General features: G+C 38.2%; 1 long non-coding RNA gene across 1 annotated transcript; it reads right to left on the reverse strand.

Moving 5' to 3' along the window:
* Nucleotides 1-11,558: 11,558 nt before the first annotated feature.
* Nucleotides 11,559-40,596, reverse strand: LOC147001564 (uncharacterized). Its single transcript, XR_015044875.1, has 3 exons — nucleotides 40,534-40,596; nucleotides 12,468-12,609; nucleotides 11,559-11,911 (listed from the first exon to the last, which is right to left on the reverse strand). It is a non-coding gene; the product is annotated as an uncharacterized LOC147001564 (long non-coding RNA).
* Between the last annotated feature and the right edge of the window lie 31,493 nt (nucleotides 40,597-72,089).

The raw sequence follows: 72,089 nt of genomic DNA on the forward strand, positions 1-72,089 counted from the left end.
TCTGGGTCTTCAATTCTATTCCATTGGTTAACCTGTCTGTCTCAGTACCAATACCATGCAGTTTGTATCACTGTTGCTCTGTAGTACAGCTTGAGATCAGAGATGATGATTCCCTCAGAAGTTCTTTTATTATTAAGAATTGTTATTGCTTTCCTGTGTTTTTTATTTTCTATATGAAATTGAGAATTGCCCTTTCAATGTCTGTAAAGAACTGTATGGGAATCTTGATGTGAATTATGTTGAATTTGTATATTGCTTTTGATAGGATGACCATTTTTATTATGTTAACCCTACCAATCCATGAGCATTGGAGATCTTTCTATCTTCTGAGGTCTTCTTCGATTTTTTTTTCAGGGATTTAACATTATTGTCATACAGATCTTTCACTTACTTGGTAGAAGTTACATCAAGATATTTTATATTATTTGTGGCTATTGTGCAGGGTGTTGTTTCCCTAATTTCTTTCTCAGCCTGTTTATCGTTTGTATAAAGGAAGGCTACTAATTTGTTTGAGTTAATTTTATATCCAGCTAATTTGCTGAAGTTATTTAAGAGTTGTAGAAGTTCTCTGGTAGATTTTTTGGAGTCTCTTATATATACTATCATATCAGTTGCAATTAGTGATACTTTGATTTCTTCCTTTCTAATTTGTATCCCCCAGATCTCCTTTTGCTGTCTTATGGCTCTAGTTAGAATTTTGAATACATTAAATAGATCTGGAGAGAGTGGGCAACCTTGTCTTATCCCTGATTTTAAAGAGATTGCTTCAAGTTTCTCTCCATTTAATTTGATATTGGCTGATGGGTTGCTGTATATTGCTTTTATTATGTTTAGGTAAGAGTCTTGAATTCCTGATCTTTTCAATACTTTTAACATGAAAAGGTGTTATATTTTGTCAAATGCTTTTCAGCATCTAATGAGATGATCATGTGATTTTTTTCTTTGAGAATGTTTATATAGTGGATTACATTAATAGATTTTTTTTCATATATTGAACCATCACTGCATCCCTGGGAGGAAGCCAGGTGATGGTGAATGATGGTTTTGAATTCTCGAATTCAGTTTGCCAGAATTTTTTTGAGTAGTTTTGTATTGATATTCATTAGTGAAAATGGTCTGAAGTTCTATTTTTGTTGGGTCCTTGTGTGGATTAGGTATTAGAGTAACTGTGGCTTCATTGAATAAATTAGGTAGTGTTCCTTCTGTTTCTATTGTATGGAGTCATTTGAGGAATGTTGGTAGTAGCTCTTTGACAGTCTGGTAGAATTCTACACTAAAGCCATCCTGCCCTGGGCTCTTTTTGGTTGGGATGTTTTTAATGACTTCTGTTCCTGTAGGGGATTTGGGATGGTTTAGACTGGTTACCTGCTCTTGATTTAAGTTTAATCTGTCTAAAAAGTCATCCATTTCATCTAGGTTTTCCAGTTTTGTTGGCTAAAGGCTTTTGTAGTAAGATCTGATGATTTCTTTTTAATTTCTGCAGTTTCTGTTTTTATGTCTCTCTTTCCATTTTTGTTTTTGTTAATTTGACTACTGCTTCTGTATCCTTTAGGTAGTTTGGCTAAGGGTTTATCTATCTTGTTGATTTTCTCATAGCAACAGCTTTTGATTCTGTTGATTCTTTGTATTGTTTTCTTTGTCTCTAATTGGTTGATTTCCCTCCCTGAGCTTGATTATTTCCGGCCATCTCCTCTTCTTGAGAGTGTTCGCTTCTTTTTGTTCTAGGGCTCTCAAGAGTGCTAGTGTAGGATCTCTCTAGTTTCTGTAGGAGGGAACTTAGTGCTATGAGTTTTCCTCTTAGCACTGCTTTCATTGTGTCCCATAAGTTAGGGTATGCTGTGTCTTCATTTTGAAATAGAGAAAATCTTTAATTCCTTTCTTTATTTCTTCCCTGACCAAGTTATCATTGAATAGAGAGTTGTTCAGTTTCCATTGGTATGTGGTCTTTCTGTTGTTTTTGTTGTTATTGAAGTCAAGCCTTGGTCTATAGTGATCTCATAGGACATGTGGGGTTATTTTGATCTTCTTGTATTGGTTGAGGCTTGTTTTGTGACTGATTTATATGGTTAGTTTTAGAGACGTTACTGTGAGGTGCTGAGACGGAGGTATATTCTTTTGTTTAAGGGTGAAATATTCTCTATATATCTGTTAAATCCATTTGGTTCATAGCTTTTATTAGCTTCACTGTGTCTCGGTTTAGTTTCTGTTTCAACAACCTATCTATTGTTGACAGTGAAGTGTTGGAGTCTCCCACTATTATTGTGTGAGGTTCAGTGTGTGTTTTGAGCTTTAGTAAAGTTTCTTTTATGAATGTGGGTGCCCTTGCATTTGGGGAATAGATGTTCAGAATTGAGATATTATGTTGTTGGATTTTTTTTTTTGATGAATATAAAGTGTCCATCCCCATCTCATTTGATAATTTTTGATTGAAAGCCTATTTTATTGGATATTAGAAGGGCAACTTATGCTTGTTTCTTGGAACCCTTTGCTTAGAAAACTTTTTTGGCCAGTCTTTTAATCTGAGATAGTGTCAGTCTTTTGTTTTGAGATGTGTTTCTTGAATGAAGCAAAATGCTGGATCCTGCTTGTATATCCTATCTGTTAGCTCATGTCTTTTTACTGGGGAATTGAGGCCATTGATGTTGAGAGATATTAAAGATATATATGCATGTTAGTTCCTGTTATGTTTGTTCTTTGAGGTAGAATTATGTATATGTGTGTCTCTTATTTTGGATTTGTTGTAAGATGATTATTTTCTTGTTTTTTTTCTTTGGTGCAGATACTCTCCTTGTGTTGGAGTTTTCTTTGTAGAATCATCTGTAGAGCTGGATTAGGAGATATATATTGTTTAAATTTGGTTTTGTCATGAAATATTTTGGTTCCTCCATCTATAATGATTGAGAGTTTTGCTGGATATAATAGGCTGTGTTGAAATTTATGTTCTCTTAGGGTCTGCATGATAACTGTCGAGGATCTTCTGGATTTTGGACTCTGTTGAGAAATCTAGTGTAATTCTGACAGGTCTGCCTTTATATGTTTCTTGGCCTTTTTTTCTTTACAGGTTTTAATATTCTTTTTTGTTCTGAGCATTTAGTGTTTTGATTATTATGTGGCTGGAGGATCCTCTTTTCTAGTCAAATCTATTTAGTGTTCTGTAGCCTTCTTGTACTTTTATGGCCATCTATTTCTTTAGGTTGCGGAAGTTTCCTTCTATGATTTTGTTGAAGATGTTTTCTCACCGTTTGAGTGGGGAATCTTTTTCTTAGACTGCTTTATTCAATTCCTGCTCCTGTTCAACTGTGTTTTCCTGTATTTCTTTAAGTGATTTATGTATATCCTCCTTAAGGTTAAGGATTATCTTCAGGAGATGAGATGTAAGGTCAACATCATGCTTCTCAGGTACATTGGGGTATCTATGGCTTGATGTGCAGGGAGAGCTAGGTTCTGATAGCGTCAAAGTATATTGGCTTCTGTTGCTTATGCTCTTGTGCTTGTCTCTCACTATCTGGTTATCTCTAGCATTAGCTGACCCGTGCATCTCTTTCTAGAGCCTGCCTCCTATGTTCCTGGGTTGCAGCAGATTTCCTGGGGGATCCATGACCCTAGCTGCAGCTGATCTCCTGAGAGCCCTGCAGACTGTGTGATGTTCAGAGGGGGGGCACACAAGATGATCTGCCCCCATGCATGTACAGACTTGAGAGGTGCAATCTTGAGAGATTATTTCTGGATTTCCAGATAATAGAAGCTTAGAAATTATGTAACTATTTGATTAATGGTTTCAATATTTTTGCGGGAACATGTTCCTTTTCCAGAATGTTTAGTAACTTGAACTAGAAAGCTTTAAATCCTAAATATGAAGTCTTTATGATTGACAAGTGCCATCTCATGTGATGCCAGTTTTCCTTTCAATAAAATATGATTTTGCATTTATTACTCACCTTTTACCTCCTTATATCAAAAGTCCTTTCTGCTCTTATAGAACTTCTTTGAATTCTTCTTTATCCTTATGTGTGAGCTGTTATTCAATTATTTCTACAATGTAAGCATTTAAAACAATGCTTTTTGGGTGCTGGAGAGATGACTCAGTGGTTAAGAGCACTTGCTGCTCTTGCAGAGGAGCCAGATTAGTTTCCAGCACCCAGGGACCTGGAACTCTAGTTCTAGTTCATAGCCACCTAGAACTCAAGTTAGAGGGCATCTGATATTATCTCTGGCCTCTATGAACAGTGCACACTTAAGGTGTACATACAGACATACATTCAATCAAAATACACATGCACATACACATACAAGATATATATTTTCTGATAAAAACATATACAAGTTTGGGCGGTTTGGATAGCTTTAGAGTCTGTTTCTACTTTTCTTATATTAATTCAAAATAAGCTTATGTGGCATTGGCCAGGCAGAGTTGATCATGGGTCATTCACTGTAGCTGTCTCCATTTGACTCATAAAGTGATCCACAGGTATGCAATGCTCTTTTGAATAGAGAGCCTCCATTTGACATAAAGAGCCTTGCTTAATCTAAGGCAGGGAGTCTTCTGCCCACCTTTCTTAATTTCAAGGGCAATGTGCCTCTGCTAACCTTTCACTTCCTAATGATCCCTCCATTTGCTGAAAGTTCTCCTCAGCAATTCCCCTGTGAGTTCTACTTGGTGAACTCTGCCTTTTCCACACTGTGCAGCAGCCACCAAAGTTCTGACTATTGCCCTTCTTGCATAGCATTTCAGAAATAAGGATTATTAGTTTGAGACTACTGAAAGTAAGTACTGATGTCTGGATGTGATAAAAAGTGGCAGCAGATAGAACTCAGAGTGGTCAAGAACACTTACTTCCCCTCATCTAAAGATGGGCTCTAGGATGCTCAGGAATGATATCAGTATCAATAGGGTTCTCTTTGGAGTGTTGGGATAGAGTTAATGCCTTGGTTTTTGTTAGCATAAAAAAAGATGCAATGGAATGTGGTTCATTTTAGAGAGATGTTTATTTTTTTAATTTTATTTTATTAGATATTTTCTTTATTTGCATTTCAAGTGCTATCCCGAAAGTTCACTATATCCCCCCCCCCCACCCTGCCCTGCTCCCCTACCCATCCACTCCCACTTCTTGGCCCTGGCGTTGACCTGTATTGGGCATATAAAGTTTGCAAGACCTAGGGGCCTCTCTTCCCAATGATGAGATGTTTATTTTTTTCTTTTAAATCAATTGTAAGACCCATGAACAGGCAATACTTAGAGATATTATCTTATAATTTATTATTAATTTATTTCAAGCAGAATAATAAAGTGAATAGAGAAGGAGCAAAGAGACGATTATGCACAGGTAACAATTTGAGAAATGGTTGCAGCTTCCCATTTTATTCTATTTCCTTGCTTTCTTATGTTAACCCTGTTTTATGAGAAGTCACATCCATGTAATTGCAAATGTGACTGGCTTGCATTTCTAAGTGGTTCCATGGGGCATTTTCTACTTTTCTGTGTCTCGAAAACTTAAACATAGCTGACAAGGTTATCATTTCATAGCTGTTGAAATGGCGCCATTCATCTGCCGTGATGTAATTTTACATACTCAGTCTCAACCGGAGCTGTGCATAACAATTCCATTGATATTCTGTCAAATGTCACAGGCTTTCAAGTTCAGTACCTACACATTTATTGCATTGAAGCTAGAGATTACCTGAAAATCATCTTGTCAGGTACTTCTTCCCATCAGATCAGATGAAGATGTGGAGGTCATAAGAGGGACCCCTGCTGGCTTCATGCATGTGGGAAAATGGTAAAAACGAGTTTGCTCAACACTGGAATAATGATTTCTGAGGACTTACTTTGATGGCTCAGTGCCTAGTACAATTCTGGTTTGAATCTCTCCTAGGACAGGTTATGAAGGAAACAATTTGAATGGAATGTTTTGTGTCTATTCTCCAAGCTGTGGGTAGTAACTGTAATTCTCAGACGACTCTATGAAGTATCATTTAAGTATAAATACCAAAAGACAGAAATGAAAGAGAAAGAGGAGGAAGGGAAGGTGTCTTGTGTTTCTTTGTTACTTTGTTTGTTTTGGTTTTGGCAATAAATTATAGGGCTTAAAATAAGTCTGACAGCAGCTTTGCTGTCAGAATAGAATTTTTAGGTCTGGGCATACTGTTCTCCTTTCTCCTGACTCGAAAGAATAGTAATGACCCTTCTTAACCCTTATAAAGGGAAGTACTAAGGAGACTCACTGGTACCCACTTAAGCTGTCCTCACAGCAGTAATTCTGACACACATTCATTATGAGGAGCAGATGGACGATAGCATCATTCGCATTTTGGATAAATGGAAAGGAGATCACCAATAGTTTTCTCCACTAAGAAGCGCTAAGTCCAATGTTACACGCATACCTGTGGAATAATTATATTGACTCTGTAACAGGCTTTGTGTAAAAGTTAACAACATGTGTGAGTCACAAGAAGTAAAATGTCTCCAAGACTGAGGAAATACCTACCGTGCATTCTCATTGACACTTTTCATGGCTGGTGTTTTTATCTGTTTGTTTGTATTTTTTGATTTTTTTTTTTACTTTTGTTTTGGTTTTACTTAATTTGTCATTTGAAGACCTGTCTGAAAGTGAAAAATAATCACTTCTCCCTACTGCCGGTTAGGAAGTTTCTAAGTTGTTTCCTGTTTGACCTCAGGAACCTATGTAGTGGGTGAAAGTGAAACCTGTTTTCTTAGTTATTTCGATGACATATTCTTATGTGTTTCTGTGAACAAGTACTACAGAACTTGATGCAGAAGCAAGAGCCTCTTTGAATGACAGCATTTCTGTCATTCTAGTGGCACTAGTTATGTGTCTGCAACCTTGAGTCTTTCAGGAAGGGCAGGCCCCATCTCCAAACAGAGAGTGTCCAACAGCCAAATTTGGTCTCTAAAATGATGCTTCTGGTCAGCAGGGATGACCATTGATGACTTTATCTTTTCATTGATGGAAAAGATAAAGATACTTTCTGTTCTACTTAGACACCTCCTGGGTTCTCCAAGGAGCTCACATATAGCACAAACCTCCTCCATTAGCATGCTGATTGAAACAAGACACTTTGTGTAGTTCTAATAATCTAAGTAGACAGTACAGGTCACTACTGCACAGATCAGTCATCAGAAGATCCACAAAAGTGAATCTAATTCTCTTCAAATATATCCAGGCAGAATATACACAAAAAGCACTGTTAATATTCATTCATTTCCTCCAAGGTCATTAATCCAAGAAACAGATGTTCTAAGATTAGCACTCTAAGTGATCAAAGCCTTTTTTGTCCCCTACTAGTTTCCTTTTGCAAAAAATAAATAAATAAATAAATAAATAAATAAATAAATAAATAAATAAGTTTACAAAATAAATAAGAACAGGTAAAGTCAGGGGTTTGTTCTCAGTATCGTGAAAATAAAACAGACAAACAGCAAAACAAAACAAAACAGGTATACTCAGTCTTTGCAGAGTTTAAATTAAGGAGATTAAAAGGTACAAAATAAGTTAAGAAAAGTTACAAAAGTATCCTGTATGTAAATAAGGGTAAAATAAACAGTGATTTGGAGGAGGGTACTGCATTTAGACTTCTGGGCAAGGTGCTGGAATCATAATAAGATGTCATATAGTGTGTAACTTAGACAACTAAGATATGTTTTCAGAGCTCTGGAGGCAAGAACTTGATATTAAGGTGAAGGAAAACTTGTTTCCTTGAGATATCAGTCTCCTGTATACATGGCAGACTTCTTGTCTTCAGGTCCTTCCTGTTTATATGTGTATTGATTCTTTTCAGCTAAAGCCTTCTTATCATCTTTCAATTCAGCTAATTCTTTAATGACCTCATATGTAAAGACAGTCATAGTTCAAAGGCACAGGCAATTAGGAGTCCAGGAGATGTGTGGTGTTGGTAGAGATTCAACTCATACCTGAAGCCATCAACAATAAATCTGCCAGGGTTAGCCAGCACTGCCTTAAGATGAGCTATACTAGAAGCAATAAGGGAATAAACTATAGCACCTTGTACTGTGCTTCAGGAGGGTTTCAGGCTCAAAGAAGGGAAACAATGTAGATTCCCAGGTAGTTCATATTTAGATGCATACTTAGAGATTCAGTTATAATCAGAAATGCACCACATGGGGTAGGGCTAGGATTGAACAACTAATTTAGCCATGAGAAACTCTGCAATCTTTTATTTTATTTTTTTCTCTCTTAAGAATATTTTGAAAGCCCCTGGCAATGATCAAAGAGACAACTTGGTGGTAGTGGTCTCATATCAGTCACAGACAGAGCAGATATCAGTCATTTGTTTATCCTAGCTTGATGCCTAAGATGCCTTAAGCCCAGAATTCATAAAAATTGAATCAAATAAAATCTAGGCAGTACAGTACAGGAGGAAAAATACAGAGACCTGCAAACTGCCATGCCCTTCTGCATTGGGCACAGGCAGACCATAGACACTTGCTGCCTTGCCACTCAACAGGGATGAAAGATGTCACCCAGGGCCTCTTGGGCCTGCCAGTCACGTGCCAAGCCTACAGAAGGAACCACACAGGGTACAAGTCTGTAGTGGTCATATGGGAGAGAATGAGAAGTGAAGTAGCCTGAGCATTATGAAGAGATGGAACCCGACTCAAGAGTGGAAAGTAGTGCCCTGCTGTGAGGGGCTAGTCCTCTTCCCAGTGGCCATAGTGAAGTCCGAGTTGGAGCTACTGCTGAGGACCATGACTGGATTCATGGAAATGCAGTGTTGGGCGTTGGTGTCAATGTCTATAGCTCATATTACCAGTAGAGACCAGGATCTCCAGGGGCTGTGCTTAGCTGGCTCTGCCGTTGACAACTGGACAGCAAGCCCACAACTTGCCCAGGCAGGACAGTAAGGCTGGCCCTGGTTGATGGGGCACAGATGAGTGAGCCTAGAGGGTGGTAACAAGTGAGAGCTGACCCCATCACTGGTCTGATGTAATCATGTAAGTTGGCCCTGTCGATTGCTGGCTGCAGTAGGAGGGAGAGTAGATCATATACCTCACATAGGCAGCACAGTAGTGCTGGCTCTGATTGAGAAGAAAAGAACCAGCTGCAAGGGCAGAACAAGGGAGATATGGCCCTACCACATGTCTGCTGTTAGGTGGTGTGGATGTGGAGGTGATGCCTCTCCCCCACCTCATCACCCATTCCAATCAATAGAACTGGCCCTGGGGTCATAAGAGACAGTGAGCCAGTCCTGCCCCTTGCTTCCTGCAGCACTCAAGAGAGCAGACTCAGAACCTTACATTGGCAGCATAATAGAACTTTTCCTGGGGGGGGGGGGGAGGGGCACAGGTGAGCTGAGCCAGAGCATAGGAGAGCTAGTCCTGCCATGCCTCTGCCATAAAATGATCTGTGCTGAGGAGGAGATGTCCTCTATATTCTTGCCTCTCACCACCTAAGGTACTTGGGATAGCTGATCCAGGGATCATGAGAGCTGATGAGCTGGCCCTGCCCTTGCTAGCTGCTGCAGTAGGGTGAGGGAACTCTGCATCTTGCCTGGGCAGATCAGTAGGTTGAAGAGGTATGGATGAGCCAGCTCTCAGGGTATGAGAATGAGAGAGCTGGACAGCCCCTTGCAGGCTACAGCTATTTGGAGAATGAGCCACCATGCCTTGACCAGTCAACATGCCTTGACTAGTCAGAACCAGTAAGCTGGTTCTGGACGTGTAAGTGTGGGTGAGCTAGCTCTGAGGGCCTGAGAGCGGAAAAGTGGGCCCTGCCTCCTGTAGATGGTGGTATTGGGTGGTCTAGCCAGAGCATTGCTGCTGAGCTTGCCCTAGTGATACAGAAAAGGAATAAATGACTAGCCCAGCTACCACTCAGGCTCAGATTCGGAGCTCTGAATTGACTCACCCCTAAATCTTTATCATCTGTGAAAGGTTGGGATATGTGAAGGGGCTAGTCTTGCCAGTCCAGGGATTCAGAATCTCCAGAACACAGGTCAGCATTCCAGGGAGGATCTGATATGATAGTGATGGTGTCACAGAAGCCAGAGATCTCAGGACAGAGTGATGGTTGGTTGCAGTGAAGCTGCATGGACAGAGGGATAAACTGTGGGACACGCTGTGAGGCTGTGATTACTTTCAGGATTTGGGATTTTTGTTGTTGTTCTTTACTTAGCTGTGCGTGTTTTATTTGGGGGAGACCAAAGTAAAGGAGGGGGGAGAAGAGATGGGAAGAACTGGGACACATGATGTGAAACTCACAAGATACCAATAAAAAATCTAAAGAAAGAGAATGTATTAAGAATGTTAAAGTTTGTATATCCTTGAGTTTTATTTATCTAGTGTATCCCATTGGAAATTAAATTGAGAACTCTTAAACATAATTGACCAACATGCAAAAATAATTAGCCATTATATGTTTCTATGAATGACAAAAAATTAAGACTAAAATAATCACCCATGTTTTCTAAACAAAAAATAGCTGCAGAGACTGTCATTGTTTTGCATTGGATTCTCTTTGATGCCTGATAATTTTATGAGGTGGAATATCTGGTTCTGTGTTTAATCCATGTTTAAAAAAATCACTTTTCTTGAAGCCTCTAGAAAACCTCACTGTATCCTCATGGAAGGATGAGTGTGAACAGGAAGTACTGTCTTAGTAACATAATGAAAATAGTTTTGACCTTACAAGAGCCTAAAAAGCTGAACACAATTTATGAATCAAGATTGATCAGAGAATTTTCTTGTTGGGGGATTCATGGATGAGACTGTGTTCTAACAGGAGTTCCTGTTGACCTCCTTGTGTATGACATGCTTATATTCACCACAATCCAGCAGAGGATTTGTGTCATGGGCTGCTTTGTTGCTTTTAGATCTTTGTTCTGCAAACATCAGTTTAGTTGTGTTTGTTTTGGACATGTGAGTTTGCCTATCTTCTATTTCTTCCTTTTATTAAACATTGATCCTTTACTCATACAGTATAATATGAGTATAGGTTTCCCTCCTTCTAATCCCCCTCACAGTCTTCTACAGCTCCCCTCCCATCCAGAGCCACTCCCTTTTTATCTTTCATTAGGAAAAAAAAAAAAAGCAACAACAATCAAAACAAAAGCAAAAGAGGCTTCTAAGGGAAAACAACAAACATAGTAAATTAAAATATAACATGATAAAACAAAAAAACATTGTTTTGAAGTAGGACAAGACAAGTCAATAGAAAATTGAATGAACCCCGAGTAAGGCACAAGAATCAGAAACCAATTAGTTTACAGATTCAGGAGTCCCCCCAAAAAACCACTAAACTGGAAATTGAAATACATGTGCAGAAGACCTGGTTGTAGATGTGTGCAAGCCCTGTGGGAGATCTTTTCTTCATTCAGCTTTTATTTTGTTTTATATTTTCTTTTCTTTCCTACTCTTTGACAGTTTAATACCCTTCCTTTTGTCACCCTTCCTCTTGCTCTCCTCTCCTTCTGCAACCCAGATGTTCTTCTTCCCCAGGACTCCCTGCCCTATTTTCATGTGTTTCTGCATGTGTGTGACCCACTGAGTGTAAATAGGCTTGCCTGCATGAGCATGGGTGGGAGGCTGTTTATTGGAGCATAGGTAACTTATCAGTGGCTACACCCCATTAAGTGTCAGTAGTCCCTAAGGGAAGGGTTGAGACTTAGGAGCCCTTCCCCCTCCAGGATCAGTCAGTCTTGTGCTGGCTTGTGACGGTAACCACAGCTATACTGAGTTTGCACCCTGTCCTGTCCAGAAGTCACGTTTCACAGCAGTCTTCCCAACCATCATACCCGTAGATTCTTTATGTCTTCTCTTCCATCATGTATCCTGAGCCTTGGTGATTGAGAGGAGGATGTGATACAGGGTCTTGATGACGGCCACAGAGTTTCAGCTTTCATCTACTTCATTGCTGTTTTCTTACTCATTGTTTCTCTGAGAAGCAAAGACAGATAGTGATTGATATTAGGGGTGCATAGGCTCTTTCTTTTTTTAAATTAGGTATTTTCTTTATTTACATTTCAAATGTTATTCGCTTTCCTGGTTTCCCCTCTGAAAACTCCCTATCCCCTTCTCACTCCCCCTGCTCACCAACCTACCAACTCCCATTTCTGGCCCTGGAATTCCCTTATACTAGGGCATAGAACCTTCACAGGACCAAGGGCCTCTCCTCCCACTGATGACCAACTAGGCCATTCTCTGCTACATATGCAGCTGGAGCCATGAGTCCCACCATGTGTACTCCTCAGTTGGTTGGTGATTTAGTCCCTGGGATTAGGGTGCATCTTATAGGTTTTGTTGCCCTTGTGTTCATACTTAGTAACTAACTATGACACAATCAGTCACATGTGCACAAATGGGTATGGCTATGCTTCCCCTAATCTTTATTTACAGAAACTGAAATTTAATATACTTTTCATGTGTTATACAGTGTTCTTCCCAGGCAATGTTTTAATCATTTAAAAATGTGAACGTAAAAATGTGAACATACCTAATTCTAAGGCGACCCAAAATAGACAGAGAGGCAGAATACTTCTTTTAGATAATTGACTCAAAGTCAAAGGGGATGATACGGTTAAATGAGAGCTCAGTAGTCCTGTGGAGGTAGAGTCTGAGAGCCCTTCTCGATCTATCTACAAAACAGAAACAGTAGTGAATAAAAGTATAGTTCTATGAAGGCGCCCGAGTTTAATATGTACAACCAACATGGCAGAAGACTACGTGTACTCTGACTGGCCAGAGGTAATACAGGTGGCTAGTGCTTTTCTTAACAAATGAAGCATTCCAGATCAAACTTACCATGATCTTACTTATTATGTCATCTAATACTGAGAAAATATCAGCTGGCAAAGCATTTTTCTCTCTAGGTCTCATTTTCTTCATTGAGGAGTAGGAGCAGGTCTGCTAAAACTTCTAAAGACTCTGAGTCTGTCAATGCTAATTGGCTTGCTTGTGTCCTCATCCCAAAATGAGAGTGAAGCAATATGGCCATTCCCTTGGGAAGTATAAGAATTTCAAAATATCCTCTAGGGAAGGAAGGTTCAACACTTCAGGTCATTTTAATTAACCAACACATAAAAGGTCCCATGGGACCATGGTGGATGACTGACTCCTCTTCCATTTTGAATTGCTTACTCATGCTGATTGCAAATTTTTCCACTTCTCTAAATTAAATTTCATGTTGGAGTGAATGGACATCAACATTCATTTTGTTTTATCTCAGCATTCTATTTATCACAAGCGCAAAGAGAACCCTAGGATGAGTAAGTTAAACATATAGTATTGAAATACCAATTAGAATACAGATCTGTCAGGCCAACGTAATTAAGTCAGAAGGCACAGTTTGGGTCCCCATGAGAAGGGCCTGTCACTCAAAAGCATTTTTTTTTCTATCCATTCATCACTTCATGGTTCAATGTTAATGTCCCTTCAATTCTCCACTCATAATAGAATTGGGCCTCTATGCTCTTTAGAAGTCTTGGCGAGAGCTATTTCTAGGGGCTTAGGCAGTATTAGCCAGAGTCCTTTAAATCAAATCAAACTGTGGTAAACTACCTCGATATTGACTGAGCATGTGCAAAGATTTATACAAGGCAGTACAGATAGAATACCAAACATAACAAGAAGATCATGTTCTATGCAAGGTGATGAAAAGAAAATGGAAAATAAATGAGATAAAACTTAAAGTGACAACAGCTAGGAGAAAATGGTTCTTGAACCACTTTAGATTGTTTGGCTAGTATGAGCTATACTGAGCAACCAACATTTTAACTTGTGGGATGTGCCAAGGAAGAGGTTAAGCACAGAAGAGGTTAAGGCAAAGATGATGAGGATGGTGAACTTGATAGAAATGAACTTATAGTTAGCACCTATTTATCCTCAAAATCCTCAAAATCACCCTTTAAGGCAGGTAGTGTTAATTAGTGTTGAAAACAGGCATCTGAGACCCCGAGCACTTCAGATGTTTGCTGACCATGGAAGCTTGTAAGTGAGCACACCAGCATTTGAAGCTGAAACGCAGGTTTTAGAGTGCTATATTGCTTGCTAAAAAGGAGCGATCCACACAGACTGGAAGGAGGACATTACGTCTGTTTTGAGGTCAGTTTTACATCCTCACAGTCAGCAGCTTCCATGAACCAGAAACCACTGAAGCAAGCACAAGCAAGCAAAAGGGACAGTGATGAACTCCATCCAGCATCTTTGCAAAAATGTTAAACATGTATTTGGAAAACTACAATGACACAATATTGTTCTGAGTTAGTGTTAGGGGGAAAAAAGTGATTTGGCTAATTCTTTCTAACTCAGTTGGATCATTTTCAATATACTTAGAGCTATGGGGTATGTGAAATAATATGTCCTCTATTATGTTATATTTCTACGCAGTGCTTGCTTTCTTTTCTGTTTTCTTTCTTTTTGTTACTTTTTTTTTTTTAAAAATTGGACACTTTCTTTATTTACATTTCAAATGTGATCCCCTTTCCTGGTTTCCCTCTTTCCAGGAAACATCCTATCACTTTGTCCCTCCCCCAACCCTACTTCTATGACGTGTTCTACCTACCCACTCCTACCTCCACACCCTTGACTCCCCTACACTGGGGCATCTATCAAGCCTTTATAAGACCAAGGGCCTCTACTTCCATTGATGCATGACAAGTCCATCCTCTGTTACTTAAGCAGCTAGAGACATGTGTACTCCTTTGTTGATGGCTTAGTCCTTGGGAGTTCTGAGGGGTCTGGTTGGTTGATGCTGTTTTCTCTTCTCACAGCTACAATGTTTACTTACTGGGTGAAATGGGATTCCTCTCTGCCTTTAGTTTATTATATACTAGCTAATAACCACAGAGTTCACGTTAACCTAGAAACAAAAGATACCCCCACATTTATATTTGCACAGAAGATTTTGTTTTGTCACTACCTTGTCAGAGCAACCACGGGACAGTGTTGTGACATGTCTTAAATGTTATTGGGAGGACAATAGAAGCCATATAATTCTGTGGCCATGGCTACACACTGACTTAATAATACTAACCACAGTAGAAATCAATAAAATAAAGGGAAATGAATTTATTCTAGTGCCTATCTTTAAGGCCGCAGCTAGTAATGAAAATAATACACTTTAATCTAAATTTTTTTTCAAAGTGCTTACAAACCATCTATTAACTGTGAGAATTCTTCCACTGAAAAATGAATTGTGGATTAAAGATATAGGCTGAGTTTTTGTTTATCTGTCAAAAAGTGTCATATTGTCAAGTCAGATTACCTTATTACATGGCACCACATAATAAAGACAGATTTCAAAAATTCTTCCTTTTCCTGTAGCTCATTTCTCTCTCTTCCCCTCTCTCTTTTTCTCTCACATGCACACACACACACACATATATACACACATCAAGAGAGAGATAATACAGCTTTAGCTTCATAGCTATGTAGCTATAGATATAGGTATAGGTATGGGTATAGAAACTGATATCTAGCTAAGTAATTCATTTAGCCTAGTATTTATGAAATACTAATATATAAGACACTCTACCTAGATAGTAATGGAATATTAAAAATATTATGGAGCATGGTCTGTGAGAGATGTGTGAATAAATAATTATAATACATAATAATGATGATAACACTGATGCTTCAAACATTTCTAGTGTCTTACTGTGTGCCCAGTGTCACAGGAAGCAATCTGTTTGCAATCTCACTCAAAAGATGGCGTCAAGGTGCTTGTTACTATTGATGAAGGAAAAGAAGCTTGTAGAGTAGCTTGCCCACAGAGCTAATAAGTGGGAAATCAAGATTTCAGCAAGTTGGTCAGACTCCAAAAACATGATTGTTATATTTTGATGACATTTCCCTGAGTGTTCAGCAGGTTTTTATTCCGAATGATGAGCTAAAACTTTATAAGGTCAAATCAGCTTGGGAACATTGGGTCAAACTGAGTTAAACAGGTTTATTAACTGAAGGGCTTTCTAAGGCTTTGATATGATAATATTGAAAGTCATCTCCAAGAAAATAGCAGCATGAATTTTAACCATGTATATTTAATTATATGCAGAATTATATTATCAACCCCATCTATAAGCATGTGTGGAAGGGCATACACGAGAGATGGCAGAGTAAAATGATGTTTTTGAAAGATGTGCTCCACCCAGTATTTAATGTATTTTCAAGTGAGTGATTATATAACAGTGTTTGGGAGAGAAAGAATAAAAAAGACACAATCGATTAAACACTTCAATGTCTCATAGCAAAATACAAAAAAAGCGAAAGGATAATGAGGTAGCCCACTATGAAACTGAGAGCCTGTTTTTTGTTTTGTTTTAATTTTGGTGTGGAAAAAAATGGCATTAAAATAAGCATAAATTATAGGGATGAAAAATCCTCTAAAGACATTATAATACCAGAAGGCAAGGATGGAGAAGCCTCTGGAATAGACAGGCAGAGGAAGGGTTTGTCCCTCAAGATGGACAAAAGACGATTTTTCATGAAAGCCACTGAGGTCAGAACAAAATGGAAGGGGGAAATCAGCTCTTCCAATTAAAGATTTGTCAGTGAACCTTGAGAGAGCAGGTTCCTTTGAGCGATGAGGGCTGAAACCCTATTAGATGGGGTTAGGAAACGTGAAGGTAGAGATTGTAGAGTAGTCTTCTTTTATTGGCAGAGAGCTGAGAAGTCACTGGCGGTGACAAGGGCAACTTCATTTAAGAACGAAAATCTGAATAGATTTCAAGGTAGAAAGCAGGAGCATGGTTAAGTGATGAGGGTGAATTGAAGGATAATTAAGAAGCAATATTCCAGAGAGATTTTAAGATGTGAAGAGCAGTTCTGATTGGATTTGAGGCCAGTGGACCTCTACTGATATCAGAAGGAATGTGAGAAGAGGAGAGAAAAATACCTTAAAATATGAACGCAAATGCAACCACATAAAAGAATTTCTTTCTTAGAATCACCGGGACCCATCCGATAAAACAGAAACCAAACAACCAAACAAACCAAACAATCAAAAACAAAGCAAAACTCTCTCTACAACTTTGTAACTGGAAGGTAATGGAAAGATTTAAAACTTTTTATGGACACATTACTTGGGCTGAAACTTAACTGGACCAAACTTTCAAACATCGTTTTGTTTCAATCCTTTGTGCTTGCCTTTTAAATTTCAACTTGTAAGTTTCCATGTAGTTTGACTTAATGATGCAAGGAAATCCTAACTGGTGTACGACTGAAGCTGCATACCCTATGACTGATGTGTATAAATATCCTCTGCAGTTCTTTTTCCTGGGGATGGTACAGTAAACAAATGAGAAGGGTAAGAAAGAAACTAGGAATTGATCCTGGGAAGACAAATGAAAATACTAGCAGTCTGTGGTGATAAGAAAAATTCTCAAACAAATGATCAAAAAAGGGTATAAATTTACAAATAGAAGATAAATAGGTTCCACAAAATTGACTTGGTATCTCTATCTGCTGGCCACTGACACAACTGTGGCCTTGAAATATGAAACTTTCAAAAGTAAGAAGAACCTCCATTTCCATTGCGGAGAGTATCCATACTTGCACTGCCTAGATGAAGAAGAAATACTATCTAAAATAAAGACAGCACATTGAAGGAAATAAAGAAGATTGAAAATGGCCAAGATTGGGATTCAAATTGGTTCCATCACAAAACACCACAAACAAAACGTGGACACAGCACATTTTCCTACGATAGAAGAGATTTAAAGGAATGCCCTATATTCCTGCAGATTCTATGGGAAACCTCATATGACACCACCATGGGATCAGCCTCTTACATGAAGGCATGTGTGCAAAATGCTTAGCATAGTGTTCTTCTTTCACATAGAAAATTATGGTGTTGGTTTTGCATTCATTTTCACTCAAGGAAAAAATGACTCCAAGAAGAAAGAACCCTAACATACCAAAAAAAAAAAAATGTGAATATACACAATGTGCCTCCCCCAAAGTTAGAAATTGCTATCAGAAACAGAATAGCATGTGTTGTTCCTTTAAATCTTTCAAAATAAGGAAAGAAAAAATTAGAAAAAAATATGCTAGCATTTTTGGAGAAGACATGAAGGTTCTATTTCTACAAGATATTTATTGAACACCTATACTATGCCATGATTCATTGTAAGATAAACAATATTGAATAAAGCTGGAAAGTTTTAGATTTTTATGGAATGTATACTCTAACTTCTTTCTCTGTATGCTTTTTGTGGGTACATTTTATTTTATTTTTTTTTTAGAAGGAAAAGAAATGTAGGAAGTTGGATACATAGCCAAACAAGCCATACAAATAATGATTGACTGGAGGTTTAGGAGTCAGTGTTGTATGTGGAAAACATCAGTCAGAGTTCTCAAAAGTATTTTCATCCTAACTCCCAGAAACTATGATTATGACATCTTTTGTAACAAAAGGACTCTGTATATGTGTTAAGAGTAAGATGCTTTTGGATGAAGATCCTATCCTGGCTACCTGGGAGTATTCCGTGTAATTATGTGGTCCTTGAAAATGGAAGAAGGGGACAGAGGGTGAGCTTGAATTGAGTAATATGAGAAAGAGCCCGATATCTTTGAAGGTAGAAGAAAGGATCTAAGTCATCAAGTGAAGGCAGCTCCAGGAGCTAGAAATCTCCAAAATTAAAGGGTGGTCTATTAATTCTATGAGCTTAAGCCTTTAGAACATATTAGATTTTGACCTTTTGACACTAAGCTAAAAGAATATATGTTATCTTAAGGTACCAATTTTATAGTAATTTGTTACTTGAGCAGCAGACGATGATAAAGGAAGAGGAAACACAACACACATTCCTGACATCTTCCCTAAGACACACTAATCCTGTGCTTCTTATCTTGAGACCACTGGGAAGCATTCTGTGATAAATAGCAAAGGACCCTGAACTAGATAAAACAGAACATATAGAGTTAATGAGAACAACACAGAATACCTTATGATTCCCACGGAGAATAAGGAAGCTAAAATCTTAAAATAAGAGTGGATTCAAAATTAGGAACACCTGTGACTGTTTCAACTAATGTACATTTCCTTATCTGCATTGCTGTCTTTAGAACAGTTCTAATAGTTGTTTTCAATCTATCTGGCTGAATGTAATATTGAAAGAATTGCAAGGCAGAGCAAACAGATCAGCCACCAAAATATACAGTCTTTTCCAGTGTTGTTTAGACTCATCTCGCCCAACTTCACTTGGGGAATTAAATTCTCATTGTCCTGGCTTAGGCCAAGTATCTTATTTTGAACTTAACATATACAGCCAGAGACTCTGCATTGCATACAAAGTCTGCTCAAGAAAAGGGAGATTGTTATAACCTGGACATAAAAATCAATACGTTTATTTTGCTATCTCAATTTCACAACTGAGGTGTTAATTTTAATTCCATTTAGTTCATGTGGTTTAGAATCTGTCTGAACAAAGAATTGCATGAGGTAATATGAATGGTACATAGGCAAACATTAGTTAAAAATTTAGATTTTATGGCTAGACGTCTTGTAAATATTTGAGTCATAAAGACATGCCATAGCTGGGGAGTGGTGGTGCACACCCTTCATCCCAGCACTTGGGAGGAAGAGCCAGGCGGATTTCTGAGTCCAAGGCCAGCTTGATCTACAGAGAGAGTTCCAGGATATCCAGGGGTACACAGAGAAACCCTGTCTCGAAAACAAAAAACAAACAAACAAGCAAAAAACAAAAGACAAACAAAAAAAACAAAAGACATGCCATAGTTAGGATTTAATTGTAATAAAATATCAAGATGATGAACAACTTGGGAAGGAAAGGCTTTATTTCAGTTTACAACTCCCAAGTCACGCTACATTGTTAAGTGACATCAAGGCAGGAACTCTTGCAGATTGTGAACCAGAAGGCAGAAAGGGATGCAGAGACCATGGAAGAGGACTACTAAGTGACTTGTTTCCCATGGCTTGCTCATCCTGCTTTCTAATAGTACTTAAAGACTATCTGTCCAGGGATGGTACCGCCCACAGTGAGCTTGACCCTCCCACACCAAGCAGTAATTTTAAAAATGCAGGATAGATTGGCCTACAGGTAACTATAAATTGTATTTTTTTGTTTTATTATGTTTCTTGTTTTGTTTTATTTTAGTCTCAATTGAGAGTTCTTCCCAAATAACTCTAGGTTTTGTCAAGTTGGCACAAAACTAGCCAGGGCAGACATAGAAAACAGTAGGCTTAAGGTCTGGAAAAAAGATGTTAAAATATTCTGGGACCTGGGATGAAGAAAAGCCTTGTGCCTAGAGATATGCACACAGATAACAGAGCACAGAATACCAATTAGTATACTGGGATTGGGTGGGAATAAAGAAAACTCCCAGAGGAGGCAATTGGAAATTCTAGGCAATCAAACAAAGATGAAAGACAACTCTGAAATCCTTACATTCACAAAAATAATCAACAAGGAGAAGTTCAGGTGACAGGGCTTGTAAGAAGAGAAAACACCACCTAGTCAAGGCTCAAGTTCTAGTGCCAAAGTGCAGTTGGGTAATACATAATGATTATAATGTTTGAACTCATCAGTAGATACAAAACAGCATACCTTGAGAGTTTTGTTGGTAAGCTTGGGATTGCAAGGTCATGTTCAAATTGGATTTAGGAGACATGTTTGTAGGATAAACTGGCTTTTGAACAGTTTCATAAATAGTCAAAGGTTGACAGATATGACAAAACAGAACTTGAACGTAATTAAAATGCTCCTTTTTGGTTTCAAAGAACACAAAGATTATGGAAGCAGGTTACTGCTGTGTGCATCACTAGAGTCTGGTGCCACATGTGTCCCCTAAGGTGACAGAGCTTCCATGAAACCGACTCTGTAATGATCTCTGTCATCTTCCTTTGTTGTTGTTGTTTTTCCTTTTTTTCCTCCTCCTTTTCCTCTTTCTCCTTCCCTTGGTTTTCTATCTTTTTTTTTTTTTTAAGAAACATGTCTGGCTTCTTTAGTGAAGATAGCTGAACTATGCTAGGCAAAATGTGGGAGAATATGGTGAATACCAAGTGGAGGGGAAACCCTGGAGGAAAAGAATTTCCATCACAAAGTACTCCCTTCTTGTGGAATCTTTGAAGTAGGCCACTGGCTTGCACATGCCCAATTCCTTTTGCTTTGTTTCTTTTTTAAAATTAATCATTTGAACATGTTGGGGCTTCAGATGTTTACTGGGTGATTATAAACACTGCATAGGGGCAGAGGAAAGCCCCTGGGACCCCAGACTCATCCTCATCATCTTCTTAGATTTTATTTTGATGCATCATCAATTGGAATTTTTAATTCCAACTACTCTCAAGTGTCAAAGTAATTTTACAAAGTCCTGTGTTCTTTGATAGGGGTAATTAAACATGCCAAGTTTGTTTGTGAAGCTCTGAGTCCTCAGCCATTCCTCCAGTATTTCTGTTAGCATATTTAGCTTACTGCTTTCTGTGCTTTAGATTTACAATGCTATAGTAACTTACAGGCTTTCAATTCCTTATAAATCTTATACTAAAGGTAGAGAGAGGAACCTGATCCGTGGTAGGCTAGAGACATTCTTCTTTGTTTCATTTATTGTTCCTCCTAAAGGGAAACCTTCATCAGTTAGAAGTAAAAATATTAATTGTATCAGTCCTTTGACATGATCTCATACATCTTATGCAGACAAAAGCACTGAATGATTTTTATAAACCAGTAACAAGTTTGATTTCTTTTTCTGGCTCTGAAAGTTTTGTTTGGAGAATGGAGAATGAAAGCCAGTTCAAAGTAATCTATCTTTCTACATAAGTATTTCTGTGGCACTTATCACAGCGGTACCTGGGCACTCAAAAGCACTATTAGACTAAAACACATACACTGGAGGGAAAGAAAAAAAAAAAAGGCTTGGAGCTAAGAAAACAGAAAGTTTAAAACATCAACAGAAAAGGGGAAAAATGTACCTTGCTTAGGGACAAACAATAGAATTTTAAAGAAATCCTTGGGAGTAATAATATATACACACACCTTTTCCTCATCCATCTTTTTACATAAAGGTTTGGGGAGGACTATTCTGGGTCTTTGATTTCAGTACAAAATATTTCTGAGACTTGATGTAGACAACCTAGTATAGAATATGATTCTTACTGTAGGACTCTAAGTAGAAGAACAGAACAAGAAAAGAAAAGGCACAGATACACACACAAACACTGTACATACACACACACACACATACATATTAATCATAGGATATATAGAACTCTCTAGTACAGCAGCCCACTTTTTTTGGAGGGAACATTATAAAATGATGAAGTTCAAATTGGATTTAAATTGTCCAGTTTAATATTCCAAATAATCATATCTACAAGGCCATCTACATAGGAAACAGGTTGTTTGGCTGGGAACATTGTAGAACTGAATGAAGGGGCAAAGTCATAAATCAGATTATAAACTGACTTTGTAAATTTGGTATCTTTTATCCCTTCCTATAAAATTAGCAAACTATAAGATTACATCCCTGTGTTAATCAGAAAGGTAGAACATTTTGTAATATTAAAGGCTATTTATTCTATTATCTTGTCATATGAGAAGAAAATTGCTCAATAATTGCCTGATTTTATATAAAATATAATCTGTTGCAGAATTATTATATATGAAAATTCAGATGTAAAAATGAGCCAATTTCCCTCAGCTCATGTAATTTACAGATTTATATTATAACCCAGCTCAACATATTGAGAAAAAGCATGTTAATGGGAAAGGAATAAATATCTAATTTACAGGGTAGTAACCACCATAAACTTTTATTTGTATGATGAAGTAATTTCTGTGTGAGAATACTTCCTGCTTCATTTCATGGTGGGTAACCTACTGAATCTTATGATTTCCCTCCTGTTCTAACAAAGTTGTTTCAATTTTTAGGTGACCTTGTTATATCATCAGAAACACTACTGTAAGAAATTATATTTCAAAGAGTAGGGCCATCTTCACTTCAATTTTTACATACAAGCTGGCAAATTAAAAGTATTTTAATAAGGCCAGCAGTGATAGTGGAGAAGTAAGATTTAAACAGAGCTCCGGTGCCAATGAGCGCATTAACTTTATTCAAAAATAGTGTATGTAAAATGGCACACAACTGACATGAGCTGATTATGATAATGTCTCAGTGCAAATTTTTGAAAATCAGGTACTATAAAAATATACCATTAACTTTATGTTAATAAAATATTTTGCTTGATGCCTTTTAAATTATTCATTTGAAGTAGTCTAAAAATATAAAAGAACTCTTATTATCATTCAATTTACATGATTACTTTTTAAGTTCACTTTTTTTTGGTTTAACATAAACAGAGTGTAAAATTCACATCAAGCTTTTGGTATTTAAAATGTGCAATTTTTATGCAAAAGTTGAATGCTGTGTTACATTTTTAAGGCTGTCATTAGTATAAATATAATTTTGACTTCTGATTTGAAACAATTTAACCCTTAGGAGAAATTATCATGTTTCCCAGGTTGACTCATTATGGCTGCTTTGATTATAGATGAATTCCTTTGTAAAAACACTTTTTAAGGAATCTAAGCGCTGACTTGAAGCCCCAGGGGTTTCCACAGATGCAAGTGAAGGAATAAGAAAAATTGCCAGGAAAGGAGACTCCTCCCTGGCCCTTCCTCAAGAGCTAGCTTTGATTTTAATTATTAATCAACCACTATGTGCCAAGGAATGCATGGGGCTCTTTAGGAGTTTACCCAGAGGGCACAATTTTGGCAGTTTCTCTTTGCTAAATATCAGATCAAATCAAACCATGAATTAACAACATTCTTTCACAGTGTTAGGCACAATGGAACAAAAAATGTAGATATACATAGTCTGAAATAAGGAAAGGTGTAGCTGAAAGCTGAATAGGTTAAAAGCCCTAAATACTTCTGAAGCTTGACTTGAGTGGTGGACATACTATCCAGATTTATTTCATTGTATTTTCATAATATTTTTATTTTGTGTATATGAATGTTTGGTCTACATGTAAGTTTACCACATGTGTGCCTGGGGCTCACAGAGTCCAGAAGAGGGCATCAGATTGCTTGAATCTGGAGTAAAGGGTGGTTGGGAGCGGCCAGGTGGATGTTAGGAAAGGAACTTTGGTCTTCTGCAAGACCAGGAAGTGCTTCTAATCCCTGAGCCATCTCTGCAACCCACATTCCCACCATCCAGACTTTTAAAGAACAAGTGTTGTTTTTAAAGAGAAAGAGAGAGAGAGAGAGAGAGAGAGAGAGAGAGAGAGAGAGAGAGAGAGAGAGAGAGAGAGAGAGGTGTTTGAACAAATGACCAGCATCATTTCCATTGCAATATACACAGCATATGAAACCTAATCCCTGAAATAAAATGGAACATTTATATCAGAACGTATTTAGAAAACTAGCTCTGTAAAGGATTTCTTCAAGCTACATATAATTCTAAAGAAAAGCAAGTATACAAAAGTAGTCTCCAAATGACAGACAAGCCACACCAACTTCAAAGAGTATTTTTCTAGCTCTCTGTGGAGAAGGAAGAGGGAGAAGGATGAATCCAGAACTTGACAGATGTGCTTATGTAATGGACCTGACTCCCAGGACCCCATGGGCCCAAGTCATGTTAGTTTTACATGTATGTTTGCTTTGCATGGATGTAAGATTTTGAGTATGTGTTGTATTTTACTACAGAGAAACTGATATTCAGAAGTGACATTTCATGTTTTTGTGTGTTTCTGACTTAGGCATGCAAGCTTGTCTCTCTTTCCCCATCCAGTTGAAACTCTCTAAGTAGCATTCTTTTTTTTTAAGATTTTTTTTTCATTTACACTTCAAATGCTATCCCCTTTCCTAGTTTCCTCTACGAAAATACCCTATGCCCTCCCCCCACCCCCTGCTCCCCACCCACTCACTCCTGTTTCCTGGCCCTGTTCTCTATATTGGGGCATATAATCTTTGCAAGACCAAGGGCCTCTCATCCCATTGATAGCTGACTTGGCTATCTTCTGCTACAAATGCAACTAGAGATACAAGCTCTGTGTGGTACTGGTTAGTTCCTATTGTTGATCATCCTATAGGGCTGCAGACCCCTTCAGCTCCTTAGGTCCTTTCTCTGGCTCCTTCATTGGGGACCCTGTGTTCTATGGAATAGATGACTGTGAGAATCCACTTCTGTATTTGCCAGGCGCTATTATAGCCTCACAGGAGACAGCTATTCTTAAGAGATTGTCATCTGAAGTCAGGATGGCTAGCAAAAGAAAAAGAGGACAGTTTTACAAAAGTACTGTCCATGCAGTACAGACATTTGCGAATACATGCCATAGAAATGTCATACACAAACTTTTGAGAGCTTTAAAGATTTATTTATTTATTACATGTAAGTACACTGTAGCTGTCTTCAGACACTCCAGAAGAGGGCGCCAGATCTCGTTACGGATGGTTGTGAGCCACCATGTGGTTGCTGGGATTTGAACTCTGGACCTCTGGAAGAGCAGTCGGGTGCTCTTACCCACTGAGCCATCTCACCAGCCCTTTGAGAGCTTTAAAGATACTTTAGTATTTCAATATACTACCCTGCATGCAGTATATTAGCTTTTTCATCTCTTTCTCTTAAGATATCTTGAGTTTCTACCAGGCGTGGTGGTGCACGCCTTTAATCCCAGCACTCGGGAGGCAGAGGCAGGCAGATTTCTGAGTTCGAGGCCAGTCTGGTCTACAAAGTGAGTTCTAGGACAGCCAGGGCTACACAGAGAAATCCTGTCTCTAAGCCCCCCGCCCCCCAAAAAAAAGATATCTTGAGTTTCCAAAGTACCTTGTCTTCCAATTTCTTAATCTTCAGGTTACTTTCAAGTCTATTTATTTTCTTCCTATAAAACTATGTCATTGATTCTACCTAGATGCAGTATTCCAGTGTCCCCTGTCATTCTTTCTAAAACACACACACATACACATATACACACCAAACTCAACCCCCCACACACCTTTAAATTTAAATCTAGCCTCCACATATGAGAGAAAATATACTATTTGACTTTCTGAGTTAGTATAATATTGCATTTTTAAATACTGCGGCCTAAAATTTCCTTTAGTCCTAACTATTAAGTTGATTTTGGAGCTAACTAAAACTTCTGGAGGTTTTGTTTCTTCCAAATTAACTACTGTTCTACCAAGTTTCCTTGATACTTGACACTTTATATAACTGATGTTTAACCATTAATGCAAACCTTAAATATAAAAAGTTCCATTATTTAGATGTCCATCAATTGGTCTAATATGGAAAGGTTATGTTTGTGTCATTGTTAAGGTACTCAACATTAAAAGCCACTGAGGCTGCTATTCTTGCATCAACATAAAAAAATATCATAAATATCAATTCAATGAAATCAGTAAACCACTTTAAACCAAAGGTTACATGTCAAGGTATATTTCAAAATAAATATAAGAAAGTTGTCCTAGGTTGCCGGTTTCCATTCTTTTTTCCGGCCCTCAGCACTTCAGTCATTTTCCCTCACCCAATACCAGATCATGTTTTCTTCTTCCCCCTATTGCCCCCCCCCACACACACCCTATCCAGTTTCCCTCCCAGGTCTCACCCTCCCTCCCTCCCCACTTGTTATTGCTTTCTTCTCCTTCCCAAGTAGGACTGAGGTGTCCTCACTTGGGCACTTCAACTTGTTGACCTTTTTGAGTTCTGTGGACTGTAGAATAGTAGTAGTAGTAATAGTAATAATAATAATAATAATAATAATAAATTTAAAAGTTCTCCTAGATAACATAATAAACCATGAACAAAGTGGTCCCATGCTTAACTATGTGTAGTAGCTATCCACTGACATTCAGCATTCCTTCTCTTCTCTGACTGGTAGTAGTTCATTTCTATGGGAACATACGTGTTTTGCAGCACTCATGCTATATGATTTTGAGCATACATTCTACACTTGTTCCAAGTCATATAACCAAATGTGGTCAATGAGAATCTGAATTTCTGCTGGATACATTATTGGCCACATACTCTAAGATAGCTTAGCGAGATTAAAGTCAAGACTTTGGTAGACTTGTTAGAAAGACTCTGGCTGAAACAGAAACTGAGGAAACAGAATGGCAGCGAAAGGAGCCACCATGTGTAGCACTCCACCTCAGCTTACTAACATCAAAGGCAAGAGCAGAGCCATGGCATAAAGAGAGATTAAGTCTCCTGCATATTTTCAGTCTATTCTGGAATCAGAGCCAGGCATAGACTGTTACATGAGTCATAATAGCAGTTCTTGTGCCTTAGCCAGTTGGCACTAGTCTTATGTCCTCTGCCAAAAGGATCCTGATGGATGCAGCACAGTATTATCTAGTCCACATTTTCCCTTTGGTGACTAGAATATCATGGGCGTCTTTGTCATCTGTTTCATTGAAATCCATATACAGCATCTCTAGAGTGCTCCATTGATCAATCAGGCTAGTAGCTTCTTTTCTGTCAAAGGATATTAACTTTATTTGTCATGATTTGTTTGTTGTATATTTATGGATGTTGACAATGATTGCCTCATTTCTAAAGCCATCTGTGTTAATAATCTACTGTTAGAACTAGTTTAGAAGATAAATTCCACAGCTCTTTGTCTCTCTCACCCTAAAATAATGTGTGAGATTTTATTCTGATCTTTTGGAATTTTTCTCTTCTTTTCTTTTCTCGTCTTGTCTTGTCTTTTTTTCTTTCTGCCATTCTTTCTTTCCTTCTTCATACTATTTTACTTTTAAACTTTTTGTTTGTTATTGTGGGCACATTGGGATGAGTTGGGGGAGCATTCACATGTCCTGGTAGTGTATATAGAAGCAGGCAGTAAACTTGTGGAATTACTTCTCTCCTCTCTCCTTTGCATGGGTTATGGAGACTACAATCATGTCTGCAAGTCTGAGTTCCAAGGCACCTTACTTTTGCCGGTCCCATTTGTCTTAATCACTTGGGTTTCAATTTTGAATATCCCTTCTAAATATGGAAGCAAAACTCTGCATTCCAGGCTTACCCTCTTAATTACTATTTATTAAAAAAAAATAAACTGAGACAAAAAGATTGTGACAACAACATTTCTGTACATTTAACAAATAGTCTTATTTATGTTGAAGAAATATTCTTTATTCAATCTATGTATTCCATTTTTTCTAGACTCAGGTAGAAGGCCAGATGAAGAAGTCCTGCAACAAGAATTTGTTTGCCTATGTCTATCATTTTAGCCCTGACCCCTTTCAAATACAAGGCTCCATTGACCCTTTCTTCATGAGTCCCCTTCACTTTCTCCTATCAACCGCTATGGAGGTTACTCCTTGCTCAATAAGAGTCTCAAAATAAAAAGAAGAGCGAATATGGAAGAACATTCAGGTTCCTAATCCCTCAAAGGAACTGGGGCATGAGATGACATTCGAAAAACTTCTCTCAGAACCAGAAAATGGGTTTGGGCATGGGGCATATCCCTTGGCTTTCTCCAGCACTGAGAAAGCACTGGGACTGCAGTCCAAAACTCTCAGGGAATAATTACCTGACAGATTTACCCTCATGGCAAAACATCACAAAGAAAATCCTTAAAAGCTTTTGGCATAATTCTTTTGTTTCTTTTTCTTTCTTTCATTCATTCATTCATTCTTTTTTTTTTTTAAATTTTTAGTTAGTAAACCTCAAATGTGGACAACTGATCATTCCGAAATTTTCCTTCTGTCGGATTTCAGCAGTTCATTTTTTAAAATGAGGTTAAATAAACTGCAGTTTAAGGGGAAACACATTTATTTTTTTACCTTGGTAAACTGATTGGCACTTTGACATATCACCTTGTTAGTTGACACAACCTTGACAATGTGACACATTAGCTCAAAGTGTGGAAATAAAAAAGAGAGAGAGAAAGCAAGGGGCACAAGGAAGAGTTTTCAGAATGAGATCTTTAAAACTCAAAAATCAGTACTTTTATTTAAGTCTGATGCTTTAGAGTTGACAGGGGTTGAAGCCTGCTGTATCATATTGTTGGCTGATTGGTAATTGGTAGATGAGTATAAAACCCTGTTGGTTGTGCTTCTGAGATAATTAGATGAATATATTTTCCATTTCCTGCCTTATTTTTTGAGATCCTGTAACAGAGTAGATATAAAGGTAGTCAATGTTTCTGATTGTTCTAACTTGTAGTTTTAAATCTGATAGAGGAGGAGGGGTCACTAAATACCAAAGAAAAAACATTTTGAATAAGAATTAGTAGATTGCAGGTTTGATTTGAGTTTGTGTCAGAAGGGACAGAAGTAGAAGTTAAAGTATGTTAGAGATTCTTTTGACTGTGGGTAAAGTGAGTTGCTGACAGATGCCTTCTGTCGGGTATCAGGTAGTACAGCCAGCTGCTTGGTATCTGGACAGACAAATATACAGTTCATATTTTGATTTTGTTCTTTAATAGCCTTCTAGAGAAATGGGTGGCTAAAGAATTAGTTTAGGCATGTTACTATCTTTGTACAAACACACAAGCTTGGTGAGACTTTTAACACTTGATTATCCACATGTGCTTCTTGTCTCTGACCCACTGGAAAATCCTTTGTCGCAACAACACCATTAAATTATCCCAAGTAGAACATTTTCCCCTGCCATTCCACATTTGCATTATATGTCTATTGCCTAAGAGGAAATAAGCAGCCGCCTATATGCCATTGATTACACATCTCAAATTAAAAGTGATGGGTGACATTCTTCCTCCCCTTTCTGCAAGGCTCTTGTCCTCTCCATGACCTTCCTGCTTCACTCAGTCCATTGTGTGCATTCAGCACATCATAACACAATGGGAGGTTATGGTGGCAGAATAGAAGCATCTCAATTTAGGACAGGATCCGAAACTTTTATCTGCAAAAGCCAGGAGGCAAATATTTTAGGCTTTGTTCACAAGACAGTCCCTGGCCCAGCTATTCATCTCTACTAGTGCCTTGTAAAATCAGCCAATGGCAATATCTAAGCATATAGACATTACATTTCAATAAAGTTTTATTTATGGATAGAGTAGTAGGAAATCCTTCAGTGCTCATGCTCATGAGTCTTGAAATATTTTATAATTTCCATTGAAAAATGATTATTTAAAAAGAGAAAAATATCCTAGTTCATGGGCCATAGCAAGACCAAACATGGTGAGCTTTGACTTCTGTATGACAACTTGCTAACACATAATAGAGGAAGCAGGTTGATAGAGACAAGAATCCCAGGTCTTCTCTGTATGAGATCCTATAGAGAGGCTTTCTAGGTTCTCTGCAATTATTTCAACTGAAGTTGTTTCTGTATTAGTGTGTAGGGGCAGAGGAAGGAGGAGGAAGTGAAAAAGACAGAGACAGAGAGTGAATTTGAGAATCTACTTGCAAGGGTATGTGGCACTTGGCGAGCTGTTCTGAGAGGAGCTAATCATGGTGCCTTAATCTAAACTTGTAACTGTTCTGGGAGATCCATTAACAAGTGTGAGCTATGTAACCTAAGGAGGTCTGTGGTCACATGGCTCTTACTTACGTTCTGCTTATGGACCTGAGGAATCACCTACATTTTTATCATAAAATAAAATACAGTATGCACACACAAAGGCCCTGTCAAGATGATAAGAAACTATTATTTATAAAATGCATAGTCGCTACCCCTTAAAGATTGAGTTTTTTAAACTGTTGGTAGCATTATGACTGATGTTAATAATATCAAATGGCTTAAGAAACCCTACTGGATGAAAGCCCAGCCTATTAAACTTTATTTCAACAATCTGATCATCTAGCCTGTCCAAATATTTTAAAGTCTTCCTTCTTGTGTGTGATACACTCCTCTTTGTCTGTCTGTTCTACCTTCTCCCCTCCACACCTTACTCATTTCCACTTAAATGTCTTTGTTTCTTCTTATCCCAAGATCTTCGCGCTAACTTTCCTCTCAGAACTTCCAGAATTCACTCTGATTCCAGCTTCATGTGGCCTTTCACTGGGTATGTGTCCTTCTCTTTCAACATAAATGACACTTGTATACTGTCTGGAATAATTTCACACCTAGGTGTGTGTGATCTTATTTCATTCTCTAATTGTTTTCTTTCAAAACTCTGTGGCTACCTGTAAAGGGAGAAACTGGGCTATCCACTTATGTGCCCTGCTTGTCTATAAAATTCCTCTATTCCTCTTAGCATCCACGTTTCATAGACATTGTCTGGATCACACTAGGTCAACTTAGACCCCAGTATATACTGATCCTAATTATAAACACTTCCATATAATAAAATCTCCCTACCCAGTGTATTATGCTCTTTGGGAAAGTCTTATCTTCACTTCTGACCTTGTTCAAACTTCACCATCTCCTCTTGTGTCAACTCCGGTAGATTATATCCTTAACAACAGTTTATTTGTTGGGATTTTAAAGTAAATCTTTGGTGTCCCTACATAAACCATCTTCCTTTATATTGAATCCCTGGGTTTTCTTTTGAGTATTTTGTGAGATTCAAATCATTCAACACAGTGCACCGAGTGCACTGTTCCCTGATGGTTTCTAGGATCCCAAGTAATTGTGACTCATTGGACAATGTTTGGCATGGCTGACTGCAGGCATTCAGACACGTTTTCTACTTCTGCATACACTATCTTCTGTGGCATTAGGTGTTAAGGTAGGAATGTATTCCCCTTCTCTCACCTCACCGCCTTTGTCAACTATTGCAGTGTGGATAGGGATATGGTCTCCCTTGCCATTGAAAGAAGAGGCAAAAGCCCAAGGGTTAGTTATGGAGGAAAGAACAGAATATGATGACACTGTGGCTTTCCACCAGAGATGGATCTCTTTTTCTAATGCCTCAAGCCAAGGTTTCAATTAAATGTCCTTTCTAGTTTGTGAGTTTCCCAGCCCTATCAGGGCACACAGCTGGAAAATAGAGCAATGCCACTCTGACTTGCAGACTAGATCTTCTGGTATTACAATGCTATAGCCAGGCTAGGTAGAAAAGAAAGACTATTTTAGTGTCAAGGTGAAGAGTAGAGAAAATGGTAAGATAGCATAGTGACAAAGGTATGATTTTTCCAGCCTTCTCATCTGCTTCATAAGAAATAATATCAGGCTACTGAGATGTCCAAAGTACAAAAAGTTAAAACCTGCATCGTTCTGAATATATTCGTTTCCTTCTAAGCATGGAAACAGATGGCATTAAGCCCAATGATAGTAAGAAAGACTGAGGATTTTTCTGAAACCTTTGAGCCTACATAAAAGAATCAAGAAAAAAAGACTCAGTTCTCTATTATAACCAAAGCAAGGAAGGAAGACACTTGTCAGTGAGACCTATGTTGCTTCATTTATTTGTTTGGGTAGCACAAGAATATGCTAAGAGATCAGAGATAGATTTCAAAAGGGTTTATCTTCTTGGGAGGTTTGTGGGCTTCTTTTATGGGCAATGATGAAATACCTCTAGCACTGACCTATGCGTCTTCTTCAGATGGAATCAAGAGGGGTTGTGTATGAAATAGGAGTTCTTTCTTTGGACCCCATTCTGGATTTATAAACTTTATTACTACCTGACTTGAGATACTTTTTAAAATAAAATTTTTCATGTTCATACTTCTTACCTGAAGACATGGAATTTGGAGGATGCAAGGGGAAAGGCTCACACAAATGAAGACACTGTCAAGTATCTTAGGTGCAAAAGGCATGTCTTTCCGTCTCCATCAGCTACTCTAACCAGTTCTAGGGTAGCTGTGTGACAGGTGGGTTCCATTTCTACAGTGCAGCAGAAATCAGCATCCAACAGGAACTCAAAATAACTTATAGAATTAGGTAGATGGCAACAGTTATATTGTACTATAGGATTTCTTTTTACTTCTCATCTTCTTCCCACTCACACACACACACACACCACTACAATGCACTTGCAGTTCATGCCATGTACATTGATATGTGCACAAGAAAGTGCAGTACTTTTTCACACATTGATTTCAGTATTATCACCTCAAAAATGGGATGCAAACATCTAAAATAGATATCCTAGTGTGCAGGTGAGGAAAGTTCAGCTTTAACTTTTAAAAAGACTTTGGTTCCTTTCACTTCCTAAGTAGCTCAAGTGATTCCAAACCCTTTGACAGGTCAAGGAATGGACCAATTGTTATGTCATAGAATTGGTTTTCTGTAGCGATACAGAAAAGGATTTGAGTGTCTCTGCCACTGCTCTCTAGCACTGAAACTATGGTGGGTTATTTTATGTTCCTGAATATATTTGTCCATTTGTGAAATGGGGATAATAGGTACTTACAAACTGCTCTTACTTAGAAAAAGCGCTGACTTCTCACATGAGGCCACATGATAGCTAGAAGCAGGATAAAAGCCTAGCATCTCTGAATTCATTTTCTATCATCTTCTTTCCTTTGGATCAGTCACCCCTTTAACTTGGCTCATGGGCATGTTAATCACTGAAGAGGACTAAACACGGCTACGGTACAACCCATTTCGTTTCTTTTCAAGGCAGAAGGCACAAAGATAGGAGTAACTAAGTTGTCTTAGTGTCAACTTTTATAATATTCCACTGCAGATTCCACAAAAGTATCTACAGTCTTATAATCACTGTCTTAAGCCTGCAGCTACCTTAAATTACAGGACCAATGGAAGCTCAAGAAGGGACAGACCATCCCCAAATCAGGGAAATGTCTTAGAATGACAAGGCTATGTGCCTTAAAGGGGGAGTAATCACCTTATAGAAACCAGATTCTTTTCTTTAGCCATATTAAAGAATCAGAATCACGTCATTGATCAGTCAGACCACACTTTGAACACAAATACCATATGCCCACTGGGAGCTTTAGCTCCCACTCCCAATACGCCACTTTGGAAAATCTCTACAGGATGACTAGGAGCAGCCACAGACTTCTGAGGTGTCTCCATCCCGGCCCACTGCAGGCAGTCCCTGTCATTGAATGCTGTTCCCAGCAGGCCTAATGCTGCAGGGCCTATAGCAGGACAGATGATCACAACAGGAAGTAGACAGTGGGTCAACACTGTCTATCTCTCAAATGTTGGTAAATGAGCGAGGAAGAGGCTGGGATTTCAATTGCACTTTCAGAAGAATGATGGCTTCCTTATTCCTTGAGTAAATCTTACCTCTGAATGATTGTACTGACTCCCATTAAAGCTACAGGCTGGTGGCCAAACCTTCAGCACAGAGGTGTTTAGATGCAACTTATCCAAGTCACAACAAAACTCTTAGCCAAGGGTATTATCTAATACATTCCGCTATCATTTGTTGCAAATGTCATCTTTTTTGCCATCTACTTGTTTTATTTTATGTGCTGCAAGTCATTTAACTCCCATAGTAATTTTGCATGGGAAATAATATTACCATCCCATTGCTTAGATGAGGAAATAGAAGTAAAAGAAAAGAAATAAACTTCAGTGGATTTGAGTCAATCGTCTTTAGTGTTATACCTTTATCTAGTTCTATAACTTAGAGTTGATCAGAAGTATTAAACTCTCTACTCCTTCCTACACTGTCAATACCTTTATTTTCCTTATTTGTATAATGTAGTGGACCTTTAAAAAGATGTATGTTCAAAATACACCGAGAATGTTTTCAAAATCCCCACAGAGGAGCAATCCAGTGATGATTCCAATGTTGTATATTAGGGTTTGTTTATTTAAGGACTTAGAATACAATTTCTACTGATTCAAAGCTCTAGAAAGGCAATGATGTAGACATCATACTGCCTCTTATCTGAAAGTTTGCATTCATCCTAAAGCAGAAGAAAATGTCTGCTGGTGAAATGTGTCAGTCTTTTCTCCCAGAGCATCAGGAATGGCAAGATATGGTTGCTAGTCTCTCCAATGTTTCTCCACCAGGATTGCCTTTGTAAATGACCTTGGGACTTGAAGATATCCACATCGAGATGACTTGCCTTTTGTAGTTTAAACAGTTCTCATTTCAGCAATGTACTTGGCATCTGCCTCCCCCTTGGATGGCAGGTGTACAATAAAGGCTTTTAAGCCACTCTTAGCAGAATCACCCCCATGCTGCTTGCTTTCTTGATATGTCTTTGCCTTCACTGTTAGCCATTATAAAAGACCGTATGTTGTTATTAGCCTTCATCCTAGCTGAACATAAGTTGTGATCAAACTCCTCAGTATTCATAAATGGAATATGATTTTTATAATAGTGGAAGAGAAGAATAAACTCCAATTCACTGCATCCAAACACCCCACCAAATGTTCGTTCTTTGCAGAGCATGCAGCATTTCCAAGTTTAAGAAGCTGAGTAAAGTCTGAAGACTCAAAGTAGCCAACAGACAATGTGTATGTGTGTGTGTGTGTGTGTGTGTACACTGTTGCTATGCAAAAAATACTGAGAAACTGACAGGATACTCTTTATGTATGTCTAGTATCAAGTAGTATTAGAAAATTATAACTGGCAAATGGCAGCTTTTCAAAATTATTTCTTGTATAGAAGGAATTAAAAATGTTTGGGGTAACATAAAACAAAAGCTTTAAGTATTTAAGGTAAAGATAATGCATACTATGGTACAATTACTATCTCAAATGCATCCTTGATGTTTAGTGGTCATGCCAAGCCAGCAGGTAAAAAACAGGTATTTTTTCATCATTTCTATATATGGGATGATGACAATTCCCAAAGTCGTGAGGCTGAATTGATGAGATGAATACTGAATCCTATTCCTAGCCAGACCTCTCTGTACCTGTGTGACATAGTTTCTCAACTGGGCAATTCTGTAGTTCTAAGTCCAGGCTGCCAGCTAAGAGGAGTAGAACACAGGTGCTTCCCTGATTCAGAGCAAGCTGTGAGGTGAGCTGCTGCTGCTGCTGCTGCTGCAAAAGTCAAGTTGCTTAGCCAAAAGACTGAGACTCCGGAGAGGAGCAGAGAAAAGGCTTAGAGTTACAGAGATAAAGTTTGGACCTGTGACGAAAGGATGGACCATCTAAAGACTGCAATATCCAGGGATCCATCCCATAATCAGCTTCCAAACACTGACACCATTGCATACACTAGCAAGATTTTGCTGAAAGGACCCAGATATAGCTGTCTCTTGTGAGACAATGCATGGGGCCTAGCAAACACAGAAGTAGATGCTCACAGTCAGGATCACAGGGCCCCCAATGGAGGAGCTAGAGAAAGTACCCAAGGAGCTAAAGGGATCTGCAACCCTATAGGTGGAACAACATTATGAACTAACCAGTACCCCAGAGCTCTTGACTCTAGCTGCATATGTATCAAAAGATGGCCTAGTTGGCCATCACTAGAAAGAGAGGCCCATTGGACTTGCAAACTTTATATGCCCCAGTACAGGGGAACGCCAGGGCCAAAAAGTGGGAGTGGGTGGGTAGGGGAGTGGGGGAGGGAGTGTATTGGGGACTTTTTGGATAACATTGGAAATGTAAATGAGGAAAATACCTAATTAAAAAAAAGAGCAAGAAAAAAAAAGAAGGGAGACTAAAGAGCGATAGAGAAGAGATACTATTCTTTGAGGAAGCAACCATGAAGAGATGAGGGAGCTTGCTAGATAGTCAGGTAGGGAAGGATTCTCGACTGAAGGACAGGGCAGAGAGGACAGCTCTTTAACAAGCCACCTAAATCTCTGTAGCCCCCGGGGCTCTTGGATGCCATATTAAAAGCACATCCATCACTAGACAGATCTGCCACAGGAGCAGGTGCTGGGACGTTAATGAAAGGGCTGGCCAGGTCCTGCTTTCTTCCTTAGCCTCTGAGCACATGAATCATCATTTCCACCTAATCCCACTTTGTGCTAATCAGGACAGATGATGGGGGAGCCTAATTGGGAATGACATGAAGTCATTCATCCTACTAACTACAACGGAGGGCACAACCATGCTAGTATAGAACACACATGTTATCACTCACAATGTATATAAAGGTGTACCTTAATATGAATCCCCAAGTGTATAGTTCAAATATAAAGGGAAATATTAAAATCAGCCTCTAAGAAAATCAATTCCTATTTTAATGTTCAACAACTCAGGCAAGATATATATATAACAAAATGGGAGGAAATGAAGAGTAACAAAAAATGGAAAGAACAGTGAAGGAGGAAAAGGAAATGGAATGCCCGTGTAAATAACAGCAATTAGATGAACATTGTATTCTGGTTAACTGTAAAGCTTTCAAATGAGACAGAAGAGGGAACTAAATACAGCCAGGAAATATCAATCAATAAGGCATACAGCTACAAAACTATTTTATGGTTAGTTTAAAGCAAAGACTTCTGAATACAGCCAACAGTTGGACAGTTTTAAATGGCTGATTAAATGCATACATTTTATTTTAAGCTAGTCAAATTGCACCTCTCTTAATCTTCCATTCATTTTAAATTTCCATAAATGATAACTAATGGGGCACTATCATTATCCCTCAGCTCTCTAATATACCAAGCACTTAACAGAGCGAGTTCAAATATGCTTTTCTGGGCAATTCATAGATGGGACATGCTTTGGAGATGGGAGAATCAACTGAGCATGGTGAGGTAAATCCACTGTGTGAGCCAGGAAGATTTCACCAGGTAGGGCCAGAGACAATGCCAGGAAATAGTTTTGTATTTTTCTTTTTGCTTGAATTTTGTTTAAAATGTCAGCCTTACATTATTTTGCAGTTTTATAGTGGCACAGTAATCTTATATGGAAAATTCTATCAAAAGAATGTTTGATCACATGACTTTAAAAGAAAGAGGATTGGAATGATAATAGACTGCTGGATAGCTAAGACAAAAGTTTATGTTTCTTATTTGTAATCTTTCTTGAATTATCAGGATCTTTTGTCGCAATTAGAATGTATATTCCAGCTGAGTGACTAATGTCTGATCATAGGCAACTGCAGAATTTGAAATGTCTTTTCTTTAAAGTCATCTAGAATCACATACTCTGTCCCCACCAGTATAGCATGGGGTGAAAGTTGGTAGTGAAGGGACCAGGCAGGCCATATCTTTCTCTTCATGTTTTTGTATTACTGGTAGAATAATATTATATTGCATATGGGGGCCCTTGACAACTCACAGGAGAGCAAGAGTACCCTGAAGCAAGGTCATTTCCTAGGGGAGGAAGACATGACTTGGAAGATTGATATTTTGAGTTCTGATTTGTTAATATGTTTTGTAGAAAGTTGTCTGGAAGTCTGATATGCAAACATTCTTTTCAAAATTTAAAGAAAAAAATGACATACTTTAAATGAAGTCAGTTAATACATCAGGGTTCTCCACAGAAATATATTCTTAGTGCAGGGACGGTATTCATTTATCCTCCAACCTACTGGGTCTCCCACCTGTGAACTGGTACAATGACTGATGAGGAGAATGAAGGCCATATGCTATGAAGAGAATGCAAAGGATTATCCAGTGTGTGCCCTATTAAAGGAGAGACATGCCATGCATTCAGGAAGAGTTTTGTTCCCCAACAATCCTCAATTTTAAGATTTGGTTCCCAGGAGTGTGATAGTAATTACTTTGATGCCTAGTAAACTAATAGATTGTTGGCCAAGTCAACGATCAGCTCTGGTAGGTATGGAGTGAATTCTGGAGAGAATGGGTAGCTTTGACTTTGACCTTTCCAACTTGTATGACCTTTAACAAGCTATCCAATTGCTTTTCAAATCAACTCTTCTCAAGTAGAACTGGGAGAGCAGGGCTTTGTGGGTGCTGCCGATTGTATGAGTCCAGAGCAGGGAGATCAGCCCACTTGATATCCTTGATGAAAGGTACATATTTTTCTTTAAGTGTCAAATTTACTAAGAAACAATACACGAGTTTAGAAACATTCACTAATTGCAATATATTTTTCAGAAACCTTGAAGTCGTGCCCTCCACGTCTAATTAGCATGAAGCTTTCAGCACAAGGGTGTAAGTTCATCAGTAGTCATTAGCCCTGCTGTGTCCCCTCATGATCTCCAGCAGTCCTGTCTTCCAAAGGCCCAACTGCTAGAAGATTATATTCCACATTCAAGGGTCAGGGTCACCTTATTGTCCTCTGCCTAGGCCACATCAGCACAGAAATAGTTTCATTCCATTTTTATTTTAGCAAGATGATTTTAGCCAAGAATGACCACCAGTTTAGGTAAGCAAATAAACAATAGAGGATCTTATTTTTTGAATACAGACTAGGACTCAGGAATTATTTTGAATGGCATTCATGCATTTTCTCATTTATTGTAGAATGTGTAAAAATGTGTCTTAGATCAGATAGCTTTAGGTTGAAGTCTTAGCTCTGACTAACAGCCAGATGAGCTGATACACTTTCTTTCCACAGTTTGGAAATTTTGTTGACAGTAGTTTCTTTTTGAGGGTCTGTCATGGGGAAGGGGGATTCAATACAGCAGTACAAGGGGTATTTCCTACACGGTTCACTTATTGAAACTTTTCCTTCTATGGCCCCTACAAGATTTCTAGGTTTCCTTCAGATCTCACATACTGAACCTGCTTAGTCTCAGCTGTTTGACCAGAAAGAGAAAGACTAAAAATTCTATTCTTAGCCTTCCCTTTTTGCTGTCACATCAATTGCTAAAAGTGGCTTCCCACCATCCCATGCCTTACCACGTTACCTGTCTCCCAGCAAAAGCTCCTATTTACATCTCATTACTTTGACTTCAGTAGTTAAGAAAGCCAGCTCAGTGGTGTAGACAGTTGTCAGGACAGCATGAACTCAATCTCTTTCTGACCTGGATGGCCAAGCTACTGCAAATGAGTTGGGAGAACTGAGTGGTAAACCCAAAGTATATCACAGAAACCTCTCAGTGTTTATTTAGATTCTGACCTCTTAAGAAATCATGCTGATCCCCCATACGATGATAGTACAGTTTAGCACTTAATTAAAAATTTAAAAACAGTTTTTGAAGGTTAAGGGTTCCATCTAAAACTTCAAATCAGTTTTAAGGAAAATTAATGAAAATTATTAATTGTTGTAGCTCACTTAAAAGAAGCTCGATGAGAACATTATGAAAAATTAGTGAAATTATTATCAGATGGAATAATTAAAGATCAATTGTGAAATAATCACATAATTCTAGCTATACGCTATATAGCTCTTCATTAATCAAAGATAATCGGGAATTGCAATACTTAATTAGATGCAAGAAAGTGTTTGTGTGTTCTGGCTCTGAAAGGGGATAATTTGAGAGTGCCAAAGCTGTACAGTTGTCAGCTTGCACTGATTTTTGAGAGTCTAGAGCTGTAGATTGTACAGTGTGGGGGCAGGTCACTTTAGATCTGCTGAAATCTGTTCGAAAACAGATGCCAATGCTTTGCAGGGGACACTAATCATTCTGTCTTTCATGATATGTTTTATTCCTAATTCTGAAAAATGGGGTTATTAATTCATCAGTCTGAAGATAATAGTAACCCATGTAATTCAGGCATTTGCATCTGATCTCAAAGCCTCAACAACAAATTTTACCTGGGTTTACATTCTTCAGTACCTCACAGAGCCATATAGATTGATGCCCACTATGATTCCCCAAAAGGAAATTTATACTGCTATCTTCCCCACTCTTAAATTAAACACATACCTAAAATTCATGAGAAAGCTATATGTTAATTTTAAATATAGTATTTTTATGATTTATTTGTTTTTATGATTTTAATTGAACTAACCTTACATCTCCTCCACCTCTCTCTTTTCTCCTTGTGGTCTTTCACAGTTACTCTTCTTCAAAACCTTCTTGGGCACCTCCCCACTGTCAAGTTGATAACTTTTTCTTTCCTGTTTATAATTATAATATAACATATATAAACACACACACATATACATGTATACACACATATACATAAACACACACACACACACAACCTACTGAGCCCATTTTTGTCTTATGTGGGTATATGATTTCAAAGCTGACCACTCTGCATTGGACAACCAGTAAAGGAGCTCACATGTAGGAGAGTTTAATTCTAGTCCCAGCAGTCATTAGCTACATACCATTCTTTGTTTGGGGAACCCTGTGAAATTTCTCTCCTTCCACATTAACATCTCCACAGAAATGACTATTGTTCCAGTCTGGTTTATGAAGTCATTTCTAGGTAAGACTGTTTCCCAGGAGACTTCTTGGTATTATACCTCATACAATATTTTGTCCTCCTTTTCCATAATACCCCTTGAGCCATAAATGCAGGGCCTGTGATGTGGATGTGGCTTTTGGGGCTGGGCTACCCATGACCCATTGATCTCTGCATTGTCTTAAGTTGTGGTTTACAGTGATGGTCCCTATTTGCAGAAAAAGAATCTTTTATGAAGAGGGTTGGTAGTTACACTTAGCTGTGAGTATAAGATACTATTTAGAATGTCCTAAGAAATTGTACTAGTCTAGTGAAATGATAGTAATAGGTTTTTATCCTCTAAGGTCCATGACCTCACTAGTTCTGCAAAGCTAGCAATGTTTCCAATACCAGGTATGGTTTCCCTCCTGTTCAATGGATCATAAGGGCTGGTTAGACAACTACTGACTGTTGCCAATATGTGCTTATACCATTATGGATATATTGCTGTGCTGGTATTTGTTGTGGTTCATAGGCATTGAGTCTGGATAGGGCAATTTAATTGTTTTGCTCACTTGGCAGCTTGTATAGTATTTTCTGGAAACATGAAAGATAGATTCAGGAGAGAGATTTTTAAATTAGGTCTAGCCTAAATCATCCAAGTTTTGTATTCTAAGTATGTGGTCTCTTCAACAATAGCCCCTCCTTCAAACTGTGAGAGGCACCTAAAGGCTTCATTGATATTGTTTGGTGGAGTTACTTGGACTAACCTGACCAATCTTTCAAAAGGAGATTTCTCATGTCTTATATTAGAATTTCTGGTAGTCTTTGTTTTGTTTTTGTTTTTGTTTTTGTTTTTGTTTGTGTGTGTGTGTGGGGGGGAGCATTGTCAAACCAAGTCATTTTTAACTTCCTTTATCTCAAATATATATTTTTTCTTGAATTTATAAGAAATTATGAAAATTATATTACATTGATATATACATATATAAATATATATTTCTATATCTTTTAAATATATATCCAAACATATCAATTGTTAAAGTGAACACATGGTCCTCAGTTGTATGTTATCCAACATGGAGCAACCACAAAAACTTATAAGTGGCTTTGGAGAGTCATAGTAGAATATAGATGGTATTAATTGGGAAGTAGATTAACAAAAGAGACAAACAGTAAAGTTGTTTGATAAATTCTCAAAGAGCCATACTATTTTATATTTACCACAAATTATGTATAATATATAATACATAGATAAAGACTTATTTTTATTTTTTTAAAGTATGTGCATGTGTGTGTTTGTATGTGAATGAAGGGACCCACAGAGTTAGGAAGAGGGTATCTGATTCCCCTGAGTTGAAATTACAGGTGAATATAAACTGCTTGATGTGAGTGGTGGGAACCAAACTTTGGTCCTCTGCAAGAGCAGGAAGTGCTCTTAACCACTGAACATCTCTCCATCTCATCAATGATATTTTTTAAATTAACTCTTTAAGGTAAAATGAAAATGACACGTGATAAAATATACTATGTAATATATATTACCTCTAATGTGTGAACTGTAACAGGTACACACTTCCACTTGATCACCATAACAATGGTTGCACTGGGCACTCATACCATCCCAGGATGATCATTTGTAAACCATTCCAGTTGAGTTTCATGAAGAGCACCACGATCATTGCCCTTTTCCACTCACTATAATACTTTTGTGATTTACTCTGCTTAGCTAAATTATTTCTTCTTCTTCTTCTTCTTCTTCTTCTTCTTCTTCTTCTTCTTCTTCTTCTTCTTCTTCCTCTTCTTCTTCTTCTTCTTCCTCTTCTTCTTCTCCCCCTTCTCCCCCTTCTGCCCCTTCTCCTCCTACTCCTACTCTCCTCCTCCTCCTCCTTCTCTCCTCCTTCTCTCCTCCTTCTCTCCTCCTCCTCCTCCTCCTCCTCCTCCTCCTCCTCCTCCTCCTCCTCCTCCTCCTCCTCCTCCTCCTTCTTCTTCTTCTTCTTCTTCTTCTTCTTCTTCTTCTTCTTCTTCTTCTTCTTCTTCTTCTTCTTCTTCTTTTTCTTCTCCTCCCCCTCTTCCTCCTCCTCCTTTTTATTTTACAAAACCCTATATCACATAACACAGGAAAAAAACACTATAGTTTTCCTTACTAATTAGCCTATTAACAGATGATTAGTTTATTTCCAGTTTTAGATATTGTAAATACAGTGTGAGTCATTGTGAATAAGCCTTTTTGTTCCTAGTGTAACTTGTTTTTTTATAATTTTTTTATGTCATCTTCTTTACTCTTCCTAACTCAGCCAAGTAAACAAACCACTTCTTAGAAAATTGAGGAAGCTCTGTTGTCTTGCTCTCTATATAAAAAAGGGGCAGGTGGATAGAAAAAAAATTGTCATATTTCAAAAGGAAATGTTTTAGATAAATTGTACGATTCCTGAGATGACTTCAAAAGCATCAAGGAAGGTTCTGTTATTACTCTGAGTTTAAAAAATTGTTATCTGGGTCTCAAAAAGGTTGAATCATTTGGCTGAAGACCATGTAGCTTGTAATAGCAAAAGTCAAGACCACACTTTGTAACATACACATGCATAATCCAGGACTCTTTATTCTCTTATGAATGGTCTTTACTTACTTCAGTATGTGTTTATTATTACATGTTTACTATTTAAATGATGCTGTGATGAGAAGTCCATATTAATAGGAGATTCCAAAATTTCACATTCCTTTTAAGACCTTGTGATTTGAACTGAGATAGTAATGTGTTTACATAGAAAAAAATTGGCACCATTATGAGGCAATAAGAATGTTAGGTGTTTGTTTTCTGTACTACGCTAGATGCTAGTGTGGGATTAATAGGTATTTAATAATAATAAAGAGAGTTATTTGGAAGATGTTCATTACAGGGCTGTTATTTGTGGCAGACATTAGGAAAAACACAGATTATAGATAGGGAAGAATGTAGAACAAGGCACAGTTAACTCTGTACATCTTGGTGACAGGGGCAGGAGGGGATCCAGAATCAGCAGCAGTGGGAAGACTCACAATTAAATTGAACATAGAGGGTTAGTCCTATTGAATATTATTTTAAAGGGCGTGGCATTGACTGGACATTGTACAGAGACAACATAGACTCTTAAGAGTGACTGACATGGTCCAAGTGCTGCTTTATAGAGTTACTTGATCTTGCCCAATGATGTAGGTGAGGGAAAAGCCATGCAGATGTACTGTGGCCTAGGTAGAAAGTGAAAACCAGGAAAATGAAAAGAAAAATCCAACAGCTTTTATAAAAATAAAACAAGCCATTTCAGCCCTTCACTGACTGGCATTGTAATTTAGAGGCATTCAGATAGAATTCCTCTAGAAACTAAATAGCCTTTGCAAACAGGACCAGGTTTCACAGCCCCAGAAATGGTTATAGAGCTGGGATGTTTTATAAGACTTAATTTTGGCCTGGAGCTTAATTCCCATTTTGCTACAATTCACTGCCTGTCAACATACCAAAGGATGTACTGACTTGCTTATTTCAGCTTCTCTTTAGAGTATAGTTTAAAATAGCACCCATCAGTCTTAATCTCCACTATTTTCCAAAATATTTCCCAAATTAATAAGTGCAGGATAGGAGGCAGTGACCCTGGAGGGGAATATGACAAAAATAGCTCACCCATAATTAGAAATGAAATCTCCTTTCATTGAGCAAAAGGAAATGGGCAAAACCCAAAAGCTCTGCATACCACGCAGTTCCAAGGCATCTTTAAGATAAGTACTTCCTGTCTGCTCTGCAGCTGCCCAGGGGTCCAGGGATGCTTGTTTTCACTCTATCAGCTCCACCCATATTCACCATAGCCCGGGTACACATGTAGGTTGGATTCTGGCAATTAAGTGAACAATTCTCCTAAGAAGACCTTAGTTAAACGTGTATGTGGGTCATAGCAACCCACAAACACATGTGTTCTGCAACACAGGCTAAAGAGACAGCTCCTGATTGATTTGGAAGCCAAAGAAAGCACTTGAACAAAACTTGATGGTAATGAACTCAAACGCCTCCAGTCTTTTTGAAATGAGTTTCTTTGGTTCTCAGTGCTGTGATTGTTGCTGTGTACTAGATGGAAAAGACATTGTGAACTTAAGGAGACAATGGAGTTCTAATTCCATTTGATGTGTGCTTGGTATATAAGTCATTGGATCTTGGAAATGTGACCTCTTTCTCTCTAGTTGGTTCACATCTGCTAAATTAGAATCTTCATCACACTAGCGAGATAGAAAGATGATCTCCTGAGCATGCCAAGCATTGTACCACTTCTACACAACACACTTAGATATCAATGTTTGTATACAGTGTTTCTGCTACTACTATTGTTGGTATTTTGTGACAGTTGTTATTTTTTGTTGGTACTATTTCAACAGTTTCAGATCCAAAGTTTAGTGATTCCACTGTAGGTATTTGTAGTCTTATAGAAAGAAAGAAAGAAAGAAAGAAAGAAAGAAAGAAAGAAAGAAAGAAAGAAAGAAAGAGAGAGAGAGAGAGGGAGAGAGAGAGAGAGAGAGAAAGAAAGGGAAGGGAAGAAAAAAAAAGAAACGTAATGATGTAAATACCCAAAGGAAAAATTGAAGAGGATGCATATATATGTATGAGAAACACTTGCTGGAAAAGCAGAAGAAAGAATAATCTTGCAGAGGCAGGCACAAAGCATTGGATGCACATGACGTATTTAAGCATTTTTTTCTTTTTTTTTTTTTTTTTTTGCTGAGCTTTTATTAAATAGACTTTGTGGTTGCTCCTCAATGAAAGGATCCTGGGAAATCGTTTGAGGTGCAAATCCAACCTTTGTTTCAGAAAGTGTGCCCTGGTAACACTGTGAACTGAGAGAAAAGTTATGGGCACAAAGAGAGTCACAAACTAGAAGTGAATAGGTTTGATTATTTCAGTATTCAAAAGATTGTAAGGCAAAAGCCAAAGAGAGGTGGAGAAAGAAGAAGAGGGCTTGAATGGTGAGAAGGATTCTGGCAGCTGGCAGCAGTCCCCAACCAGTCTATTAATACATAGTACTGAATACCTTCATATCTCAACCTTAGATTTTCTCCATCTTAACTCTATTGATGCCTGCCCAGTATTTCTCAGAGTACACCCATGCCAGCTCCTTGACATACACAATAACTATACTTGCCCCTATACTCATGACTCCACTGATGTTTTCTTTGCCTGAAAGAAAAAGTTATTTTATGAGTATGTGTGTTTACCCGCGAATAGGTATTGCATAGATAGCATGCCTAGTGCCCACAGAGTTCAGAAAGGACTTCTGACCTTATAGAACTAGAGTTACAGGTCCTTGTGAACTGTTAGATAGTGGAACTGAAGCCACATCCTCTGTAAGAACATTACCTCTCTTAACTGCTGAGTGATCTTCCCATTATGTTCTTCCTCGAGACTTTTGAATCCCTCCTGAGAACATTGCTGCTTTCCCTGACTCCCCAGTGGCTATTACAGTCCTCTCTTTTTTGTTCATGTCCAAGCGAATATTATAAAAGCAATATTTTCCTTTCCAAAAAGGATACTAACTAAGTTTCTTCAGCACATAAGCTGTCCCATATGTACCTAGGTACTGGGCCTAAATTCAACATTTCAGCTACAGGTATGTCTTGGGATAAAATTTCTTTAATTTGTAAGGAACTCTGAATTCAATCAGCATCAAGCATGAAAACATATTGTGATGGTTTGTATATCCTTGGACCAGGGAGTGGTACCATCTGGAGGTGTGGCCTTGTTGGAATAGGTGTGACACTGTGGGTGTGGGCATAAGATCCTCACTCTAGTTTTCTGGAAGTCAGTCTTCCACTAGCAGACTTTGGATGAAGACAGAACTCTCAGCTCTGCCTGTGCCATGATAGCCTGGATGCTGCCATGCTCCCACCTCGATGATAATGGACTGAACCTCTGAACCTGTAAGCTAGCCCCAATTAAATGTTGTGTTTTATAAGACTTGCCTTGGTCATCGTGTCTGTTCACAGCAGTAAAACCCTAAGACACATATTTATATACATATAAAAGATAGCGTAATCCAGAGGTTTTTAATTGTTTCCTCTCTTAACTCCAACCTCCATACTAAATGTATCAGGGTAAAGAGTACCTCTGAAGTCTCCTAGATATTAATCTTCCTGCTCATTTGGTTATGCCACCCTGACTTTATTAGTGTTTGCAAACTTAGAGATTACAAACAGCTCTATATTTGTCTATTCTAAATTCTATTTTCCAGCAAGCCCCCATAAGTCAGAGATCTGTTGGAAACTTGACTGAGTTACATCTTTCCTTTCACAGTCATGCAACATGCAAACTCTCCCTCAACTTAAACATTCCTATTGGTCTGATATTTTTTCCTTCTCCTGCTCTGTTTCAATCACTCTGGTGTCTGTTTTCTTAGGTCTATCAAACTCATGACTAATGCTAAGCCAAATTAACCAGAAAAAAGGAGGATCCAAGAAAATAAAATTGGATATGAAAAAGAGACTTTGACATAGACACTGAGGAAATTCAGAGAATCACAAGACATATTTTAAAAATAAATGTTCTACCAGACTAGAAAACTTAAGGAGAATGGGTGGGTTTCTTGATATATACAACCTTACAGAAGGAAATCAAATTGAAATAAACAATTTTAAATGATCCATAACTACTAGTGAAATAAAGGCAATAATTACCAGTTTCTCAACAAAAATGTCATGAGATAAATCATTGTAGTATACATTCTACCTGGCTATCAAAGCACTAATGCCAATTCTCCAGAACTCATTGTACAAAATAGAAAAAAAAATTTAGTTGGATGTTTTATTTGTTTACATTTCAAATGTTATGCCTTTCCCCTCTGGAAACCCCATATCCCATTCCTCCCCCCACGTTTATGAGGGTGCTCCCCCACCCACCCACCCTGGCATTCCCCTACTGGGACATAGACCCTTCACAAGATCAAGGGCTTCTCCTCCCATTGATGTCTGACAAGGCCATCCTCTGCTACAAATGCAGCTGGAGCCATGGGTTGCTCCATGTGTACTCTTTGGTTGGTGGATTAGTCTCTGGGAGCTCTCAGGGGTATGGTTGGTTCATATTATTGTTCTTCCTAGAAATTTAATAAACATTTCCAATTTATTTTTATGATGTCAGAATTATCCTGATACTAAAACCACACAAGTGCTCAGCAAAATAAAAATCATAGAACAATATATCTTATGAATATAAATGCCAAACTTCTTTTTTTTTTTTTTGGTTTTTCGAGACAGGGTTTCTCTGTATAGCCCTGGCTGTCCTGGAACTCACTTTGTAGACCAGGCTGGCCTCGAACTCAGAAATCCGCCTGCCTCTGCCTCCCGAGTGCTGGGATTAAAGGCGTGCGCCACCACGCCCGGCGCCAAACTTCTAAATAACATACTTATAAATCAATTTCTTGAACACATCACAAATATTTTCCACCATGATCAAAATGAGTTAATCCCTGAGATTGTTCAATATAGGCAAATTAATGAACATAATTGACAATATAAACAGACTAAAAGACAGAAACTACATGATAAATTCATCACATGCCTAGAAGGCCTTTGATAAAATCCAATATCACTTCATGATAATAGTCCAGGAAAGACAAGGTGTACAAGGGATACACCTCAACATATTAAAGGCAATTTACAGCCAGCCCATAGCCAACAGCATTCTAAAGGGAAAGTAACTCAAAGCATTTCCAGTATTATCAGGAGCATCTCATGAATTTCCAGTCTCTCCATACATATTCAATATTGTACTTGAAGTCTCAGCTACAGTGATAAAACAACTCAAGCAGATCAAGGGGATACAAATAGGAAAGGAAGAAGCCAAAGTATCTATACTTTTAGACATAAAAAAAAAAACCTGAAGAATCTACCAGGAAACTTCCACAGCTGATAAAGCACTTTCACAAAAGTATCAGGATACAAAATTAACACACAAAAATCAGTAGTTCTCCTATTTGCCTATGCCAAACAGACTGAGAAAGAAATCAAGAAAAAAAAGATCTTTGTTCATGGTAGTCTGAAAGAAAGAAAAGAAAAGAAAAGAAAGAAAGAAAGAAAGAAAGAAAGAAAGAAAGAAAGAAAGAAAGAAAGAAAGAAGGAAAGAGAGAGAGAGACAGAGAGAGGGAGGGAGGGAGGAGAGAGAGGAAAGAAAAAAAAGAAAAGAAAAGAAAAGAAAGGAAAGGAAAGGAAAGGAAAGGAAAGGAAAGGAAAGGAAAGAAAAGGAAAGGGAAAAGGAAAAGGAAAAAAGGAAAAGGAAAAGGAAAAGGAAAAGGAAAAGGAAAAGGAAAAGGAAAAGGAAAAGGAAAAGGAAAAGGAAAAGGAAAAGGGAAAGGGAAAGGGAAAGGGAACGGGAAAGGGAAAGAGAAAGGGAAAGGGAAAGGGAAAGGAAAGGAAAAGAAAAGAAAGACAAACAGATTGGAATGGCTCAGAACAAGCAACTAAAAGATGTATATGATAAAAAGTTCAAATCATTGAAGAAATAAGTTGAAGATGGGATCACTAGTTAGCATAAGTTGTGCTTGGTTCGTTTTTTACTTCTGGAGCTATTTCAGTCTTCTTTTCAGATATCGCTTCTCTCCTAATATTCAAGTCTGAAGTCTCTTCAGATCTCCATGAATCTTCTCATCCCAAAACAACCTGATTGGTTTTATGGTTTATTTTTTCTTTCCCAACTCCATGAAATTATTAATTATGCTTTTTAGAACAGTACTCTTATTTAATGTTATTACAATTTTATTATTGAAATCATTATTTTTCACTTTTGTGTGTGTTTGGATAATACACAGAATGAATGATAGTACAGAATTCACATGGAATGGGCTAAATTTGTAGAGTTGGTTCTCCATGAATGAAACACATGTCAAAAGACACGCACAGAAAACATCATTACTTACTGAACCATGGAACTACTTTTGTTTTTGTTTGTTTTTTAAATATTTTTATTAGGTATTTTCCTCATTTACATTTCCAATGCTATCCCAAAAGTCCCCCACACCACCCCCCCCCCACTCCCCTACCCACCCACTCCCACTTTTTGGCCCTGACGTTCCCCTGTACTGGGGCATATAAAGTTTGCATGTCCAATGGGCCTCTCTTTTCCAGTGATGGCCGACTAGGCCATCTTTTGATGCATATGCAGCTAGAGACAAGAGCTCCGGGGTTCTGGTTAGTACATCATGTTGTTCCAACAATAGGGTTGCAGATCCCTTTAGCTCCTTGGGTACTTTCTCTAGCTCCTCCATTGGGGGCCATGTGATCCATCCAATAGCTGACTGTGAGCATCCACTTAGGTGTTTGCTAGGCCCCGGCCTAGTCACATAAGAGACAGCTATATCAGGGTCCTTTCAGCAAAATCTTGCTAGTGTATGCAATGGTGTCAGCTGATTATGGGATGGATCCCTGGATATGGCAGTCTCTAGATGGTCCATCCTTTCCTTTCAGCTCCAAACTTTGTCTCTGTAACTCCTTACATGGGTGTTTTGTTCCCAATTCTAATAAGTGTCCACACTTTGGTCTTCATTCTTTTTGAGTTTCATGTGTTTCACAAATTGTATCTTATACCTTGAGTATTCTAAGTTTGTGGGCTAATATCCACTTATCAGTGAGTAAATATCATTTGAGTTCTTTTGTGATTGGGTTACCTCACTCAGTATGATGCCCTCCAGGTCCAACGATTGGCCTAGGAATTTCATAAATTCATTCTTTTTAATAGCTGAGTAGTACTCCATTCTGTAAATGTACCACATTTTTTGTATCCATTCCTCTGTTGAGGGGCATCTGGGTTCTTTCCAGCTTCTGGCTATTATAAATAAAGCTGCTATGAACATAGTGGAGCATGTGTCTTTCTTACTAGGTGGAACATCTTCTGGATATATGCCCAGGAGAGGTATTGCAGGATCCTCCAGTAGTACTATGTCAAATTTTCTTAGGAACTGCCAGACTGATTTCGAGAGTGGTTGTACAAGCTTGCAATCCCACCAACAATGGAGGAGTGTTCCTCTTTCTCCACATCCTTACCAGCATCTACTGTCACCTGAATTTTTGACCTTAGTCATTCTGACTGGTGTGAGATGGAATCTCAGGATTGTTTTGATTTGCATTTCCCTGATGATTAAGGATGCTGAACATTTTTTGAGGTGCTTCTCAGGCATTCGGTATTCCTCAGGTGAGAATTCTTTGTTTAGCTCTGAGCCCCAGTTTTTAATGGGGTTATTTGATTTTCTGGAGTCTACCTTCTTGAGTTCTTTATATACATTGAATATTAGTCCCCTATTTGATTTAGAATAGGTAAAGGTCCTTTCCCAATCTGTTGGTGTCCTTTTTGTATTATTGATGGTGTCTTTTCCCTTACAGAAGCTTTGCAATTTTATGAGGTCCCATTTGTCAATACTCAATCTTACAGCACAAGCCATTACTCTTCTATTTAGGAATGTTTCCCGGTGCCCATATCTTCGAGGCTTTTCCCTACTTTCTCCTCTATAAGTTTCAGTGTCTCTGGTTTTATGTGCAGTTCCTTGATCCACCTAGATTTTACCTTAGTACAAGGAGATAGGAATGTATCAATTTGCATTCTTCTACATGATAACTACCAGTTGTGCCAGCACCATTTGTTGAAAATGCTGTCTTTTTTCTGCTGGACGGTTTTAGCTCCCTTGTCAAAAATCAAGTGACCATAGGTGTGTAGGTTCATTTCTGGGTCTTCAATTCTATTCCATTGGTCTACTTGTCTGTCACTATATCAGTACCATGCAGTTTTTATCACAATTGCTCTGTAGTACAGCTTTAGATCAGGCATGGTGATTCCACCAGAGGTTCTTTTATCCTTGAGAAGATTTTTTGCTATCCTAGGTTTTTTGTTATTCCAGAAGAATTTGCAGATTGCTCTTTCTAATTCATTGAAGAATTGAGTTGGAATTTTGATGGGGATTTCATTGAATCTGTAGATTGCTTTTGGCAAGATAGCCATTTTTACAATGTTGATCCTGCCAATCCATGAGCATAGGAGATCTTTCCATCTTCTGAGATCTTCTTTAATTTCTTTCTTCAGAGACTTGAAGTTCTTATCATACAGATCTTTCACTTCCTTAGTTAGAGTCACACCAAGGTATTTTATATTATTTGTGACTATTGTAAAGGGTGTTGTTTCCCTAATTTCTTTCTCAGCCTGTTTATTCTTTGTGTAGAAAAGGGCCATTGAGTTGTTTGAGTTAATTTTATATCCAGCTACTTCACCGAATCTGTTTATTGGGTTTAGGAGTTCTCTGGTGGAATTTTAGGGTCACTTATATATACTATCATATCATCTGAAAAAGTGATATTTTGACTTCTTCCTTTCCAATTTGTATCCCCTTGATCTCCTTTTGTTGTCGAATTCCTCTGGCTAGGACTTCAAGTACAATGTTGAATAGGTATGGAGAAAGTGGGCAGCCTTGTCTAGTCCCTGATTTTAGTGGGATTGTTTCCAGCTTCTCACCATTTACTTTGGTGTTGGCTACTGGTTTGCTGTAGATTGCTTTTATCAAGTTTAGGTATGGGCCTTGAATTCCTGATCTTTCCAAGACTTTTATCATGAGTGGGTGTTAGATCTTGTCAAATGGTTTCTCTGCATCTAACAAGATAATCATGTGGTTTTTGTCTTTGAGTTTGTTTATATAATGGATTACATTGTTGGATTTCCATATATTAAACCATCCCTGCATCCCTGGAATAAAACCTACTTGGTCAGGATGGATGATTGCTTTAATGTGTTCTTGGATTTGTTAGGGAGAATTTTATTGAGTATTTTTGCATTGATATTCATAAGGGAAATTCGTCTAAGTTCTCTATCTTCGTTGGATCTTTCTGTGGTTTAGGTTTCAGCATAATTGTGGCTTCATAGAATGAGTTGGGTAGAGTACCTTCTACTTCTATTTTGTGGAATAGTTTGTGTAGAACTGGATTTAGATCTTCTTTGAAGGTCTGATAGAACTCTGCACTAAACCCATCTGGTCCTGGGCTTTTTTTTTTTTTTTTGGCTGGGAGACTATTAATGACTGCTTCTATTTCTTTAGAGGATATGGGACTTGTTTAGATCGTTTAACTTTGGTACCTGGTATCTGTCTAGAAATTTGTCCATTTCGTCCAGGTTTTCCAGTTTTGTTGACTATAGCCTTTTGTAGAAGGATCTGATGGTGTTTTGGATTTCTTCAGGATCTGTTGTTATGTCTCCCTTTTTACTTCTGATTTTGTTAATTAGAATGCTGTCCCTGTGTCCTCTAGTGAGTCTGGTTAAGGGTTTATCTACCTTGTTGATTTTCTCAAAGAACCAGCTCTTCTTTGGTTGATTCTTTTAATAGTTCTTCTTCTTTCCACTTGGTTGATTTCACCCCTGAGTTTGCTTATTTCCTGCCATCTACTCCTCTTGGGTGAATTTTCTTCTTTTTTTCTAGAGCTTTTAGGTGTGTTGTCAAGCTGCTAATGTGTGCTCTCTCCAGTTAATTTTTGGAGGCACTCAGAGCTATGAGTTTCCCTCTTATTTTTGGAGGCACTCAGAGCTATGAGTTTCCCTCTTAGAAATGCTTTCGAAACAACAATTACTTTTCCTTAATATCTCTTAATATCAATGGACTCAACTCCCCGATAAAAAGACATAGACTAACAAACTGGCTACACAAACAAGACCCAACATTTTGCTGCTTACAAGAAACTCATCTCAGAGAAAAAGATAGACACTACCTCAGAATGAAAGGCTGGAAAACAATTTTCCAAGCAAATGGTCTGAAGAAACAAGCTGGAGTAGCCATTCTAATATCAGATAAGATTGACTTCCAACCCAAAGTCATCAAAAAAGACAGGGAGGGGCACTTCATACTCATCAAAGGTAAAATCCTCCAAGAGGAACTATCAATCCTGAATATCTATGCTCCAAATACAAAGGCAGCCTCATTCATTAAAGAAACTTTAGTAAATCTCAAAGCACACATTGCACCTCATACAATAATAGTGGGAGACTTCAACACACCACTTTCACCAATGGACAGATCATGGAAACAGAAACTAAACAGGGACACAGTGAAACTAACAGAAGTTATGGATCAAATGGATCTGGCAGATATCTACAGAACATTTTACCCTAAAACAAAAGGATACACCTTCTTCTCAGCACCTCATGGTACCTTCTCCAAAATTGACCACGTAATTGGGCACAAAACAGGACTCATCAGATACAAAAACATTGAAATTGTCCCATGCATCCTATCAGATCACCATGGACTAAGGCTGATCTTCAATGACAAAATAAATAATAGAAAGCCAACCTTCACGTGGAAACTGAACAACACTCTTCTCAATGATACCTTGGTCAAGGAAGGAATAAAGAAAGAAATTAAGGACTTTTTAGAGTTCAATGAAAATGAAGCCACAACATACCCAAACTTATGGGACGCAATGAAAGCATTTCTAAGAGGAAAACTCATAGCTCTGAGTGCCTCCAAAAGGAAACTAGAAAGAGCACACATTAGCAGCTTGACAACACACCTAAAAGCACTAGAACAAAAGGAAGCAAATTCACCCAAGAGGAGTAGACGGCAGGAAATAATCAAACTCAGGGGTGAAATCAACCAAGTGGAAACAAGAAAAACTATTCAAAGAATCAACCAATCAAGGAGCTGGTTCTTTGAGAAAATCAACAAGATAGATAAACCCTTAGCCAGACTCACTAGAGGGCACAGGGAAAGCATCCTAATTAACAAAATCAGAAATGAAAAAGGAGACATAACAACAGATCCTGAAGACATCCAAAACACCATCAGATCCTTCTACCAAAGGCTATACTCAACAAAACTGGAGAACCTGGATGAAATGGAGACGTTCCTAGACAGATACCAGGTACCAAAGTTGAATCAAGATCAGGTTAATGATCTAAACAGCCCTATATCCCCCAAAGAAATAGAAGCAGTCATTAATAGTCTCCCAACCAAAAAAAGCCCAGGACCAGATGGGTTTAGTGCAGAGTTCTATCAGACCTTCAAAGAAGATCTAATCCCAGTTCTTCACAAACTATTCCACAAAATAGAAACAGAAGGTACTCTACCCAACTCATTCTATGAAGCCACAATTACTCTGATACCTAAACCACAAAAAGACCCAACAAAGATAGAAAACTTCAGACCAATATCCCTTATGAATATTGATGCAAAAATCCTCAATAAAATTCTTGCTAACCGAATCCAAGAACACATCAAAACAATCATCCATCCTGACCAAGTAGGTTTCATCCCAGGGATGCAGGGATGGTTCAATATACGGAAATCCATCAACGTAATCCAGTATATAAACAAACTCAAAGACAAAAACCACATGGTCATCTCGTTAGATGCGGAAAAAGCATTTGACAAGATCCAACACCCATTCATGATAAAAGTCTTGGAAAGATCAGGAATTCAAGGCCCATACCTAAACATGATAAAAGCAATCTACAGCAAACCAGTAGCCAACATCAAAGTAAATGGTGAGAAGCTTGAAGCAATCCCTCTAAAATCAGGGACTAGACAAGGCTGTCCACTTTCTCCATACCTATTCAACATTGTACTTGAAGTCCTAGCCAGAGCAATTCGACACCAAAAGGAGATCAAAGGGATACAAATTGGAAAAGATGAAGTCAAAATATCACTTTTTGCAGATGATATGATAGTATATATAAGTGACCCTAAAAATTCCACCAGAGAACTCCTAAGCCTGATAAACAGCTTTGGTGAAGTAGCTGGATATAAAATTAACTCAAACAAATCAATGGCCTTTCTCTACACAAAGAATAAACAGGCTGAGAAAGAAATTAGGGAAACAACACCCTTCTCAATAGTCACAAATAATATAAAATATCTTGGCGTGACTCTAACTAAGGAAGTGAAAGATCTGTATAATAAAAACTTCAAGTCTCTGAAGAAAGAAATTATAGAAGATCTCAGAAGATGGAAAGATCTCCCATGCTCATGGATTGGCAGGATCAACATTGTAAAAATGGCTATCTTGCCAAAAGCAATCTACAGATTCAATGCAATCCCCATCAAAATTCCAACTCAATTCTTCAACGAATTAGAAAGTGCAATCTGCAAATTCATCTGGAATAACAAAAAACCTAGGATAGCAAAAACTCTCCTCAAGGATAAAAGAACCTCTGGTGGAATCACCATGCCGGACCTAAAGCTCTACTACAGAGCAATTGTGATAAAAACTGCATGGTACTGGTATAGTGACAGACAAATAGACCAATGGAATAGAATTGAAGACCCAGAAATGAACCCACACACCTACGGTCACTTGATCTTCGACAAGGGAGCTAAAAACATCCAGTGGAAGAAAGACAGCATTTTCAACAAATGGTGCTGGCACAACTGGTTGTTAACATGTAGAAGAATGCGAATCGATCCATTCCTATCTCCTTGTACTAAGGTCAAGTCTAAGTGGATCAAGGAACTTCACATAAAACCAGAGACACTGAAACTTATAGAGGAGAAAGTGGGGAAAAGCCTTGAAGATATGGGCACAGGGGAAAAATTCCTGAATAGAACAGTAATGGCTTGTGCTGTAAGATCGAGAATTGACAAGTGGGACCTCATGAAACTACAAAGCTTCTGCAAGGCTAAAGACACCATCAATAAGACAAAAAAACCACCAACAGATTGGGAAAGGATCTTCACCTATCCTAAATCAGATAAGGGACTAATATCCAATATATATAAAGAACTCAAGAAGGTGGACTCCAGAAAGTCAAATAACCCCATTAAAAAATGGGGCTCAGAACTGAACAAAGAATTCTCGCCTGAGGAATACCGAATGGCAGAGAAACACCTGAAAAAATGTTCAACATCCTTAATCATCAGGGAAATGCAAATCAAAACAACCCTGAGATTCCACCTCACACCAGTCAGAATGGCTAAGATCAAAAATTCAGGTGACAGCAGTTGCTGGCGAGGATGTGGAGAAAGAGGAACACTCCTCCATTGTTGGTGGGATTGCAAGCTTGTACAACCACTCTGGAAATCAGTCTGGCGGTTCCTCAGAAAATTGGACATAGTACTACCGGAGGATCCAGCAATACCTCTCCTGGGCATATATCCAGAAGATGTCCCAACCGGTAAAAAGGACACATGTTCCACTATGTTCATAGCAGCCCTATTTATAATAGCCAGAAGCTGGAAAGAACCCAGATGTCCCTCAACAGAGGAATGGATACAGAAATTATGGTACATTTACACAATGGAGTACTACTCAGCTATTAAAAAGAATGAATTTATGAAATTCCTAGCCAAATGGATGGACCTGGAGGGCATCATCTTGAGTGAAGTAACACAATCACAAAAGAACTCATACAATATGTATTCACTGATAAGTGGATATTAGCCCAAAACTTAGGATACCCAAGATTTAAGATACAATTTGCTAAACGCATGAAACTCAAGAAGAATGAAGACCAAAGTGTGGACACTGTGCACCTTCTCAGAATTGGAAACAAAACACCCAGGGAAGGAGTTACAGAGACAAAGTTCGTAGCGGTGATGAAAGGATGGACCATTTAGAGACTGCCGTACCCAGGGATCCATCCCATAATCAACTTCTAAACGCTGACACCATTGCATACACTAGCAAGATTTTGCTGAAAGGACCCAAATATAGCTGTCTCTTGTGAGACGATGCTGGGGCCTAGCAAACACAGGAGTGGATGTTCACAGTCAGCCATTGGATGTATCACAGGGCTCCCAATGGAGAAGCTAGAGTAAGTACCCAAGGAGCTAAAGGGATCTGCAACCCTATTGTTGGAACAACATGATGTACTAACTAGAACCCCGGAGCTCTTGTCTCTAGCTGCATATGTATCGAAAGATGGCCTAGTCAGCCATCAATGGAAAGAGAGGCCCATTGGACTTGCAAACTTTATATGCCCCAATATAGGGGAATGCCAGGGCCAAAAGAATGGGAATGGGTGGGTAGGGAAGTGGGGGGCGCTATGGGGGACTTGTGGGATAGCATTGGAAATGTAATTGAGGAAAATATGTAATAAAAATATTAAAAAAAAAAAAGAAATGCTTTCATTGTGTCCCATATGTTTGGGTATATTGTGGCTTCATTTTCATTAAACTCTAAAAAGTCTTTAATTTCTTTCTTTATTCCTTCCTTTACCAAGGTATCATTGAGAGGAGTGTTGTTCATTTTCTACGTGAATGTTGGCTTTCCATTATTTATGTTGTTATTGAAGATCATTGTTAGTCTATAGTGGTCTGATAAGATGCATGGGACAATTTCAATATTTTTGTATCTGTTGAGGCCTGTTTTATGACCAATTATATGGTCAATTTTTGAGAAGGTACCATGAGGTGCTGAGAAGAAGGTATATCCTTTTGTTTTAGGATAAAATGTTCTGTAGATATCTGTTAAGTCCATATGTTTCATAACTTCTGTTAGTTTCACTGTGTCCCTGTTTAGTTACTGTTTCCACGATCTGTCCTTTGATGAAAGTGGTGTGTTGAAGTCTCCCACTATAATTGTGTGAAGTACAATATGTTCTTTGAGCTTTATTAAGTTTCTTTAATGAATGTAGCTGCCCTTGAATTTGGAGCATAGATATTCAGAATTGAGAGTTCCTCTTGGAGGATTTTACCTTTGATGAATATGAAGTGTCCCTCCTTGTCTTTTTTTGATAACTTTGGGTTGGAAGTCGATTTTATTCGATATTAGAATGGCTACTCCAGCTTGTTTCTTCAGACCATTTGCTTGGAAAATTGTTTTCCAGCCTTTCACTCTGAGGTAGTGTCTGTCTTTTTCCCTGAGATGGGTTTTCTGTAAGCAGCAGAATGTTGGGTCCTGTTTGTGTAGCCAGTCTGTTTGTCTAGAATTGAATCCATTGATATTAAGAGATATTAAGGAAAAGTAATTGTTGCTTCCTATTATTGTTGTTGTTAGAGTTGGCATTCTGTTCTTGTGGCTGACTTCTTTTTGGTTTGCTGAAGGATTACTTTCTTGCTTTTTCTAAGATGTGGTTTCCGTCCTTGTATTGGTTTTTTCTGTTATTATCCTTTGAAGGGCTGGATTCGTGGAAAGATAATGTGTGAATTTGGTTTTGTAGTGGAATACTTTGATTTCTCCATCTATGATTTGAGAGTTTGGCTGGGTATAGTAGCCTGGGCTGGCATTTGTGTTCTCTTAGTGTCTGTATAACATCTGTCCAGCATCTTCTGGCTTTCATAGTCACTGGTGGAAAATCTGGTGTAATTCTGATAGGCCTACCTTTATATGTTACTTGACCTTTTTCGTTATTGCTTTTAGTATTCTATCTTTTTTTTAGTGCATTTGTTGTTCTGATTATTATGTGTTGGGAGGAATTTCTTTTCTGGCCCAGTCTATTTGGAGTTCTGTAGGCTTCTTGTATGTTCATGGGCATCTCATTCTTTAGATTTGGGAAGATTTCTTCTATAATTTTGTTGAAGATATTTGCTGGCCCTTTAAGTTGAAAATCTTCATTCTCATCTACTCCTATTATCAGTAGGTTTGGTGTTCTCATTGTGTTCTGGATTTCCCGGATGTTTTGAGTTAGGATCTTTTTGCATTTTCCATTTTCTTTGATTGTTGTGCTGATGTTCTCTATGGAATCTTCTGCACCTGAGATTCTCTCTTCCATCTCTTGTATTCTGTTGCTGATGCTTGCATCTATGGTTCCAGATTTCTTTCCTAGGGATTCTATTTCCAGCATTGCCTCACTTTGGGTTTTCTTTATTGTGTCTACTTCCCCTTTTAGGTCTTGGATGGTTTTATCCAATTCCATCACCTGTTTGGTCATGTTTTCCTGCAATTCTTTAAGGGATTTTTGTGCTTCCTCTTTAAGGTCTTCTACCTGTTTTGCAGTGTTCTCCTGTATTTCTTTAAGTGAGTTATTAAAGTCCTTCTTGATGTCCTTTACCATCATCCTGAGATATGCTTTTAAATCCGGGACTATCTTTTTGGGTGTGTTGGGGTGCCCAGGACTGTGTGGGGTGGGAGTGCTGTGTTCTGATGATGGTGAGTGGTCTTGGTTTCTGTTAGTAAGATTCTTACATGTGCCTTTCGCCATCTGGTAATCTCTAGAGTTAGTTGTTATAGTTGTCTCTGGTTAGAGCCTGTTCCTCAGGTGATTCTGTTAGCCTCTATCAGTAGACCTTGGAGACTAGATCTCTCCTGAGTTTCAGTGCTCAGAGTACTCTCTCCAGGCCAGCTCTCCTCTTGCAGGGAAGGTGCCCATATATCTGGTGTTCGAACCTGCCTCCTGGCAGAAGTTGTGATCCACTCACCAGAGGTCCTAAGATCCCGTGGAGAGTACTGTGTGGACCTTGGCGGTGTCCTCAGACTCAGCGCCCCAGGTGCCCCAGTGCTGGCAGGGACCAGAAGGGACTTGTGACCCTGGTCAGGCTGGGTTTTCTGCTTCTCTAATTAATGCAGTCTCAGGTTACACACAATTGGATTGGAGCAGAAGTTGTGTTCCACTCACCAGATGTCTTAAGATTCCATTGAGGGTCCTGTGGGGACCTTGGGGGTGTCCACAGACTCCGCGCCCAAGGTGCCCGGGTGCTGGCGCAGACTGGAAGGAACTTGTGACCCTGGTCACTATTTTTGTACCATCATTTGAGACCAAGTATTCTGCTACTTCCAACTTTGTTCTTTCTATTTCGATTTTCTTCATCTATTCTATTCAGGATCCTTATGATTTCAAATGAATTTTAGGATTTTTTTTCTCATTGTGTATGGATTGTCCTTGGGATGTCAATGGAAAGTACTTTGTATATGTAGATCAGTTTTGGTAGTATACAAATCCTTTTCCCTCATATGAAAGAATCTTTTTTTTTTTACTGTCTATAGTAAGCCTTCATATATTATTATTGTTCAAATGAAATATTTAAAGAATGATCCTCATAGCCTACCATCCTAAAACTTAGTTGTCACCCTTTCTGTCTTAGAATTTAACAAGGAACCTTCCTTAACTATTGTCACATCTTTAATAATTACCACTTGTCCCTCACTCTATGCGTGTTGATAAGCATCTTTGAAAACTGCAGTTTGATTGTGACATCCTCTTTCCCTTATAGACACGTAAAATGTAAAGTCTGGCCATTTCGGCCTTTCCACTTCTCCCCTTCTCTTTTTTACCAGTCTCCTTGTGCTATTATTTCTCCATTCCCCTTTTTCCCTCTATAATAAACCCACATAGACCAGAGGATGGCTGGCTATGTTTCCATTTTCTTTCCAGTCATCAGTATGCAAAGCAGCTGATAGTTTCCCATTCATACAACCTTACTGTATTGCCTATGCACCTTGCACTGGGATGTTTTTGCAGACTTCTTTTTAATTTGTGAAGAGTAGGAACAGGGGGCCCAAAGGTGATTACCAGTCAGAGCGGTTCATCATTAGAAAGGTCTGAGACTTGTGGCAAGCTGATGACTGTCAGATACAGGTCAAATGGATTTTGCACTATTCAGGCTCAGGGTGAATTACAAAAATTAAGTAGCATTCTAATTAACCAGAGTAGTTAGCACATAATTCAGATCTCTGGAGCTCCAGCTGGTTGAGGATTTTTTTTAATGTGTTGTATAATGTAAAAGTAACAAAAAAATGTAAAAGACTCTGGTTGGTCTTCCATCTAGAGTTTCAAGGGTAAGAAAACATTGCAGATTTTTGCAAAAACAGAAATTTACTTGCAGCTCTCGACAGGATAAGAAGGTGAGTTCTGTTTTTCAAAGAGAATAAAGGATTAACCTACAGGAAGATGAAAGAAGTTTTGCATTTGGTTAACTGCTGCACACAGCCTGACTCTTAGAGGAACACATCATGAATAAAAAGGAAGGGGGGGGGGAGTGAAACCAGCATCCCGTACAGGGTTACTAGGAAACAAGGCTTGCTGAGTGTTCTGTGAAGGTATGGGGCAGCATTTTCTACCAGATATCAGTTAACACACTAGAATACAACTTAGACAGCCCCAAGGTTTACTATATAAAGGAAATGCTGGGGTGAAAAATATAGCTCTAAGAAGCTGACTCAGGATATGCAAATCATTACATTTGATCCTTTGGCACTTAAAAAATTGACTTGTAACAAAAATTATTTAAATATCTGATAAATAAAGTAATCATATTAGTAAAATCCTAAAAATGATGAGATATGAACAGTCATACAAATATTAGAATTCTATACAAATATGTTTAATTATAAGCCTCTGTACAGAAAACTGAAATATCTGATTTTACTATTGCATAAATGAAAATTTGAGAGAAGTCACATTGAAATGTTAGCAAATCTAAGAGATAAAATCCAGTGAGGTGCCTTGTAACCCTAAACCTAGCACTTACGAGTAGAAATGGCAGATCAGGGGTTCAAAGCCAGCCGCAGATGCATAACAAAGTCAAGACCAGTTTAGGCAACATAATATCCTGTCTCAACAAGCAACAATAATTAAATTTTGAGGCATAGATTTCTGGATTATTTAGAATCAACAGGAAACAATAACAGTGAATGTGAGCCCATTATTCTGTTTTCGGATATCTAACATCAAAGTCCAACTAACATGTTTGACTCTAAATTTAAATCTGTACATTTTACAAGCTCACTTCCGATTTTTGTTTTCACATGAAATTAGCCTGGCTGAACTTGTGGCTCTAGCTATATATGTAGCAGAGGATGGCCTAGTAGGTCATCAGTGGGAGGAGAGGCCCTTGGTCCTGTGAAGGCTCTATGCCCCAGTATAGTGGAATGCCAGGGCCAGGAATGGGAGTCCCGTAGGTTGGGGAGTAGGGAGATAGGGGAGGGGATAGGGGATTTTCGGGAGGGAAACTAGAAAAGGAATAACATTTGAAATGTAAATAAAGAAAATATCTAATAAAAATATCACTAGCTAATTTGTTTTGACCTTTCCCAGCCTCAAGCCCTATGCTAAATGCATCCAGTGTCCCATTTATTTCCACATCTTTATAGAAATAAGGAATACTTTCTGTGCTTAGACAAGGAAACTATGAATTACACACTCAAAACCAATTGTGGGGAGAGCTCAGATGGTGAGGAGAATCAAGAAGAAGGGCTTTTTTAATTGACTATACCTGACTGAACACCCTCCTTATCAATGTAAATGAAACAAAGAGCTGATAACTATAAATTTTGCTTCTATGCATCTCTCTTGTAAGGGTTTACAGTTAGGCCTAATGTAACTCCTGACATCATAAAAGTAAACTTAATGGAAATGTCTTAAGTGCCATTCTATTTTGTCCACATCAGAAAAATGTTTTTCCCTATACAATTCTATTGTGGACAAAATATCTTCCTTACCCCTCTGTTGTGTAGAGATTTTACAAATCATTCTTAAAAGTTAGGATTTTGGAGCCAGGCAGGGTGGCGCGTGCCTTTAATCCCAGCACTTGGGAGGCAGAGGCAAGCAGATTTATGAGTTTGGGGCTAGCCTGATCTACAGAGTGAATTCCAACATAGCCACGGGTATACAGAGAAACCCTGCCTCGAAAAAACAAAAACAAAAAAACCAAACAAACAAAAACAAAAACAAAAAACAAAACAAAACAACAACAACAAAATACCTTAGGATTTTGTTTGGAAGCAGGAAAATAAAGAGTTTATGCATTTCTTGTATCTTGCAAGAACAACTGAAGCTTACAATTAATACTTATACCACTAAAAATGGATAAATTGTAATCTTATGGCCTCTTGAAGTTTTTTGATACAATAATTGTGTCTAAACATCTGTCAATTTAAATGAAAGCCTACTACTGCCATATTGATTGGTTCCTGCAGCTTAAGATCAGAGGATGTGAGGTTCCCAGTTTTTGGAGCTTTGGTTTTGTTTCCTTTGGTTTGGCTTATTGTACTTACTTGCTTCATAGTTCTGTTTGTTTTCAGGGACTTTGATACTTTTAGCAAATGTTTGACTTTTTTTTGCAAATTGTTTTTGCAAATTGTTTTCAAATATGTAGATTACATTGGGTAGTAGAGATATTTTAACTATATTATATTTCACTGACCCATGAACATAACACACTTTTTCATTTTTTGTGGCTTCTTTAACTGCCTTAATCAATATTTTATTCTTCCTGGTGTGTTCATCTTTAACCTGTTTGTTTTAACACATTAGTAAAGATTTTCTTTCATTTTATTCTTCTTTCTTTTCTTTGTATCTATATACATATACATCACACAAACACATGTCTATATTGAAATAATTGAAAATACTGGTGAGCTTTTTTATTGATTTATAGTTTATATTGGGTGTTCTGTAACTGTACATATAGTTGTTCATAATTTTGATTTTTCATGGAGTTTGGATGGGGTTCTGTACATTTGATCATGTCAGGCCTTGGGAGATTCTAATTTACAGTTAAGAGCCCTAGATTTTACACACATGCCATGTCATTACTGCCTATAACACCAGTTCAAAGGGATCCAATGCTTTTTTCCAGCCTCCCTGAGCACTGGACACATGGGGTTGTACAGACATATAAGCAGGTCAAACACACAAACCCACATAAAAGAAAATTAGAATATATAATACTTTTTAAAGCTAATGCCAAGCATATTTGACTTGTTACTAACATGACAAAACAAATGAGGCCACTGTAAGAGAATACATTTGCCAAAAGTTAATTCCTTATAGTCAATTGATCATTATCAAAGATGCCAACAATAGACAGTTGAAGGACAAGAAAGGATGAATGCATGTTCTTAGATAACTTTGATGTCCATATGCACAAGATTGAGATCATATCGCATTTCATATCACAGATATGAATAATTTCAAAATGCATTTAAGTCTTAAAGGACCTGAAATTTTAATGCTTATATAATAACTATAAGCAAACTTTATCTTTGGAGTATGTTTGTTTGTTTGTTTGTTGGTAATTTATCTCTGTGTATGTGCATATATCTGTACGTATGCAAGCGCTTGGGTCTTATAATGTGGGCAGGGTTGTTAACAATATGAAGGAATGGGTTCTCTATTCCCTCGGTGTGGATTGTAGGGATCTCTTATACACTAAGCTACATAACTGTTCCAGGAAACACTTTTGATATTTACCTGGATAAGAACATTTTGATATGACACCAAAAGTAAAGGCAACAACAGCAAAATCAGACAGAGATGAATGTATGGAGCTCAATAATTCCAACACATAAACACCAATGTAAAGAAAGGGGGTGATAGTTCTGTACCACATTTTTAATAGGATTATTTGGTTCTCTGGAGTCTAACTTTTTGAGTTCTTTGTATATATTGGATATTAGCCCTATATTGGTTGTAGGGTTGGTAAAGATCTTTTCCCAATCTGTTGGTTGCCATTTTGTCCTATTCACAGTGTCCTTTGCCATACAGAAGCTTTGCAATTTTATGAGGTCTCATTTGTCAATTCATGATCTTGGAGCATAAGCCACTGGTGTTCTGTTCAGGAATTTTCCCCCTGTGCTCATGTGTTCGAGGCTCTTCCCCACCTTCTCTATAAGTTTCAATGTTTCTGGTTTTAGGTGGAGGTCCTTGATCACTACTTGGACTTGAACTTTGTACAAGAAGATGTGTCTCTAGTTGCATATGTAGCAGAGCATGGCCTAGTCAGCCATCAATGGGAGGAGAGGCTCTTGGTTTTGGGAAGATCATATGCATCAGTACAGGGGAATGCCAGGGCCAGGAAGCAGGAGTAGGTGGGTTGGGGATCAGGGAGGGGGAAGTGTATAGGGGGTTTGGGGATAGCATTTGAAATGTAAATGAAGAAAATATCTAATAAACAAAGAAGATAAGTATGGATTGATTTGCATTCCTCTACATGCAGACCTCCAGTTGAACCAGCATCATTTGATGAAAATGCTGTCTTTTTTCCCACTGGATGGTTTTAGCTCTTCAACTGAGGAATACCAAATTGCTGAGAAACACCTAAAGAAATGTTCAACATCCTTAGTCATCAGGGAAATGCAAATCAAAACAACCCTGACATTCTGACATCAGTCAGAATGGCTAAGATCAAAACTCAGGAGACAGGAGATGCTGGCAAGGATGTGGAAAAAGAGGAACATTCCCCATTGTTGGTGGGGTTGCAAGCTGGTGCAACTACTCTGGAAATCAGTTTGGCAGTTCCTCAGAAAACTGAACACAGTGCTACACAAAGACCCAGATATACCACTCCTAGGCATATACCCAGAAGATGCTCCAACATGTAATAAGGACACATGCTCTAATATATATATATATATATATATATATATATATATATATATATATATATATATATCAGCCTTATTTATAATAGCCAGAAGCTGTGAAGAATTTAAATGTCCTTCAACAGAGAAATGGATACAGAAATTTTGGTACACTTACGCAATGGAGTACTACTCAGCTTTAAAAAAGCAATGAATTCATGAAATTCTTTGGCAAATGGATGGAACTAGAAAATATCATCCTGAATGAGGTAACCCAATCACAAAACAATACACATGGTATGCACTCACTGATAAGTGGATTATAGCCCAGAAGTTTGAAATACCCAAGATACAATTCACAGACCACATAAAGCTCAAGACGGACAACCAAAGTGTGGATACTTCAGTCCTTCTTAGAAAGGGATCAAAATACCCATGGGAGGAGATACAGAGACAAAGTTTGGAGCAGAAACTGATGGAAAGGTCACCCAGTGACTGTCCCACCTGGGGATCCATTCTATATACATTTACCAAACCTAGACACTATTGTGGATGCCAACAAGGGCTTGCTGACTGTCGACTAATATAGCTGTCTCCTGAGAGTCTCTGCCAGTGCCTGAAAAATATAGAAGTGGAGGCTCACAACCATCCATTGGACTGAGCAAAGGATCCCCAATGGAAGAGCTAGAGAAATGACTCAAGGAGCTGAAGGGGTTTTGCAGCTCCATAGGAGGAACAACAATGTGAACCAACTAGTACGCCCCAGAGCTCCCAGGGACTAAACCACCAACCAAAGAGTACACAAGGAGGGACTCAAGGCTTGAGCTGCATAGGTAGCAGAGGATGGCCTTGTGGGACATCAGTGAGAGGAGAGGCCCTTTGTCTTGTGAAGGCTCGATGGCCCAGTGTAGGGGAATGCCAGGACAGAAGCAGGAGTGGGTGGGTTAGTGAGCAGTGGGAGGGGAGATGGGATAGGTGTTTTATTTTTTGAGGGAAAGGAGATAAAATTTGAAATGTAAATAAGGAAAATATCTAATAAAAATGAAAAAATTAAAGAATAAGGGGATGATATTCAAAATAAATAGTAAACTTCAATAAGTTGCAAGCAAATAACCAACCTATTTAAACTTCAGGCAGACACTCATTACATTTTTGTCAAATGAAGACTAAAAATATCCAACAGATATATGAAACTGATAAATAAAAGTTAAGTGTTCTTAGATATCAGGGAAATGTAAATATATTGCACAATGAGAAACATTTAGAAATCTTAGATGAACCAAGTTTCCCCTTTAAAAATGAGGAAGAGTAGCTTTGAGATATAAAGTGCAGTGTCTGTATGTGATTCTAACAAGCCTTGACAGGAACATGCATGGTGCAACTTTGGATAATAGATTATTAATGGATATATAATACTATATTCACAAGTTACAAGGGTTTTTTCCTGTCTTAAGTGTCTTCTGGTTTTGTTACTCATCTATTTTCTTATCTCTGAAATGCTCCAGGGAGAAACATTCTAACTCTATAAAAGATGCACAAGTGAAGGATGGAGCATGCGCACTGTGCCTGCTTTCAGTCTAGCTTACATGCGGCTGTATGCAGAGCACTCTTGTAGTGATGAACAATTGAATTTCATTTATCTGTGCAACTGATACTCCTGTTGAGTTAAAAAATTAAAATAAGAACTTTTTAAATAGATAGATAGAAAAATATATGAACAGAGGATAGATAGATGATAGACAGACAGACAGACAATATAGATAGATTGATTGAAATATAGATAGATGTAAAGACATTTTAAATAAGATAGTCTGAGAACCCCTCATAGGAACTATGACATCATTCAATCACATAGCTTTTTAATAAGAAAGAATGAGATATGTAAAATTCTGAAAAGAAGGAATTCTGGTAGAGAAAGCAAAAGAGAAACTACTGAAGCCAAAACATGCTTGGTGTATGTGAACCGCAAAATATCAAGCAGTGTAGCCAGTGCATGGAAAACATATGATGAGTGTTGAGGTAAAGCGGGGGAAGGGTATAGGGGACTTTCGGGATAGCATTAGAAATGTAAATGAAGAAAATATCTAATAAAAATTGGTTTTGGAAAAAATAGAAAAACCTGGATTTAAGGGGATAGCAGATCTGGGTAGGAATTTGACATTTAATTGCAGCAAGAAACCATAGTTTTATGGTTCGATGCCTACAAGTTGAAGTTAAACTGTCACTAAAGGGAATGTAAAAGAACACTGTATTTTGTTCTCTTGGGTATTTCCTTTTGGACTGTATGTTCCAGGCCAACGAAACTGTGGACATTTCCTCAGCAATGTGCAATGCTTATTAAGCTCCCCTAGAATGTTTCTCTCCTTATTTCACTCTTCTAGTTAATTTTGACTTTAACTCAGCTACTGCCAATGGCCTTCCACTGCCCACCTGTTTCCACATGATTGTCTCTGTTGTCCTGTATTAACCCAAGGGAATATGCCATAGAGAAACCGTACCTGACATATTTTAAAATAGACTTTGCAGTCCTGAATGGCTAAGACTAGATCTTGATTGTGGTTGTAATTCCTTCACCACACCCTGTAATTACTCAGTAGTGGCCCTTAACAAATGTCTGTAATCTGTTGAGTGAATGAACAAATAAATAAGCAACTGGTGGCCATTGTTGTAACTAATTTGTTTTTATTTTCTGGCAAATTAAGTGTGCTGTGGGTTTCTTTTATATCTTAGGACTTTTCCAGTCTCTTGATTTCTATTTTCAAGATTTTCTTTTCTTTTATAGCATTTTGTACTTTGGTACTTTAGAGCAGTATAACCCTTCAGTCTATTGTATAAAAGAGAGAGAACTCAGAGTAGCACTGGTCTGAATCTACCCCAGGACTCACTTCACAGGACAAGACAAGTATCTGGGAGCTCGAAATGTCATCTTCAAAACCAAGAACAGGGTATTTTCACATTCATTTTCATTCTCAACAGAGAAAAAAACCTCTGGCTGGGTTGTTGACAGACACCACGTGAGTACTGTGTTCTCTGTTGTCCATACCTGGGAAATCTATGTGGCCATGTGAAAAGAGGTAAGGAACAGTGCCTTTGTCTTCTTAATGAAACCTGTACATCCTGATTCTAGTGCAAGCAGCTGACATTGCTATGCCAATTGATAGACTCCCAGGGAAGTAAAGGTGGCCAAGATAGATTCCCTTCTTCTTTCCTTGCTTCCCCTATCACTTCTCCAGTGTTCAATTCAACCCAAGGAACCAGGAACTGAGGAGGAAGGAAGTAATTGATATTCAAAGCCTCTATTTTTAGACACCTTTACACTTTCCTTTGCTTCTAACTAGCAAGGATTTTTTCCAAACAAGCTTTTAATTAGCAGGTGAGTTTAATTGATATGTGGTTTCTCAGAAGGGGAAAGGACCTCAGTGTGGAGAAGGAGGTGGGGGAGGGACTCCATCATTCTCCCTCACAATGGAAGACCATTAATTCATTTGCACCTGGGTGTTTTAAAGGATCAATTTACTGTAGCAAGGAGAGAAGGCAGAGAATCAAAAGGTTGGAATCTGTCAGAGAAGAAAGAGAGGCACTATAATTTAACATGCTATGCGGATAATTTGAAAACTTGGAAAAATATTGCTTTCGACATCCAAATAGAGAAATGAACCTATTTGCATATAGCCAGGTTCTGTCCAGTTGCAAAAAAAAAAAATTATTTTGTAGGAAATGGAAAAGAAAGAAAATACATATGAATAAACTTTCATTTCTGTTAAAGTAGAGCCTTATTAGTTCCCTAGAATGATAATTCTAAGCCATCTCTAAAAATTAAATTACAAGTAAATCCTTTTGTTTCTGATAGGAGCAGGAAGGGACATACTGCTGTGTACATTTTTGTAAAATGGGATTTTATAGGAACATAGAAATGGACGACTATATGGCAAAAGAAACAAAACATACTGGTTGTGCGCAAAAGAGTATTGAGTAATGTAATTAGAAAAACATGAATAAATTGAGCCTACAACAGTTGCCTAAATAGATCAAATGAAGAGTTGAATGATTGAGCCTCACAACTGGACCAGAAGTAGAAAAGTTCTGAAATACAGCTAGTAGAAAATAATCAGTGGTCCTTATTAAATCTGCTATCCCAATGACTCAAGTCTTCTCCTTTTCCCTCCTCCTCCTTCTCCCCTTTTTCTTCCTCTTCCTCCTCCCTCACTTCCTCCTCTTCGTTTAGCTTTTCATTCTTTTTTTTTGATTTTTAATATTTTTATTACATATTTTCCTCAATTACATTTCCAATGCTATACCAAAAGTCCCCAATAGCGCCCCCCACTTCCCTACCCACCCATTCCCATTCTTTTGGCCCTGGCATTCCCCTATATTGAGGCATATAAAGTTTGCAAGTCCAATGGGCCTCTCTTTCCATTGATGGCTGACTAGGCCATCTTTCGATACATATGCAGCTAGAGACAAGAGCTCCGGGGTTCTGGTTAGTACATCATGTTGTTCCAACAATAGGGTTGCAGATCCCTTTAGCTCCTTGGGTACTTTCTCTAGCTTCTCCATTGGGAGCCCTGTGATACATCCAATAGCTGACTGTGAACATCCACTCCTGTGTTTGCTAGGCCCCAGCATCGTCTCACAAGAGACAGCTATATTTGGGTCCTTTCAGCAAAATCTTGCTAGTGTATGCAATGGTGTCAGCGTTTAGAAGCTGCTTATGGGATGGATCCCTGGATACGGCAGTCTCTAAATGGTCCATCCTTTCATCACAGCTACGAACTTTGTCTCTGTAACTCCTTCCCTGGGTGTTTTGTTCCCAATTCTAAGAAGGTGCACAGTGTCCACACTTTGGTCTTCATTCTTCTTGAGTTTCATGCGTTTATCAAATTGTATCTTATATCTTGGGTATCCTAAGTTTTGGGCTAATATCCACTTATCAGTGAATATATATTGTGTGAGTTCTTTTGTGATTGTGTTACTTCACTAAAGATGATGCCCTCCAGGTCCATCCATTTGGCTAGGAATTTCATAAATTCATTCTTTTTAATAGCTGAGTAGTACTCCACTGTGTAAATGTACCATAATTTCTGTATCCATTCCTCTGTTGAGGGACATCTGGGTTCTTTCCAGCTTCTGGCTATTATAAATAGGGCTGCTATGAACATAGTGGAGCATGTGTCCTTTTTACCAGTTGGGACATCTTCTGGATATATGCCCAGGAGAGGTATTGCTGGATCCTCCGGTAGTACTATGTCCAATTTTCTGAGGAACCACCAGACTGATTTCCAGAGTGGTTGTACAAGCTTGCAATCCCACCAACAATGGAGGAGTGTTCCTCTTTCTCCACATCCTCGCCAGCATCTGCTGTCACCTGAATTTTTGATCTTAGCCATTCTGACTGGTGTGAGGTAGAATCTCAGGGTTGTTTTGATTTGCATTTCCCTGATGATTAAGGATGTTGAACATTTTTTCAGGTGTTTCTCTGCCATTCGGTATTCCTCAGGTGAGAATTCTTTGTTCAGTTCTGAGCCCCATTTTTTAATGGGGTTATTTGACTTTCTGGAGTCCACCTTCTTGAGTTCTTTATATATATTGTATATTAGTCCCTTATCTGGTTTAGGATAGGTGAAGATCCTTTCCCAATTGGTTGGTGGTTTTATTTTTGTCTTATTGATGGTGTCTTTAGCCTTGCAGAAGCTTTGTAGTTTCATGAGGTCCCACTTGTCAATTCTCGATCTTACAGCACAAGCCATTACTGTTCTATTCAGGAATTTTTCCCCTGTGCCCATATCTTCAAGGCTTTTCCCCACTTTCTCCTCTATAAGTTTCAGTGTCTCTGGTTTTATGTGAAGTTCCTTGATCCACTTAGACTTGACGTTAGATATTTTATATTATTTGTGACTATTGAGAAGGGTGTTGTTTCCCTAATTTCTTTCTCAGCCTGTTTATTCTTTGTGTAGAGAAAGGCCATT

The sequence above is a fragment of the Mus caroli genome, unplaced genomic scaffold, assembly GCF_978045245.1.
Source record: "Mus caroli unplaced genomic scaffold, Mus_caroli_1 scaffold_13, whole genome shotgun sequence".
NCBI classification, from domain to species: Eukaryota; Metazoa; Chordata; class Mammalia; order Rodentia; family Muridae; genus Mus; species Mus caroli.